A 72,089-nucleotide genomic window follows, 5' to 3' on the forward strand; every position below is an offset into this window, starting at 1 on the left:
AAATGTATACATGGGAAATACATTACAATAAATATAATATCGAAGTGGGGAAAGTCTTTCCAACTCTGACATGAAGCTCAAGTGTCATAAAGAGAAAGATTTACCAACTGACACAAGGTGAGCTTCTGTGTACCTAAAACCAATATAAAGTTACAAGACAAAGGGCAGACTGAGAGAATCTACTTGCAGTACCTATCTATATGGTTTCTATCCATAATATAAAAAACTTCTATGAATCGTTAAAAAAGGTAAATAAGCCAATAGAAAACTGAGCAAAAGATATGAACAACCAAATCAAAAAACTGAGCAAAAGATATGAACAACCAAATCAAAAAGGAAGAAATACAGAGTCAACAAACATTTAAAACAATACTTAACTACTTATCAGGAAAGTACAAATTAAAATAAGATACCATTTTCATCTATTAGATTGGCAAAAGCTTGGAAGGTCAGTAATACCTAGTATTAACAAAAATATGGGAATAGAACACCCTCATACACTTGTGAGTGTAAATTAATTCAACATTTCTGGAGGGCAATTTGGCAAAATCTATCAAAATTTAAAATAATTTAAATTTTATTTACATAAATTTTACATAAATGCATAAATTTTGATTTATGATGTGGCAAACCCACTTTATGAAACCTGTTTTAAAGAAATACCATTTCTTTAAATATATTAAAATATATTTTAAGAGAAACTTGCATTTAATAAAAAAAATTCTGATTTGTAATAAGATAACTACAAGTCAACTAGGATGTTTCAGCATGAACAGTGTTCATCTGTGCAAACCTCCAAAGACACTAATAATGCTACTGGTCTTTGCTTAATTTAAAAACTAAACTTAACTAAACCAAACAAAAGAATATCAGTCTATAGCAAGGGACAGTAAAACTGTGTCTTCATAGGATGGGTAGACCCTTAAGCTATTAAATAAGCAAGGGTTTTCTGGAGTAAGAAGAAGGGAACAGTGGCTATTTTTCTGAAATGTTTATTAATCATCGATTATATTTTATGGTAGGAAATGAAACACATGTCCCCCCCCCCCCCCCCCTTTTTTTTTTAAGGCGGAGTCTCGCCTTGTTGCCCAGTGCAGTGGCGAGATCTCGGCTCACTGCAAGCTCTGCCTCCCTGGTTCACGCCATTCTCCTGCCTGAGCCTCCCGAGTAGCTGGCACTACAGGTGCCCGCCACCATGCCCGGCTAATTTTTTTGTATTTTTAGTAGAGACGGGGTTTCACCGTGTTAGCCAGGATGGTCTCGATCTCCTGTCTTCGTGATCCGCCCGCCTTGGCCTCCCAAAGTGCTGGGATTACAGGCGTGAGGCACCACTCCCGGCTGTACTCCCTTCTTTCCTCCTTTATAAATCAATTGAGATTCACAGAATCTAAATTTGCGGTGCAGAATTAGCCGAGCATATTTCAAATCTTTTTACATCATAGTTAATTGGTAAAACTAACCATTAAGACTGCATTACTTAAAATCAGTATTTCATAATCTTCAGTCCTCACAATAATGGGCAAATACCAAGCTGCACACTCAAGAGAGATTAAGGCAAATGTTTGGTTAAGAACACCTGAGCATTGATGATTAAAGAATAGACAATTTCAGTTATGTAAGATAAATAAGTTCTGGAGATCTATTATACAGCGTAGTGCCCGTAGCTAATGATACTGTATTGTATACTTAAAATCTGCTAAAAGGGTAGACCTTTTTTTTTAAGTTGCAGTTTTGAGTTTTATTTAAAGAGGATATTTACAACCCCGAGTTGGTAATGGCTAGGAGAAGAAGATGGAGTCCTCTGAAGTTTTGTTTCATTTTCATTTTCTAATTTAGAACATTAAATCTATTAGTTCCTTGTTCAGGGAGGACATCTCACTTTAGTTTTTGGTATTGAGAGCTTGGTGTGACTCTTCGTGATGTCTTGAAAGTCATAAGCTATCTCTGTTAAAATAAAATTTTTTAAAAGGTGTACAACTTGGTGTTTTCTTGTTGTTGCTTTTTGTTTTTGTTTTTGTTTTTTTTTAAGACGAAGTCTCGCTCTTGTCCCCCAGTCTGGAGTGCAATAGCGCGTCCTTGGCTCACTGCAACCTCCGCCTCCCAGGTTCAAGCAATTCTCCTGCCTCAGCCTCCGGAGTAGCTGGGATTACAGGTGCGTACCACCACACCCAGCTAATTTTTTGTATTTGAAGTAGAGACGGGGTTTCACCATGTTGGCCAAGCTGGTCTTGAACTCCTGACCTCAGGTGATCTACCTGCTCCGGCCTCCCAAAGTGCTGGGATTACAGGCGTGAGCCACCACGCTGGGCCAACAACTTGCTGTTTTGATATAGGTAGACATGATAACCACAATCAAACTAATTAACATATCTATTAACATCTACACAGTTACCTGTGTGTGCTGAGAAAATTTAGCTCATGTTCTATCCACTAAGAGTAGATGTTAAGTGTTCCTACAACAAATAATAATAATAAAGGGGACAAGAGGAAACCTTGTGAGGTCACGGTTGGTAGCACAGCAGATGTGTTCATTAGTTTTGCTAACAATCAACATTGATCACCACATGATCAACTTAGCTTAAGCTGCCACCAAAGTGAACAAATAAGAGGCTCCTCTCCTCCCGTGCTTGGCTTGTCCAACATATATGCATCTTTGCAGCTCACTTGCCTGTCTTATGAAGCTTTTCCTCACTTTCCCCATCAAGAAGGGATCAGTCCCTTCTTTGTGCCAATGGCTCTTAAAGTGTGGTCTCTGGCCCTGCAGCAGCAGCAGAACCTGGGAGCTTGTGAGAAATACAGAATCTCAGGCCCTACCTCAAACCTACTAAGTCAAAACTTCTGTGGGTGAGCCCAGTGTTTTAACATCCCCTTGGATTTTGCATGCTAAAGTTTAGGAAGCACTGACCTGAGGGTACTTCACTTTACCAGAGCCTCTGAATCTCTGGGTACAAATGAGGTCACCTCTACATCAGTGTGCAAATTCCACTAGATCCCTTAATCACCTACATTGGTAAGACTTCCAAATCCTTTCAAGGTCTATTTTTTTCCTGAAAAGTATTTTTAGAAGTACCTAGGGTGTGTTCACACATGCTCGTGAATTGATGAGGGCTGCTCCTCACCTCTGCTGTGCCTAGTCTCCACTGCTGTTCAACAGGTGACTTAAGCAGACAGTTCTGCACGAATCCCCTTAAAAGTTAGTCCAGTTCTGCAACGGAACAGAAGTACAGAATGTGTGATGGCTTGATGGAGTGAGATGCAGAAACTGCTGGACACAATACAAGGTTAAACATGACGTTAGCCGCCCTCTTAGTTGCATTGATCAATTGAATTGCCCAAACAAAAGCAACTTGGTTGCATCTCTCCAGTGGAAACAGTCTATTCCAGGGCTCCAACCCTGTAATCGTCCTCTCCTCTCTTGCACAGCCCTTTCTCTATTCTGCAGTATCCCATCATTATGCAACCGGATTCAATAATAAATACCCATTTAAAAAAAAAAAAAACCCTTCCCATAACCTTACATGCTCTTCCAGAATCTGCCGTATTCTCTATTCTCTTTCACAACAAAACTCCTCAAAATAGGTGCCCATGGTTGCTGCCTCTACATCCTTGCCTCCCACCCTCTTCTCCACTCCCTCCATTTGGGCTGAATCCCCAGCACTCTGCTGAAATGACTTTTTTTTTTTTTTTTTTTTTTTTTTTTTTTTGAGACAGAATCACTCCGACACCTAGGATGGAGTGCAGTGGTGCAATCTTGACTCACTGCAACCTTTGCCTCCCAGGTTCAAGTGATTCTCCTGCCTCAGCCTCCCGAGTAGCTGGGATTACAGGCACATGCCACCACACTTGGCTAGTTTTTCGTATTTTTAGTAGAGACTGGGTTTCACCATGTTGGCTAGGCTGGTCTTGAACCCCTGACCTCAAGTGATCCGCTCGCCTTGCCCTCCCAAAGTGCTGGGATTACAAGCATGAGCCACCACGCTCAATCTGAAATGACTTTTAACAAAGATCACCAACAACCTCCCACTTGACAAAGGCAATGGCCAGCTTTCTGTCCTCAGTCTCACCTTCTAGCAGCATTTGGCACAGCTGACCCTTCCTTTTTTTTTTTTTTTTTTTTTTTAACCATTCCTTCTTGAAATATTTTCGTCTCTAGCCTTCCAGAAACTCACCCTCTCCTCATTTTCTCCTGCATCACTGAGCACTCCTTCTCAATCTCTTTTTTCTGGCCCTTTCTCTTATGTCTTACCTCCAAATGCTCAAGTGTGTGAGGGGTGGTCTGGTCCTCTCCTCTTCTCTCTATATATTCTCTCCTGAGGACAGCTCCTCAGTCCCTTGCTTTAAATATGAGCAACATGCTACCGTCACCAAGTTTATATCTCCAGCTCTGACTTCATCCTTGAGCTTTAGACTTGTGTGTCTGATTGCTTATTTGGCATCTCCCTTAGATGTCATATAGGCATCCCAAACTTCACATAGCCAAGACAGAAGCCTTCAGCTGCTGCACTTCTCAAACCTATTCTTTCCCCAGTCTTCCCTACCACAGTTACTAAAACCACCCGTCAGTCACTCAGTTGCCTGGGACAAAATCCTGGAAAGTCATTCTTGATCTCTTACCCTTAATCTCTCTCCCTTACTTTCTACTTTAACTCCATTAGCACATACTATCACCGCTACCTCCAAAATACATCCAGAATGAATGCAGTCATTTCTCACCATCTCCACTCTTAGCCTCGCCTAACCATCTATTAACCATCACCTCTCAACTGGACTACTGCAGCAACCCCTTGCGGCCACCTTTTCCTACCAGCCTTTCACTGTTTGTCCTCCTCTCAGCGGTCAGAATGATCTTTCTGAAGCACAGATCAGATCATACTACTACTCTGCTTAACAGGTCCAAAGGCTTTCTTTTTACTTAATAAGCATTAGGGAAATAATATTGGTATAACACAGGAAGTGTTGGTTTACACATCATTTTTCTAGCACGTTAACATTTTGAGATGATCTGTGGCAAACTTTCACACTATTAAAAAGAAGGTCTTAGTAATATATGGAGACCATGAGCAAAAAGCAGGAAATTTACGGAGACCTTTCTTTAGTACTAGTGTGGCTAATTAAATGGTTTAAGTATTGGCTATAGTTTTTTCTATGTTAAGCTATCTGACAAGGCTGCGAGTACAGATGAAGATGCTGCAAAGCCATAAATGCTAAATGATGTTAACATTTAAAACCCCTTGTTAAACCATGAACAATGAAAAAGGCGATGTCCCAGATCACTTACTTAACTTTGATGAAAATAGTCTCTATTAGAAGTGAATGTCCTCTAGGACTCACATCTTGGAGAAGGAAGCTGACCCAGAGTTTAAGTCTATGATGGGTTAACTGGCTGGGATGTGGGGTGCAAATGTCATCAGAGAGAAAACTTCATTTTTACAATTATTGCGATTGCTATTGTTCTTCTTAATGCTCTATTACAAATTTCCATGGGTTTTGAGGGTTTGCCCTAACCCTACATTTCCCATAAACCCTATTATTTTTAGCACACACTTTTGCATACTATAAAGTTTTTCAGAGGTATCATTATAATAGAAACATCTGTACTTATTGTAATATCCAAACTTCTTAACATCCTCATCCCCTCATGTTATATCTACTTCTAAAATATGTCCTGAATCCAATCACTTCTCTCTACTTCCATAGCTACCATCCTCATTGAAGCCACCATCTTTGCTTGCCTGGACTTCTGAAATAGCCTCCTTTCTAATCTTCTTCTTCTAGTTCATTCTCCACACAGCAGTTAAAAAGATCCCTTTAAAACATAAATCAGATTGCATCACTGCTTTGTTTAAAAATAGACCCTCTGTTGGCTTTGCATTACACTCCAAATAAAAGCCATCCTCTTTCTGTGGCTTTCAAGTCCCTCTTCTTCCCAGTCTGGCCTGCATTACCTCTTAAACCTCATCTTCCACCACTCTATCCATCACTCACTCTGCTGCAGCCACACTGGCCTGTTTTGGATCTTGGACACACCAAGCTTCTTCCTGCCTCGGGGTCTTTTCATTTGCTTTCTCTGCCTAGGATCATTTCCCCCCAGCTCTTCACCAGGCAAGTTCTTTCTCATCATTTGGGTATTAACTTAAATGTCACCTCCTCAGCAACCTTCACTCTATCTCCCCAGCTTAAGAATTTTCTCCCCCCAAGTTGTCTCTAGTGCATCATTCTGATTGAATTTGTTCCCAGCATTTACCATCTGAATTTATCTTTTAAAAAATATACGCATATTGTCTATCTTTTCTCAATTCCCCCTTATTGATTCTTGTATGCCCAGACCTAGAACAATGCCTGGCTCACAGCCTGCATTCATTGTATCAATGAACAGTCTAACTAGCACTTCTGAAAGTTTCATAAACAAACTCCCAAGAACTCAGATATAAACAGGCTACAGTTCTGAGATTTGCAGGCCTGTTCTTGTACTCCACGGATATTCATGCGCACTCCCAATCGTTCGCTGGAAGTGGATTGTTGACTTCACCATTGTTCTTGTCATCATTCTTGGTGATTTCAATACCAAGTGGAATGGAGAATGAAGCTCAGTACCTTGGTGTTGTGAACACCAAGTTTGTCACAGAAATATTGGTAAATAAATAAGTGAAATATAGTCTTACTGCCAATTGACCCAACTCCCTACTCTCCTGCAGTAATAAAACATTTGCATTTGAATTGAGCTCCTATTTCTTCATTTTAATCAAACATGTAGATGCTTTTCTAATGATTAGAGATAATAAATGTCAGGCTGTAAGGGATCTAAACAAGTTTGTAAATAACATGATTTTGGTAAAATTTCTTGTTGTCTACAGAGCAGATAGAATAAGATGGCAGGGAAGAAGAGTGTAGGGAAATCAGAGAATCAAATCATTTTAGAAATCAAACCAAGGGGTTTTCCAAAAGAAATTTCACATAGTTCATTTAAGAAAGACATTTTTACATCTAGTAAGAGATATGAGGAACTCCATAAGCTTCCCACTGAGAAGCCCTAGTGATTAGCTATCCAAAAGCTTAATACATCTTGCCAAGACATTTTGCTATTATTCAAATCCAGTTCCCTATGAAGAAAGTCTTTAATAATAGAATTTTTTGTCCTCAGTGACTAACTCTACTTGTGAGCCTTGTGTTTTCAAAATCTTATCTCATTGATTTTATGTTAGAAATAACTGTGAATGTTCCCTTTTCCTTAACCTACTCAAAGTTCTTCACATTATTCTAAAAACATGGAGCCCCTAAAAGAATACAACACATTCATGATTATTCTCAACCTTTTAAAAAAAAAGTGGTTGTCGATTATGTGCCAGTCACTATTCCAGGCACTGGAGTTACAGCAGAGACTGGGACAAAGCCCTGCTATTTGAACTGGCATGCCACTAGGGTGGTGGAAGGAGGAGCAAGAGGAAGACAAGTAAACAAACAAGGTAATCTGAGAGTGTAATAATTGCTCTGAGAAGGTTCATCAGTAATAGCATCAAGGGAGATTTGGGTTTGGAGGAGTGATGGGTTACCACAGTGAGGATTTCTAAATAAGTAATAATTCAGCAGTCTGAAAGATGAGAAAGACCCAGCTTGGCTGGGAAAAGAGCATCCCAGGTGGAGGTATGTGCAAAGGTCCTGAGGTAGGCATGAGACTGAAATAATGCCTGTGTGACTGAAGAGTGATGGACTAGGCAAAGTTTTGAGATGAGTCTGGAGAGGCAGGCAGGGCCAAAATCATTCAGGGCCTTGTTGCAAGGCCATAGGAGGGAGTTTGGATTTCAAGTACTATTAAAGCGTTGTGATAGAAAAACATCAGGGCATTTGGGGCAGTGATATTTTTAAATCTCCGTGGCTGTTGTATAAATTATTTGGAAGAGGACAAGAATATAAATGGGGAGTCCATCTTGGAGGCTTTTTTAGGCAAGCAGGTGAGAGATAATGGTGGTTCCTACTAATGTGGTGGGAGTAGAGATGGGAAGTATTCAGATTTGGGATATATTTGGAGTTTGAGCCAACAGGAAATCAATGTGGGGTGGGGGAGGTGAAAGAGAGAAAAAAATCAAAGATGATTCCTAGATTTCTGGTTTGAAGAGTTGGGCTGCTGAGGTGGAAAGACTAGTGGAAGAATAGAATCAACTACCTTGATATTGAAATCAACAATAATGACAAGGTGGTAGTGACATAAATGAACCTCGTCAAATGAATGAGTGTGCAAGTCTATCCATGGGATAAATTAATTCATTTAACAAATATTTATGGAGTCTCTACTATGTGCCAGGCACTGTTCTAGGCTCTAGAAGCACTATTGCTAGGTTGATGGCTTTTTGGGGGTTTTTTTTTTTTTTTGGGGGGGGGCTGTCTTGTCTCAATCTAGACATTACAACTGCCAGTTGAGGAGGGCCCATGTCTAATGCTGTCTTTCTTCTTCACTGCCCCATTTCATCTAGCATATTATTGGGTCCATACTAGCCAAATACATAACTTGCTAATTGAACCACATTAAATAGATTCTATAGTAAGTGTAAATATGCTAAATCTGTAGCCTAACACTACTAGTATTTCAATATGATAATAAATATATTCCCAGTGAAATGTGACATTAGAAGCATCCAAGTGCTGTACACGTTTTTATTAACCTATTCTCTAATTTCTTAAGAATCGCCTAAAAAGCAAAGTTTATGCTGTTTACTTGAAAGGTATTATAAAAATACGAAAAAAGAAAGAAGGGGTCAAGATAATCACATTTTCAAACTGTAAAGTCAGACACATAGTTGAGTCTAGAAATGTTTACATGAAGATGTTGCAGGTTTATCATTATTTAAGCCTAATTTCTATTATAAACCTGGAAAAAGGCAAATCAAAAGGTCTTTTATTCTTAGAGCTTGACTCTTCTAATACTGTCACTACTATTTAACATTAAGAAGTGATGCAAAAAGTAGAACACTGGAAGCAAAAAAAGCCACCTTTGTGCTCCACTGCTGGCCTAGCTTTCTTTAGCCTGGACGACCAGCGCATCTTAATAGCACAGCCTTGAAGTTTCATAGGTAACTCAAATATGTTTATAAGCCAACCTGTTTGTGATATTTGAATGTAACACATCTGGCATACCATGAGAGCAGTATCTTCTTGGTTTCAAATGGAAAGTAAAACAGACCTGTGGGGCTCTGAATAGCTAAAAGTCAACTTTATACTATGAAGTCTTTTTCTCAAGCAATCGTCCCCTGTAATAACTGGCATCCACAAATTTAGGCTATCTGCAGTATCAATTTGTGATTTTAGAAGGGAATAATTTTAACATGTTTTTCTTCCATCAGGGAAGTACTAGGAAGATATACACAAAGCCCATCATGTAAATGAGGTGTGGTAAGAGGCAAAAATCATTTGAGCAAACTCATTTTAAATGAAGTTACCATCCAAAGAAAGGCATACAGCTTGTATCTGAAAGAGACTCAATAAGGAAAAATCTGTAAGAAAACTGACAAATATTCACAAAGGGCAAATTTATAAGCCTTCTACTGTTCTCCAGGCCGTGGCTTTGTTCAAAGTTAAGAGCACTTCTCTGCATTACATAGAAATACTTGGTTTACTTTTCAAAAAAATCACTCACATGATCGAGAAAGGCATCATCAGAATATTAGCCAATCCCTACCTTCTTGCCAAGCCTCAGAAATGACCAAATAATTTACATCAAGAAAATAGATTATACTCTGAAAAGGAAGAAGTAGTGGCTTCCAAATGAACTGGATTTGGCTCCTCAGGGCTTCACAAAGAGCCCAAAGCTATTACTACTTGAGAAGGGAGTACTTGAGTTACTCCAATTTTGCCCTTATTACATTTCTTTTATAGAAAGCAGTAATTTCAGTATTTCATTAATATTGCAAAGACCAGAAATACTTTTTTCTAACATGAAGTTTCATGTTTGTTCTTGTAGAAGGTACTTGTGGACTCAGACAGCAGGGCATTCAAGTCATTCAAAGTTATGCCTGAAGCCACTTCTGGTTTATGCATTTAGGACAGAATGTACCAATAGTTTGTGTAAATTATAGCTGTAAGGAGCATTAAACTTAATAGTTGTCAGGTGATTGTGGGGCATTGCTGGGCTTAAAACCCACCCCGCTCCCATTTTTCTTTTGATAATAGGATGTATTCTTGCCTCACATTAAATTCAGCTTTCAGGACTAATACAATCTGATTACTTAGTAAACAGGTAGCTATGTGTGCTTTATGACTCTAATTTCTGTTGTTTATATCACATAAATTATTTACCATTTCACATGTGTTTGTGATTTTCACTTCCAGTGTGTTTATATGAAAAGAACCTGAGTATGTGGTATCAACCAAATTGAAGTCAAAATATTCGGGACAGTATCGCATAACTGAAATCCATTACACACTTGCGAACACACACACACACACTTGAGTTCACACAGAAGATGGTTAACCTGCCAGGGGTGGCAATGACTTTAGACAAAACCCACCAAATAGTGAGTTTACTCTATTTTTAATGTATTTCCCATCCCAAAATTGTGGCAGGGAGTCTTTACTAAGCAATGGTTAGTATCTAAAAAAACATAGATGGATAGTATATTCTTTTGAGAGATTCTGGATTTCCAAAATTATTAATTTTAATGTAAAGAATGAAATAAATTCTCCTAATGGTCTCAGAGCTAATTTATGTTGTAGGGTAATCCGTCCTAACCACTGTATATGGAAGGTAAAGCATTCTTTTCCTTTCATTTAGAAAACCAATTTTCCAACAAATTCAAGTTTAAATGCTTCTGGCTTATCTTTAAAGGAAATACTATTTTGGTTTGCAATTTTTCTATACTTAACTTTCTTCACCTCATTTACTGACTTATCCCTGGTGAAAATCCTGAAGATTTTACGAAATCCCAGACATCAACTAAAAAAATTCTCAAAATAAAAACAGACTTGAAGTATAGGAACTTTTGTTTATCTAGAGGGTTACACTTACAGATACTGTAATGAAAGAGCACCAATGCAGTTTATTTTAATGCTTCCAATTTCTGAGAACAGCTTCTTAATGCTACATCAGAAGTAAATTCATCAATACTGAATTTGGAAAGCATAATCAAGAAAGACCCACAATTTTATTGGGACTACACAACTTTGCACAGTGCTAGGCACTAAGATTCTAAAAAAACGAACAACTGAAACATGCATGAAGTTCTTCAACTTCAGGGCATCCATGAACCTCCCCAAACTGGACACACATTGTGTAGTGTAGTGTGTACATTTTTTTCTGGGAAGAGGTCCTCTAACTTGAATTAACTTCTAAAGGGGCCCAAAGAGGCTAACAGTACAAGGTAGAATTCTAATCTGGTTCTCTAGATTTTTAAGAATAATGGGAGCTGTAGACCGCAGGAAATTCACTTTTGCACATCTGAGAGTCAATTTTAATGGAAAGAGGGTAGACAACAAACAAGAGTTAATTTGCAAGGGCTGGGCAGAAAAAGCAAATCCAGAGGGTTGTTTTCTGAGTTTAGGAACACGTTCTGGTTTATAGAGAGGAAATGGAGACGTATGTGCTACTACCAGCGGGAAGCAAGGAGACTCCAAAGGGATTCTTCAAGTCCTCAAAAAAGCCAACCGTCAGTATAAATAAAGCAGTATCAAGAATTTACAATGCAATTTACCTCAAGTCCAATTTTCAGTTTCTGCATATTATCAACTTTTTATTGATGAATATCACAAACTTCAATCAATGCTTTTAAAAATATTATTCTGCATGCATTTAACAAATCTGACAAAAGAACAAGTATCCAGTTTACTTGCATTGTAACTATGACATTTTAACTAAACAATCAGTTAACATATATTTAAAACCATTAGGTACAGGTAACAATGAAAAACTTCAATGCTTTAATCTGATGGCATCCTACCACTATGCACATGTTCATGTAACACTACTAGTAATTACCCTGAAGCACAGGCAAATGTAGATGGAGGACTCTCCCTAAAAAGCAAGTTTAAGGGATTAAATATCATCATCATCATCGCTACTGAGAATAAAGCTGCTGCCAGTGGATAGGGGCCCTTCTTCAACACTCCCAAAACAACCCAAAGTGCCCCTCTCATCAGAATCATCAAACAACTTCTCATTGGAATCTTCCTCCTCATCAAACAACTTCTCACTGGAATCATCATCTTCGAACAACTTTTCATCAGCATCTTCAACTTCCTTTCCATCTGCATCTTCATCTTCCTTTTCGTCTGACTCTTCAAACAGCTTTTCATCTGCATCACCTTCTTCCTCCTTTTTACCAGCAGCTTCAAGCCCCTTTTCATCTGCATATTCTTCATCTTCTCTCTCATCGGACTCATCATCAAAGACTTTTTCATATGTATCCTCCTCTTCTTCCTTTTCATCTGAATCTTCGTCAAACTCTCTCTCAGAGCCTTCCTCATCTAACACTTTTTCAGAGCCGTCATCTTCAAATTCGGAGTTTTCGGAGTCATTTTCCTCTAACTCTTTGTCAAGAACATTTTCATGAAGCTCTTTTTCAGAGCCTTCCTCATCCAAATCTTTCTCGAGACCATTTTCTTCAAATTCTCTTTCGGAGCCATCTTCAGACTGTTTTTCAGAGCAGTCTTCGTCAGACTCTTTTTCTGAGTCATCTTCTTCGGACTCTTTTGTGGGGCCAGCCTCCTCTTCGGACTCCTTGTTGGGGTCATCTTCAGATTCCTTTGCGAGGCCATTCTCTTCACAATCATTTTTGAGTGCCTTCTTTTTAGACTCTTTTTTAGGACTACCCTCTTCAGATCCTCTTATGAGATTGCCTTCTTCAGACTCTTTTTGGGGGCAACCACCTTCAAACCCTCTTTTGGGGCAGCCCTCTTCAGATTCTTTTGCAGGGAAGCCTTCTTCGGCCTCTTTTTCGGGGCTACTTTCTTTAGCATTGTTTTCAAAAGCACCTTCTTCAAATTCTCCCCCATCTTCTGTCTTTTCAAACTTCTTCTCATCTATAGGTTCTTCAAACGCCATTCCAGTTGCAGTTTCTTGAGCATTCATTTTAGATGTGCTGGGGTGCTCTGAAAAATGCCTTGCTCTAGAAGGCCCTGCCCTTTCGGAAGCAGAGACAGAATCTGAACGCCTAAGGCCTCTGTTGGCCTCGGGAGCATTGAGGAAAGCCTCCCATCCTCTCAGCCTTTCCTCCCTTTCTCTTGAGGTTTCCTCCACCTGTGGATAAATGGAGACTGCCATTAAAATAAGTTTTAGGCAAAAGGTTACTTTTCTGAACATACCTAATATTGATGAAACAACCTTAATTTTATAAAGCATCTCTTCTTAGGAAAGCAATTCCCTGTCTTCAGTTTTCAAAACTTTACATCTTGATTTACTAGAGTTGACCGTAAATAAGATCACTTGAATAAAGGCCAAATATCACAATACTGCAGAAATGTCTCATCTCTTAAAAAGTTAATATTTGAGCTCTGTCCATACTTTACAGCATACAAAGGAAGAGTAACATTTGGTTGAATGTGTTCTTTTCTTATCACTATTCTGAACAAGCCTCAAACTTTCAGACTTATAAACTGAAAAACTCAAATAGTTCTCTATCTTCTGAATGCAAAATATTATTTAAAAGAAGCATTGTAAATAATAAAGAGGAAGAGTAAAAAATTAAAACATATAAATAAATAAAAAGAAAAGAAGCATTGTTACATTAAATAGGTTAAACCAAACCCAAAATTTAGATCTGAAGGATCAGTATTTGTTGGTAATGAAACAATGTGTGTGTCCTTGACAAGTTACAGAATTTACCTGATAATCTGTAGTCCCATCCCATGCCTGGGCAGTGATTTGACGGCCACCAAACCATCTTCCATCCAGAGTCTGAATACAATAATCAGCTTCCTCTGGATCCCGAAAGGACACAGAGGCCACACCATCTGGGTGCCTCTAGAAAGACAAGAAAGAAAAAACAGGAATGAACGGTAAGATTAAAAATAAAACACATACATTTCACAAAGTAGGTAAGTAGTAGTGTTCTCTCTGATACTCTGAAGTAAAAGACTTTATGTATGAAGTCTTTCTTTCCTTTTATCCCAGCCAGTCACATGCAGTCATCTGCTTCTTTACCTTAATCTTACCTAGCAAGAATCAAGCACAATGTCCTTGGAAATGTTTCTGCTAACATCCCTGTCTAATGAGAAGCAGGACAGTATAATTGTTAAGAGTGTAAACTCTGAAGTCATATTGCCCTGGGATTAAATACTGGCTCTGTCAGTTACCAGATGAACAACCTTGGGCCAGGTGCTCAATTTCTAACGTGTTAGCTTCCCCATCTGTAAAATGGGTATAATAGTGCTAACCTGCCTCAAAGGGTTTTGAGAATTAAGTGAGATAACATGTAAAGTAGTTTGTAATACACAAGCAATAAATGGTGACTCTTAATTCCTGGGTGTCAATTTTGGAAGTAAAAAGAGGGTGAGAAGAGGAAACACACAGGAGAATATTTTCCCTGATTGTTCCAAATATGGAGGATGAGAACAATTCACAAAGAGGAGAAAATGTGACTAATAGGGAACCAGAGATCTCAAACATTTTTCTTGTACCTTCTTTCACCTGATCATGTACTCTAGGGTAATGATGACAGGAAAATAAGCAAGGCTTATCAAATCCATCAAATCCTTGGCTTATGATGTTCATCTCATTATTGCTAATAGATGATTATCACAAGATAGTGGACTACTCTATAAAAACATTAATCTAAAATCCAGGGGTATACTAACATCTGGGAAGAACTTATAAGGTGGAGGAATGACTGCTTCAGGATCCGTATGTCCAAGCTATGAACTTACATCAAAGAGAAGGAGCTTCCTAATTTGTCCAAACTTCGAACACTCTACTCGAAGGTCTTCTCTGATCTCATTCAGCACCAACGGATCATCCTGAAAAATACGCATGATGAAAATGGGTGTGCTCCCTTCTTTAACTATAAATCCTGAGAATCCAATTTCTTGTTCTGATAAATCAACAGACACAAAAAAGTTTCGCTTAAGGTGAGCTGTGTTTTTCAGTCTATAAAATTTTTTAAAAACTCAAAATCAAATAAAATTAGACTACTCAATCCACTGCTACTCCTATAGGTTTGCCCTGCTTTAAACAAAGGAAATGGACAAGTATGGCAGGCAGCAGAAGGGGCCTACAGTGGCAGAGCAGGAGAAGAAGGCGGAAGTCCTGTGGCACATATTCAGTCAGACTGCTAATTCCTATGTTCTGCATGGGCATCAACATCACGCTGATGAGAGCCCTTTGCTTTGTGTTTTGGATACATTCCTATTTACAGAAATGTGGTAATGGAGAGAGAGAGTAATATATCCCTTTTATTGACTAAGTGTCCTAAGATTGATTTTTGTGCTTCCAAGATGCTATTTTAACTCACAGAGTAAACATTATAAGGATTACTGTTTGTCTTGCCTCCCACCACACTGTAACAGAACGATACAAATAAGGAGCTGTTATGAAGCATGCAATAAAATATATTCTTAGCTGTTGCTTTCTTGCAACTATGACCCTATTAAGAACATTCAAGTACTGCTGTTTCTAGTAGCCTAGAGTTCAGGTGGAAATCTCCCTACAACAACAAAATGATTTAAGATTCCCTCTGGGAATTACCAACTCTCTCTCTCTCTCAAAGCACCAATGCACAAAAAGGGCTCAGGAAAAGCTACATTATCAGCTTGAATTTCAACTACATACAAATATAAATGAAAATATCCTATCTATAAATTTCTATTGAAGGTGACTTATACTTTCTAGGAAACATTTAAGTGCATCTATCTATCTTACACGCTTTCATTTTTCTCATCAGCTAGAGGAACTATAGAGAATTGTGGCTTTCCTCCCATAAGGTTCTTCAAAAAGCAAAAATAAGCTGGCAGGGAGTTACTGAAATCTGATTTAAAATAAAAAATATAAAATCGTACTCATTTGCATAAATCTGAGGCTTCTAAAGCTACAGTTGGCAGAACTCTGGATTTCCCCACTTATAAATCCCAGTTTTGGAGAAGCAGCCAATTTGCTTTATACAAAATTATCAGACCTGAGAAGAATAGGAGTAGAGACTAAAAGTTATGGCTTTTGATGTGTGTGTGTGTGTGTGTGTGTGTGTGTGTGGTTAGCTTCTATTAGAGTGAGTGCTTTCAGAAGGCAGGAACCTTGTTTTATTGAGTTTCAGATACCTCACAAAAAATAGCACAGACTTTTGTACAAAGCCAATATTCAAGAAAATCTTTTTAAGAATTTGATAAACTGTTTCTAATACCTCTCTTTTATTCACCAAGGAAAATCAGGATTATATTTAAAAAAAACTGTTTCAACATGTTTAACAACTTTTAAATTGAAGTGTGATTCCGTGGTGGGGGTAGGCATCACCTTTATTTCTATACCAATGTCTCACTGCTTTGCTTTCTTCCCTTTTTTTTATTTTGAAGACAGAGTCTTACTCTGTCGCCCAGGCTGGAGGGCAGTGGCGCGATCTTGGCTCACTGCAGCTTCTGCCTCCCGGATTCAAGTGATCCTCGTGCCTCAGCCTCCCGAGTAGCTGGGATTACAGGTGCGTGCTACCACGCCTGGCTAATGCATCTGAGTTTTGACTCTTCATTTCTTGGTATTCAAATACCAAGGCAATGCATTTTAAAATAAGGATCTGAATTAAATACTGAGGACCCTCTGAAGTTACATTAAAAATGTTAGCTAGCCTTCAATATTTACCCTGATATCAGATAGTATTCTTAGGTATGTTGCTTCTAACTGTTTGGAGTCAAAATATACCCCTCCACCCAAAATCTGACTCCTTTCAGATACCTCAGGATAAACTGACAATTCAGTTTCTGTTTTCCATTAAAAAGCTCAACGCTGCTGTGTGTTCTTTAGGCTCATATGGAGTCTTCAGTCAAATCAAACACCCCCCCAAAACATGCAACAAAAGCAGGTTTTCCTGTTGGACACTTCTGTCAAAAGTTATATAATGTCTATACCAGTGTTGTCCAATAGAAGGTTCTGTGATCATGAAAATGTTGTATATCTGCATTATCCAACATGGTAGCTACTAGCTACATGTGCCTAGTACAAGTGATGAACTGAATTTTATTTCATTTTAATTAATTTACATTTAACCACACAAGGCTACCATATCTGACAGCACAGGTCTACACTGAGGTTCAGGTGCTCAGAGACAGTGAACAAAAGCAAGATTATTTGTCACTCTTCTTGCTGACACGCTTTCAGCAAGCTAGTTGGACCATGTGAGACCAGGAAGGTGGGCAAACAAGGATAGCATCACCAAGCATTTCTTTGTGAACTAATTCCACCACTGCCAAAACAATGTCCTACCATCCTTTGTGGCATAAGCATCTAAAAAGAAAATTTGCCTTCATTTGCAAAGATGCTGAAGAGAAAATGTTTCATCCACCAGATGAATGAAAAGACTCTGGCTTGTAAATAACAAGGGTTTCATTTAATAATTCTTTCAATTCTTCATCACATAAATATTAAGGGCCAACTGTGTGCCAGGCACAATTCTGTGTACTGAAAATATAGCAGCAAACAAGGTAGACAAAATACTGGGTGTCATGGAGCTCACATTCTAGTAGACGAGTCAAAATTACTTCAGATAATAATAAATGCTATGAAGGCAACAAAATAGGGTAGTATAAAGGCTCTGTAACTCGAAAGTAATGTTTATACTAAACCAAGAGGATTAAAAAAAAATCAGGAATTTGCAAGCATGAAACTTCTATCTTTAAGAATATTCACTGGACGGAATATATAGGGGTCAAGGTAGAGTAAATGTGGTCTTGGGGAAAGAATATTTGTTAAGCTAGGTAAAGCTAAGTCCGCCCGGGGTGATCCTTAGACTCAAATAAGGTATTTCAATGAGCAAGGCAGGAGGCAGAAACAAGAAAAGATAAAATTACACAACAGATTTCTACTTGCAGAGGTTCCAGATATTTTGAATTAGGTTTGCATTTACATTCACACTCGAGTGGCAGGAGTATGAAATGTGTGAATCAAAGACCTCAAGTCACAGAAATAAATATGTCACCTAATAAACAAATCACTTTTTATTATGCTTTATGTTCTAGCGTACATGTGCACAAAATGCAGGTTTGTTACATATGTATACATGCGCCATGCTGCTGTGCTGCACCCATTAACTCGTCAGTTACATTAGGTATACCTCCTAATGTTATCCCTCCCCCTTCTCCGACCCCACAACAGGCCCCGGTGTGTGATGTTCCCCTTCCTGTGTCCAAGTGTTCTCATTGTTCAATTCCCACCGATGAGTGAGAACATGCGGTGTTTGATTTTCTGTTCAACAAATCACTTATTTAGCAGGGGGATAAAATGTAATAAACAATAGGAAATCCCGGAGTTGTATTTAGCAGACTATTGTGATCAATCTATGCATTTATTTTATATGCTGCTTTAATGACTATGATCTGGTTTTGTTTTGTTCTGTTTTTGGTTCTTTTTTTGAGATGGAGTCTCGCTCTGTTGCCCAGGCTGGAGTGCAGTGGCGCGATCTTACCGTAACCTCCGCCTACCAGGTTCAAGCGATTCTCCTGAATCAGCCTTCTGAGTAGCTGGGATTACAGGCATGCACCACCATGCCCAGCTAATAGTTTTGTAATTCTATGTGTTTATTTTAAAGTTATTGCTGGCAAAAACAGTATTTCAAAATGCAACTGTTGTGCATGTGTTTTTAAACCATATTTCATTATCACTGCAACTGTAAAACTGTAAACTGTTATATTTCAAAATTCTTCCAGATTTCTGGTCCGAAGAGACATCAATCAATCAATCTCATAAATAAACCACACGTGTCTTTCCAATGACCTCAAAAGATGCCCAAACTCCATAGGTACACAGTAATCACAACACTATTCATTGAGATAGAGCTGAACTGTCCACTGTGGGGCCCTCGCTAAGGGGGCTACAATTATATTATCATTTTGACTGTTTAAATGCACAAAAGGGTCAGGAATGGGCACTGATGACAACTAGACCATTTGTAAACCTGGAAGTTTACATTATGAACATTTTTCTCTGTATAACCTGCTATCTGTATAATCTGCTTTCTGTATAACTTGCTACCACTAATTTCAGAACCAGGAGAGAATAAAGAGTTGTTTCTCCACTAACAATAAAATCAGTCTACCCCAGTAGACAGAGATAAGAATAGAGGCAGAATGTAACACAAGGTACTTTGATGACAACATTCCTTAGAACTCCTTGTTCTTTGCTCCTTCTTTATTCACTTTTTTGAGGGGAGGAAGGACAGTTCCATTCACTTTATTTTTTTAAAATCATTTTAAAAAGTTGATATATAACAGATGTACTTATTCACTTTTACTTGCTGTTCTTAGACTTTTCCACGGACATTAAGCATTGTAACTTTTAGTACCAAGCTGAAGTTTGCATTTACAATTGTGAAGCTGGTACTCCCCACCAAAATCAGCCCATACTTGTTGGCCTGCACTCAAAATCCACAAGCAGTTCCCATAAATCTTTTAATGATGATATGTTTCAATGGTTTCTCATACCAAGTAGCTGCTGTTTGGGGCGCAGTATGGTTATTAAACAGTCTTATCTGAGATATACTTTAAAACAATACTGGGCTAAACAAAGGGAAGGGAAATCAAAAGACTTAGGTAGCTTCTTGGCTCCATCTTCCTTTACTACTCACTGCACAAATGCGTAGGAGGTGACATAACAAAGATGGGGCAAGGCAAGCTCCAGGCTCTCTTGAGAGAAAGAAAGCCTATCAGCATTTATATCAATAAGCACACCACTTCCTACCTCAAAATCCATAGGATGAAACATATTCTTGATGATGACAACTCGCTCATGGCGCATCCGGGATGGTCCGGCTCGCCTCTCAGGTCTCCAATCCAACTGCCTGAGGCAATGAAGCAGTAACAACAAACTGTAAATTTTGCTTCAGACTTGGAGAGAGAAAACAATGAGTTGTTCACATAGTACTTTATTGAATATTTAATAATTTCTGGATTTTACAACAAACTGTATTTCAGTCACAGTTCCAGTCCGAAAACTTTCTGAAATAAAACTAATGCGCAGGGGGCCATGTGCGGTGGCTCACACCTATAATCCCAGCACTTTGGGAGGCTGAGGTGGGTGGATCACTTGAGGTCAGGAGTTCAAGACCAGCCTGGCCAACATGGTGAAACCCCGTCTCTACTAAAAATACAAAAATTAGCCAGGCGTGGTGGTGCACGTCTGTAATCCCAGCTGCTGGGAAGACTGGGGCATGAGTATAGCTTGAACCCCAGAGGTGTAGGTTGCAGTGAGCCAACATTGCACCACTGCACTCCAGCCTGTGTGACAGAGCAAGACTCTTGCCTCAAATAAATAAAATAAAATAAAATAAAATAAAATAAAATAAAATAAAAGGCAGAGGCAAAATGGCCCCAGTATCTGAAATCCCCAGATTTAATGTTTTTCAGGGCAACTGTTGTCTGATTATACAAACATTCCAATGAGACCCTTGAAAAATCTCTAATTCCTAGTATTTATGAGTTCAGAAGGATACACTTTGAGGCTAAAATATACTTTTAAATTGTATTGGTTTTTAGGTACTTTATCATTATAAAAAACAAACTGCACTCAAATATGTAAAACTACTCACTCTGTTACAAACATAAATTTTACTGATACTGTTTAAAAAATATGTGGTTAGCAATTTTACCTACTCTTGTAAAAACGATGAGACATCACAACTAAATGCTTTTACGATATTTAATTAGTTTAAGCATGGTGTTAGAAGTGCCACTAGAATTTACTCTGATAAAAGTATCATTTTGACTAATTTCTTAAAACTAGTATATTGCAAAGTATATTAAACAAACAGAATAATAACAGAAACTTGATGACATTAAGTATATACTACATACAACTACAGTAAATACAATTATAAAATCTTGTCATTTCTAATTCCTATAACAAACCTGTACATAAAAATTTAGCCCCTGGTACAAGTGATTTCCATCCACACAGAAGGTAAACTAATGGTTCTGGTACATAAGCCTAACTATCTTATTTAATTTGATGTTCAACGTTTTCCAAACAGATGGCTTCTCTTAGCTCATTGAAGCCCTTATTATATTACAAATAAACACCCTGGAAAATTAAAATTCCCACTACTGCTAAATTATCCTATTGTATAGATTGCTAGAAGTACCAGATGATCTAATGAAATTATTTTAAAATAATATGTAGGCACATTTGACAGAACAAAACTAGATGGCTATTACCAAAAATATACTCTAGAATATATAGAACTTTTCAAAAGGGAAAAAAATTACAAACTTTTGTTGCATAGACAGCTTCTTCTTATAGTCTTTGCACTTCTTCTTCTTCTTTGAGGCATCATATTCTCCCTTCAGTTGAAACTTTGCCACCTCAACATGTAATTTGTAGCCTCTAATTTCATCTTCATCCAAAAGTTTTAATGCAAGTTCCACAGATTCTCTCTTTATAAAGGTAAGATAAAATATAGTCAGTTATACAACGAAATAAAAGTTCAGGAGTTTTTTAGATAAATGATGATTATACATAAAATAATTTAAATTCTTACATTTATATAGTACTAATATATATATGAGATCTTTTTCTCTCTTTGAGATAAAGAACTCTAGAATCTGAACCAGGAAACCTGCATCTGAGACACAGCTGTCCCTAACCGGCTGTGTGAACTTGGGTAAATTATTCAAGCTTCCTGAGCCCCAGTATCATCATATGTAAAATGGAAATAGTGAATACCTTCATCACAAGGTTCTTGACAAAATTAAATGAAATAATGCATGGAAAGGATAAGGACTAGCATATGGCAGGTGTTCAGTAAATTATGTTATTATTGGATAATTTTGTCTCTTGAGGCCGCAATTTCTTATCTGCAGAATGAAGGGGGCAAATCTGCATGACTTCTAAGGTGTATTTCTTTTAAAATCCTGTAATACTCTTACTTAAAAGACTAGACGACTCAAGGAACTGGCAACACCATAGCCAGCCTTTAATTTTTTGGTTCATCCATTAAATTTTAAGTCTGCAATACACTGAGAAGTAGAAGACAATTATTTGATGACTTATACTTTATATTAAACACATGTATGGATTCCGGGTCTTACAGAAAGGACAGTTATCAGCCCTATACAAACAGAGTCAAAGATCAGAGGACCTATAGAAAACAAAAATGGGTAACTGAACTCAGCTGCTCACATAAATATGGCTCCTGGAATAATTCACTATATTTTCCTGGAACTCAATTGACTGTTTTGACAATCTTGTACTTCTATGGGTCTCAAAACTCTATTTTTTTCCTTTAAAAAATTTAAAAAATCTAACAGAACTCCCTAAGAACCTGTTAGCAGATTTTTGAATAATCCTTAAAGAACTTATAAAACTCTCAAATCTCCTTACATTTGAACATTACAAAACTACCATCCTAAAATGGTCATGCTCATGTCCCATTACCATCACGTTTAAGATTCAGGTCAAAAACCTATTTCCCAAAAAGCTGTCACCTTAATCTTACCCTCTTCTGATCCCACTGGAATGCTGTATACTCACAACACACCTGTGGTGTTTGTACTTCTGCTTTACCATTTTGATTTTACTCTGTAATTATTTTTAGGTTTGACTTATGTACATGTCATCATTTGTTCTGTACCCTGTGATAATGTATAACACATGCTCCTAAGGTGGCAGGTGTTCCAGGAATGACGGCTGCCTTTGGCACTGAGGTTTCTTTGTGTCATTTATGGTACTACGACTACATGCAGTTCTGCAAATTTCTCTTCATACCACTCTCTCTTTTCTCACATTCAAAAAAATATTTTAAAGGAGTAAGAATAAGCTATCGTCTCCTTCACGGTCTAATAAAAGGGTCAGAAAAGTCCTTTTGTTAAAGGGCCAGTTCGTAAATATTTCAGGCTTTGTAGGCCACAAGGTCTGTGCTGCAATCACTCAACCCTATCAATGAAACACAAAGGCAACCATAGACAAATGCATAAATGAATTAGTGTGGCTGTGTTCCATAAAGCTGTGTTTACCAAAACAGAGCCGGAGTTTGCTGAACCCTGGTGTAATTCACTCCAATGGACAACTAAAATGTCACTGGCTTTTTTTTCTTCTTGAATTTTTAAAATGTAGTCTGAATTGACTGTACACATCAATAAAGAAATCTTTCCAGTGAGAATTTTTCAAGACAAAAGAAGCACTCCAGTCACATACTTATGTAACACTTTAACCTGTTAATACATTTTCTTAAAACAAATAAATAATCTTACCAATGTGATACACACAGATACTAACTGAAATTTCAGTTTTCTTCATATCCTGTTTTGAGTAGTCCTTGGTGTTGGTTATCATCTATAGAAATTATAGCCCTGGTTCCTGAGTTTAAAACGAAGATACAAGAAACTTATTTGATCATACAACTTACCTTCAAATAACAGCAAAGACCGTCTCCTTTAAGATTTCCTTGATTATCTTTGTAAAGTTTGACCTTAAATTCCTCTGTCTGAGGATCCCTCATAATAATGCCAAACTTGGACATAAGTTGTATAAATTCATCCACTGTAATATCTGGAGGCAAACCTGTCATTTAAGAAAAATTTTAAAAAAATTATAATTGATAATGAAAGTGAATTACTTAGCATTCTATCAATTAGAAATCTATAACTTAGGTGAATGCAGTGTTTATTTTCTAAATGTATGTAAGAGTTTTACATTTACAGAACTGAAGACATTTCACATTTTTGTGTGTTCAAATATACATTAAAATTATGCTTTGTTAAGGGCCTCACTGAATGGGAAGGGACACACTGCTGTAAGTTACATTAATGAGGCCCAAAGGTTGGTATGCAGAGTTACACACTAAATTTCTTGGTTCTGTAATAAACACACATATTCCTTACTAATATAAATGGCTGAACAAAAAATGACACAATGATAAAAAATGGACTCTGGAGACACTGAAAGCTAAAAATCACTTCATGAAAAATCTCAAAATTAAGTATTTCCTACCTTAAACTTGTTTAAAAAGTTATACATACCAGACACGTATACATTTGTATTTCTGTCTTCTTCAACATGAAACCATCCTAGAAATCAAAATTAATTAAATAAATAAAACACTTGCAAGAAAAGATAAGAGTCATATTATGGAATCTTGACAAAGCAGCAGTTTCTTGAAACTTCCAGGACCTTTCTCTTACTCTTAAAAGACCAAGATAAACTAACTCAAATCACTACCCAGCTTTCAAAGGATTTAAATCTTTTGACAAATAATTAGTTTTAGAGCCCTATCTGGAAAAAAGATGGCCAGTTTATCTTGATTCTTTATAACTCTGACACTACCTTTAAGAAAAAAACTCACGTTATTCCTTCAAAGCTATTATAATTCTCAGAAAAGCAACTGTACATATGGACACCCATATTTTTAATTTTTACACTTAAAATTTGTAAGCTAGAACCACTTACCTGACTCAGCCTTTCTTTTTTCTCCCTTCTTTCTGGGATCAGTGGGTTCTGAGGCTTTTTCTCGTGGAGGTTCCTCTGCAGTTCTAGCATGGACATCTTCAACATTTGCGGTAGAACTAGATGCGCCATCATTAGAGAAGCCATAATTGGCCTGATATGTAGCAATGAAATCTTCAGTGATCTAAACAAGCAATTCAACAGACCCAGACAGAGAAATTCAAAATTATTTCCACCCATAAGAAGTTTAAATTGTGTTTTTACAGCATGGTTACACAACTTAAAACAGAAGTGTTTCTGTGGATAATAGTTGTAGTTATTAAAGTATAAATGCAATAGTCATCTTATATAGAAAATCGTGCATGCGGTGATAAAAAATAAGACACAAGTACTTAGATGATCAATGCAAACGTCTGAGATATGATTTAAAGCATTTTAAGTGATGCTGGCACCTTTTCTAGTTGTTTCATTTATAAATTACTACCTCTCTACAGTTTACTTGACTAAGGCTACAAATACATACAACAAAGGAAGTACCAGATAATAAAACAATAAAAACCAACAGTCAATGAATAATCTGACCACAGAATCCACTTTTCTCTTACTGTACAGATGCACAAATATACATGTACAATAAGTACTTAAATATCTGTATGCAGAGAGCACACAGAACAGAACTCTGACTTGGTATATAAAGAATGGAGTTAACAACTGTAAAACTAAATGCTCATTTTAACTTTATCACAAATTAAGACGTTATCTTTTACTAACAGAACAAATTAAAGACAAATCCAACTCATATCTATCTTCCTCCCCTTTGGGGGAAAAGCGTTATTGCAAAATGAAAGAATATAGTTATACCATCACACCAATCAACATTAGGCACGCATGGAATGGGGAAAATGTAAAACTCAAAGTTTGAAGAGGTATGAGCTTCAATAACATAAAAAGATAAAGTCACACATTAATCCATTATCACACCTTTGTTAAAAGTATTCAGAATGCTGAAGAAACCAAATCTGCACTCAAAACTAGTACTACCAATACAGAAGTGAAATCGTAAATTTTAACAATCTGGAGGCATTGGAATATATATACAAATACAGAATGGGAAAGAAAAGTTGCAAAAGAATTTTTAAAACAGCCGTCCAGTCGCACAATGGAGACAGGTTTTGTATCATTGGCTTGCAAGTCAATTTGTGTGCTACTAGTGTGCCCTTTCCTGCTCGAGAGCCAAATTAAAAGGGCACTTTTACCACAAAGTTTACAGAACCAAGTTTAACATTACTTATTTTACTTCGAAGCTGAAATAAAAATACTTAGCAATTTCCAAGTACTCCAAACAAATATACACAGATATTTTCCATCTGTATTCTGTGCGTCTCCAGTCTTATTCCTGTGGTTATATGGTTCAAACATATATGCTTAGGGACAAAATTTACTAGGAAAGTAAAGCAAGGTGCAAAGAAAGTTCAATTAGTAAAGATATGTAAACAGCTACTTTAAAAAAGAAATCAAGAAACTGCATTTTGCACATAGTACATAAGCTAAACATCTGAGTTCCTAGGACAAGTGGGGTTGGCTACCAGAAATGGACAGCTACTAAATTTGCTCTTGGTGTTTTTCCTCTTCGCAATAAAAAGCAGTCATCAATGTAATTACCAACTGTGACCTTCACAGACAAGATTAATAAAGCATAGAAAAGACTTAAAAATTGCATTTAAGACACCACCCTAAAGATTTACGTTCCTTTACACATCGGTGCCCCAACAAACACAACAAAAAGAAGCGTCGCTATCCAAGGGGGCTAGGACCAAGGATCTCAGCAAAGCAAACGTAAGAGGAGTGCTCCGCGAGGCTGGCCAGGCGACCCGCTCTGCAGTGGCGCCCGTGGCACTCTCCTACCTTGGGGAACCAAGCCTTCTTGTCCAGGTCCCACTCGTAGGGGGTGTCCGTCGGCTGCTGCCCGAGAGAATCGGTTTCTCCGCCGGCATCGGTCTGGGTGTCACCATCCTTGCCGTCTCCGTACAATTCTTGCATTCGCAACTGCTCATCAAACTCATCGTTCCCATCCAAGTTGCTGCCGCTCATGTTTCCTACCCAGCTCAGGAGAAGGGTTCAGAAGAACTAAGAGGCCGAAATGACGCTGGAGCTGAGCAGAAAAAGGCAGGTCAACCGCGCTCTGCTCGCGCCCCGCCGCCCCCCGGCCCGCCTCCCCGCGGCGCCCCAGCAGTCCCCGGGAAATCGGGGCCGCTCGGCTGCCGCACCGCCCCCTGCTCTGCCCGCCCACCGCGCGCGCGCGCTGATGCTGGGAGCTCGGCCGCGCCGCCGCCCACCTGGCTTGCTCCGCCGGGCCTCGGCACCGCCGCTAGGTCCAGGGCGCTGCGGGAGCGCGCAGGCGCGCCGCCGCCGCCGCCGCCCGGGTCTGAGGCGACTGCGGCTCCCTCGGCAACCTCAGGATATTACTTGTAAACTAAGCCCTGCTCAGGCCGACGCAGCCGCCATTATCGGGGCGTCGCGACGTCGCGGGTCGCGCCGACACGCCCACTATGGCGTCAAAAGGCGCCGACGCCGGCACGCGGCGCGAGACCCGGGGAGGCGGGGCGCCGGAGGGGGGAGCGCTGCTGCCGCGCGTCGAAGCCCACCGGGGTCAGCCTTGGGGCGGGGCGAGGGCCACTGGGATCCCCTGGCGCCTCAAGGGCCTTGAGGTCCACGAGGTTCCCGGCGAATCGGCCGGCCCGCGAGGGAGACGGAAGGAAGGCGTGGGAATATTCCCTCGCGGAGGTGGCCGGGCGGGTGTCGCGAGGACGCCATCTTGGGGGAGTGGGTGGGGCGGGCAGGACAAATATCTCTGGCTTGAAGAAAACGACGCGCCTCCTTCGCCCAAAGGCCCCTCCCCTGCGCAGGAACCGCGTCTTTTACTTGTTTCTTTCCGACTCCCTAGGATAGACACCGGATATTGTTCATCTTGGTGGCCTAAGCTCCTGGCACCGGCTCTGGGGTCTAATGCGGAATGAGCGAATGAATGAACGAATGAGGGGTAGAAGGGCCAATTTTTTTTTCTGGCGTCAGCCTTCTCCTTTATCGGTCTCATACCTTCCTCTGGCTGGAGTTTGACTCCATGGGAAGTATAGGAGGGGCAGCAGTTGCCTGCCTCTTGTACTGCAGGATTCAGTGGCGCTGGAGCTTCGAACTTGAAACTTAAACATAAATGTAAACATCCCAATGTAAACACCAGCTTTACTGGCCGGCAAACTCCGCTTCTTTGTCATTCTTTTAGAAAGACACAGCATTCTTTTGTTCTAAACAGAACTTTGTTTTCAGGAATTACACTCATTGCTGAAAATGAAAAGGTCCATATTTTAAAGTTGGGCAAGTATTTATCCAGCCCCTACTAAGTGCAGGGTTCTGCACCGAGGCTCTGGCGACCCAGGAGTCGACAAGACAGGCACAACTCAGGGGAGACAGGATGGTTGGCAAATGACAGATATGAGATGCTGGAGGTCAGCAGTTCTCAAACTTTTTGGTCCCAGGTCCTCTTTACACTAAAACATTGAAGACCCCAAGAAAGTTTGTTTGTGGATTATACTTACCAGTATTTCTGCACAAAAATTAAAGCGGCCGTTAAAAAATATTAATTCATTTAAAATAATGAGGAACTCATTAGTGTAACCATAAATATCACAACCCAGGCTTGAGGGTGGGGAAATCCTTCCCAGAAGAAATTATTTCACTATTCCAGTGACCTTCACTTCTAAACATAGCAGTTGAGTACTACTTCTAGAAAATCCTGGCTCCCCACGTACCCGCTGTGTGAATCTATGGTTTCAACGATAACAATAGTTTTTAATAGTTTGGGTTAGTTTTTTAAAATAATATTTCTTTTTCATGAAGTTCGCGTTCTGGTAGGAACTCGGAGAACTGAATTTGTGTACATTTTTATGATACAGGTAATGTGAGTTTTATTAGGCTTAAACTTTGCTAAATATTTTTTCCTGGATCCAAAAATAGCATACAGCTGTTTTCAGCAATGTGTTATTGAGCTCACGTTTCATTCCCGAGTTCACAGCATAGGTGACAATATGTGACACCATCCTACTGCACATGTCATTGAGTGCCACTTTACTACAACCGTCTTTTGAGCAGGTGACTGAAAGGGTTTCTTATGCTTATGCCCCATGTCACCCAACCATCCTGGCCCAAAGGCTGCCCAGGGCCTGTGTGGTGACCTGGCAGAGTAGCTCTGCGTTCTAGGCTGGATTTGACTGACTGAGCCAGTAAGAGCCTCTCCCAGGAAGTTTTGAGTATAGAACATAAAGAGATGTAGTCAGAGTAGCAAAGAAGCAAGGAGATACACCCAGGGAAGGTAAAAGGCAGAACAGAGGCCTGCTATGGAGAAGTTCCCCACGGAGGAGCAGCTGAAGCAGCGAAGGAGAGTCACTGGGTCACCATACTAGTTAGGTAGTAGAGTTGAGAAGTAAACACATTGTACTTGCAGTGGCATTCTGTTTGGTCGTGAGATCTGACAGTTCTAATTGCACCATGCTGTGGTCTCTATGAGGCCTGGTTCCTATTTTTTCTCATTTCCCTGTGTATTCATAGAATAACTCCCTAGTGACTGAGGTAATCTGAAAGCATCTTTGTCTCTGTGACCCGTCTTTTTCAAGTTTTTTTTTTTCTTGCAAGTTATAGAAACACTTGAGGTAACAAAAAAAGGGGGGTGGGTGGGTTATAAAGATAGGCGTGGCTACTGAAACTCCGGGACTGCAATGTAGATGGGCCACATAAAGGGATGCTGGACCTAGGAAGAATCTACATAGCTGACTTCTCTTTGAATATGTGCTTCATTCTTCTCTCTGACCTTTTTTTTTTTTTTTTTTTTTTTTTTTGAGACGAAGTCTCGCTCTGTCACCCAGGCTGGAGTGCAGAGGCATGATCTCGACTCACTGCAAGCTCTGCCTCCCGGGTTCGCGCCATTCTCCTGCCTCAGCCTCCCAAGTAGCTGGGACTACAGGCGCCCGCCACCGCGACCGGCTAATTTTTTGTATTTTTAGTAGAGACTGGGGTTTCACCATGTTAGCCAGAATGGTCTCAATCTCCTGACCTCGTAATCCACCCATCTCGGCCTCCCAAAGTGCTGGGATTACAGGTGTGAGCCACAGCGCCCGGCCTCTCTCTGACCTTTATATGGGGTGATCTGTGTTGTATTTCTGCCCTAATAGGCCACATCCTTCTTGGTGGATAAATATACATTAACCTATAAAAGCAGAGACTGTACTCCAGATAGGACTCACTTATCTGGCCTAGGAACTCTTTCTGAAAAATTACTGAACTATACCAAATCAGATTTTTTTTAAAAAAATGGTCCCTTCTCACACACCAGGGCCTATCATGGGGAGGGGGGAGGGGGGAGGGATTGCATTGGGAGTTATACCTGATGTAAATGACGAGTTGATGGGTGCAGCACACCAACATGGCACAAGTATACATATGTAACAAACCTGCACGTTATGCACATGTACCCTAGAACTTAAAGTATAATAATAATAAAAAAGAAAAAAAAAAAAAAGAAAAAAATGGTTCCTTCAAGCCCACTCTGTCCGGGAATTTTCCTATCCCCACATCCTGTAATCTCAAGACTTAGTGGAAATAAAAAGACTTCTGTCTTTCTGACAAAAAGATTGAACTCCTGACCTAAGTTGACTCAAACTGCAGAAATTCTGCAAACCCAAATTTGCTGTTTTCAGCAGAAATGCCAGTGGTAAGTGTTTTGTAGTGCTTTCACCTCAATGACGAAGACTTACCTGCTGGACATTTTGGTTATGCCTAACTTTTTGACTGTGTTTTCATGCTTTATGGAGTATTACTCTATTATAGTCCATATTTTAAGTCTTGGGTCAGGGAAGACCCCGAGCAAAATTGAGATGTATACAGAATTTATTTTGCATATGTCCCGCCTATCCCTGCCATTTAGAGTTCTCTCCAAAGAAATGAAATCTTCCGTAGAAACATTTCTGGAACCACAATAGGCAGTGTGAAAAAAGTTGTGACTATTAGGGACTACTTGTAAGGTTAGCTGTGACAAGGATAATCTGTTGAAAAAGAGACCACCCTCTCAAAAATCAAAGCAAAGCTGCGAATTTTAAACCAACTACAACTACAGATGGAAGGAGGCTGATGCCCTACACAGCCGTTTAGGGAGTTATATCCCTAACTCACCTAAGGATTGCTGAGAATGAAAAAAAAAAAAAAAAAGTTATTTGAGTTCTAGTTTTATGAACTTCCAAAAAGCTCTCTTCACTTTTGTATTCTGGTACTTCTATCAAGTTATATCTGAAAAGTTATTAGAGTTTAGGAGAGTAAAGATGTAATATTTACTCAGAGTGAGGAAAATAATAAGATTGTTTTAGGGCTCTGTGACTTGAAAGTAACATTTTGGGTTTAAAATGGGTTCCATTATATTCTGTCAGAAATATTGATTTTAGAATATAAAGTTACAGAGGGTCATTTAAAACTTTATTTCATATTTATTTGTTTTTCCACACTTATTACAGTGTCCACTTTAAAACAATACTAATACAGTATCACACCCCCCCCCCCCCCCACTTTAAGTAAACCAATTTTACAGAAAGTTGAAGTCTGATGTTAATACGTATTACCTTTTGGAGCCACATCATTAGCAAAAGTTCACGACTCCACAAGCCATTTAAAGAAAGCTCAACATTACCAAAAGCACACTCAAACATTAAGTTTTTTTTTTAATACAAATTTACCTGTAATGCCAAACATATATTTAAACTTGCTCCAAAATGTTTTCTGAAACCACAGATTTAAATCTGACGTGTCTATTGACAACAGTTTAAAAAAAAAAATTGTTAACAAGCGAATGATGTTAGCAGGTAGGAGCACAGGATAGAAAATCAGAGCTTTCCATCTGATTTCCATGGGCAGAGATTAATTAGACCATACACTTACAGGACTTAGGCACCCATCAGGTTTAATAAAGTCAACCAGGAAGATGATCTGATCACAATTGCACACCCAGGGGTTAGGGATTTCATGTGGTACTTCTGCATGTTTTTAGAAAGAGGGCACTGCTTACCAGAAAGAAATGAATTTCTGTAAAGGAATAATTTCAGACACTATGGCAGGTTTGCAGATTTTTCAACAGGGGTCCTCAAATGACACCATAAACATGGCCACTTATTCTGCCTATGAATAAGGCAAGTTCTTTTTTTTTTTTTTTTTTTTTTTTTTTTTTTTTTTTTTTTGAGACGGAGTCTCGCTCTGTCACCCAAGCTGGAGTGCACTGGCCAGATCTCAGCTCACTGCAAGCTCCGCCTCCTGGGTTCACGGAATAAGGCAAGTTCTTAATAGTATTTGTGAATGATAACTTAGCCCAGTTATTAATCCATGGCAGTTGTAAGTGTTGAAACTACGTTAAATCAGTAAGTGTTGACCCAGTAAGGCAAGCAGTGTGCCCCAGATCCTTACTCAGTGCTTTGTACTCGCTGACTCCAAAACATTTTCATTTCAACTGCACAGATTCAGCCACAATGGAATTGAGTTGAATGGAAAAGGGCAGCCATTCTGTGAAGGTTTATTTTTAAGAAAATAGCATAAGAGATGCTTTATCTCTTTTGTGATCCCCTTTTCACATACAAAGTATCTCTAGATTTACACCACACAGTAAACACAAACACAATTTTATGCAAATCACAGTATATGAGGAATTAGAAGCATCACAGATGTGATTACACAACAAATGAGATTTTTAAGTTTCATCTTGTTTGTTACATCTTCCTTCCCATTCGACTTCCCTTACTATTCACTGGCATATATAAACTTGTCTTTCTGCACTTAGTGGGGCTTCATTTTATTTAGAAAGCCTGATGACATTACTCTTTGTACTTTGAAGAAAGTAATGATTTGTCTTTTACTTACTTATAGGGATCCTTCACTCCTAAGATTTCAACACACTTTTGAAACAACAAAAATCTGGACATCATACACCTACCCACAATTTAGAGTTGGATACACAGGCTGGGAGGAGAAACAGCTTTTTTCATTGAAAAGCTAAACTCTGTCCTCTGCCTGCTTCACACTACACCCAGTGAATGAGGTCACACTAATTTCAGACATCTGTATGTTCCCAGTGCCCGGGACCCTTCCCATCACAGCCAGGGTGGTAAGAGAGGTGTCAGCAACAGGAGGCTCAGGCCGCTCTGCCTTGCAACAGAACAACTGAGCTTTAAAATGCTTCTGGAAGGTTTTGCTCAGCCAGTAGAGAGCAAAGGGGTTTACGCAAGAATTGCTGAAAGCCAGAACCCGAGAGAAAATGGTGAAAATGAAATGCATGGCAGAGGGGTCTACATAGGTTTGAGAAGTGAATGAATGGTAGAGGTACAGGAGGTGATTTGGCAACCAGCAGAGGGCAAACAGTGCCACCAACACCAATACCGTTCTGGCAATTCTCTTCCGGGATTCAATCTATAGGGGGAAGAAACATAACAAAACAAAACAAAACAAAACAAAACAAAAATCATTTAGCAGTAAGAGATTTAAAAAAGTTTTTCTATAAATTTACATAGAAATTTACAGTTAATTACAGCTGATTTCCCTTTGAACATGCATTTGTATGCTAACTGCCTGGGATGTGCAGGAAGTCAGCCTGTGACTATATAACACAGCAAGTCAATTGGCATGGTAACCTCTGATCCTGGACTCATTAATTCAGATACACCTTCCCCCCTAATTTCAAGATACTCTAGGATATCTGCAGTTAACTCAAAGAATGCCATGGAATTCTCCAAAATTTAATGTAATTGAAAACAGAGAGATGCTATACAAAACTGCTTTCACTGCATCAGCAGAAGCTGGCTAGGTCAGAATATTCTTTTGAGGTCTACGAAAGTTGCCAAGCTTGTATCTAAAATTGTTTTTACTCTATAGGAATTCTAACCATATAGTCAAAGAAATAAACCCAAAATATGCTGTCCTTTGTATGCGAATATAATCCTACCTACATCTATTATAAGAGAAATGAGCCAAGTTAGGTGAATATATAGCCCGTGGTCACAAATAAAGCAAAGGTAACTGGTTCACATGGGCATTAAATATGCAACTTCAGTCTCATGAGCACCATTGTTAAACTAACTGAATGGACTAGCTCTAAAAAAGGCACAGTTTTCTGTGTACTGATCAAGGGGTAAATGGAATCATCTCTCCCCCTTCCCCAGAAGTTAGAAAAATATTTTTAATTAAATGGAACTATGTTTTGGCAACATTCCTTTTATTCTGCCCATATTTATGAGAGGGGGGCACACCTGGCTCTTGCAGTGCTCTTAATCAAACTTCTGTGAGTCACCGTGTTCTTGTGCTACTTGCATTCCACTCTTTCCCCTCCCTCCTCCCCACCTCAGTTTGCTCATCTGTGTGTAAGTGGTTTGCATTAAATAGTGTTATGGATTCTTGCCAGTTCTATATGCTATGTGTTTTTGTTCTGTTACACTTTCTAAAACAAAAGATGCTTTTCTTCATAGTATCATCTTATGCAGTGTTCCCCACTATTCCATAGGGTAAAAAATTTTGACTACTTGTCCCTTCTCTAATAGTAATAGTCCTCCCATTTATTGAAATACTTACTCAGCACCTAAGCATTTCATCTATATCATCTAGTAATCATCTTCATTTTACAGATGAGGAAACCAAGGCTCAGAAAGGTTAGGTAACTTGCTCAAGATTGCTCAGCTATTATGTGATAGAGCTGGGATTCAACCTGGAGCCTATGCTCACAACAAAAATACTACACTGCAATTGCATTTATGCACAGGAAGATACATAGTTACTCACTGTGCAAAAGTAGGAACTTCACTTCTAAGTTCAAACTAGATTTGCATGAGTACTGATTAATACATACCTGCTTACGGGCATGGCTTTGTTCCTCAGTAGGTATGTTCAGGGTGCTTTTATAAAGGGTCCTAGCAATCAAAGAATAATAGACAGAGATAATAGAGAGTGGAATAATGTAGAACACTAAGAAGCACAGCAGAGAATGTATTTCTTGCAAGAGCTTCTTAGAGACAGGATAAGAGGTACACGATTCAAATGTCATATTTTTGTTGGGATGTCGAAAAGTATACACATTTGAAAATATAGCCTCAGGTAGAGCAAATATCATAGACACGATCCAGACACAGCCAGCTTTTATACAAGTCTTCAGGATGGCATTGGAGGGCTGTCGCTCAAGCGGCTTCACAATTGCCTTGTATCTAGAAACACATAATCAGAGGCAAGGTCCAAATAAATGTCAAAGTTACCAAATTTTAGGATGAGAAGTGACCTTAGTGGTCATCCAGTTCTACCCTGCATGCATATGTATATAACAAAGTCAACATTAACTAACTAGAATTGGCTATGGTTTTAAATGCACATAATACATCCCAATATTTTTATTTATGCTAATCACCTTTTCCATTATTCACTCCTATGAGATATTCCAGATTTGCAATTTTATAATTTTATGTATAGACTATTTAGGACAAATAAACATTTATCAGCATGATTTCATGTGTGATTCACCACCTGGGTATTACCTTAAGTGTTCTAAAAGACTTCCTTTTGTATCAGTGACTGATGTTAAACTGAAATAATTTTCCTTTCTTCATGAGTGAACAGTTATCAACCTTCCTAGAGAAGAATTCCAAGGGTTTATATGGTAAAGAGGAGAGGATTAATTTCTTCCCTATTTATAAGTGTTAATTCGTTGCCCAAGCTGATCAGTGGACAGATTTAGGGCAAGGCAAAGTTGCAATCAGAAGTCCTGTGCTGTTACAGAGATGCCTCCTCATTCAAACAAATCCACCTTAAAATCTATAGTCATTAAGCCAGTCTGCCCTCAAATAGAATATAAGACCAGTCAAAGCAAAAATCTTAAAAAGACACAGGGAAAGATTTTCCTCCTCTCAGATTCTAGAATCTGAAGAAGCTATTCCTTCGGGTACTGCCAAACATCGATTACTTACAGGCTTCTTTTAGGCTTTTTAAAGCATCACTTTTAACATTTGGAGCCTCAAATTTTTTCATGTTTTTACAGTTATTCTACAATAGGAACACAGAAAAACAGAGTACTTGGACTGAAAATATCCTAACAGAATCTGAACACCCTGACTGCAAGAGGATCTCACACGCTCGCTCCACAGAGCTCTAAAAGTCAACCAAGATTAATTTATTTCTCTGGAAATGATAATGTCACTGAATGCCTATAGAGAAAGCAAATAGAATTACGTGATGACATTACACTAAGTTACCAGGGAGCTGAAAACCTCACCGTTTTTCTGCCATTAGCTAATTTGATGAATTTCAAATAAATTAGATGCTTGTGTCTTTTTACCACTCTTCCGATATACAGTAATGCATATGTGGTCAATTTCACACCTATGCTGGTTTTCATGTTGACTATATTGCACCACTAGGCTGCACTAATGTATAAAGCATGAATTTTTTTTCTTTTACACCTGGAACAATTTGCTTTACTTAATAAACTGGAGAAAAATAAAAACCCCGTTCAGTATACTTTCGAGCAAACAATAAAAATACATTATCCATAAAGCATGCAATTTCAACTTCTCCTCCATGCTAACACAGAAATTTTAACATTCTTACACTAACTTATTTTAAATGCCACCAGATTTTCCAATCTCACATCCACGTTACACAGTGTGAGAAAAGCAGAATAGTAGCCAGTAAATGCTAAGTACAAGCTTTCCTTTATTTTTGCCCAATTTCACATCCTGGCAAATATAACAGAGAAAAGAAACTCACCTGTCAGCGCTGAGAATTGTTAACGTGAACACTGACACACCAACAGAAGTGAGCCGGATGAAAGAGAGCACCTTACAACCAATTCTTCCGAACAGCCATCCTTCTGCAAGGTAGTGGGTTGCATCCACTGGCACACAAGTTAGCAGAAGTAAAAGATCTCCAAAAGCCAGGCTGGTGATGAAAATATTTGGAACTGTTTGCATGGATTTGGTCTTGAAAAAGACTTTGATGAGAATAGCATTTCCAAGGATGCCCACTGAAATGATCACAGCATAAGTAATATAGATGGCACACAATGCTTCTATTCCTGGAGAGTTGTCCCCGCTCCGTCCTTTATTTGTGTTATCGTTAGAAACCACAGAGCTTGATGATTCTGTGTCATTTGTGATTGAAATTAAAGTCTGATTAGGTGAGTGAGGCTGCCTTTGAGCCATTTCTTCTGAAGACTGTGTCTTTAATATTTCTTCTTCTCAGTTCAAATGCAGTTGATTGTCACGTCCAATGCCTACGTCTAGTAACGAGATGGTATTAGGAGAACAGAGCAGAACATAATGGAAAGAAAATCCAAGACATCCGGATACTCCTTTGCTTCAGTTCTGTGTGTCTCCCAGCATGCTTGGCTAAATGCTTACCCATCTGGCACTGAAGAGTAGGAGGTGGAGTTTTATTGGCGTGTCCTGTCATAAGGAGAGGGAGGGGGCTGGGGAAATGCTCTGCAGTTGCTTATTCTTCCCTGTTGGGGAATCTTGGGACCAACTAGACCTTATTAAATCATCTTATTGATTATTAGAATCACCCTGTTTTCATGTCTACTCAGGATGGTCTATATAGGTTTTGTCAATTTTTTTTAGAAAAAAACCATTTATCCCCCCTGCAATCACATGGTAGTCTAGTGCATTTTCATTTACATGATAAATAAGTGTAGGTGTCCCCTGAAGCACAGCCTTGAACCCATTCCTCAAAATTTAATATCAGAGAGATAGTGAAGCAACAAATCATTTACACTTTGACAGGGTTGATGTCACCTCCAAAGAGTGATAATTCAGGTCACTTGGGCTTAATACCTAGCTCTGTCACATGGTAAACCCCAACTTTGCAATTATTCAGACTGTGCTGTACAATATCAAAACAACCTTTTTAATTTTTTTTTTTTTTTTTTTTTTTTTTTTTTTTTTTGAGATGCAGTCTCACTCTGTCACCCAGGCTGGAGTGCAGTGGCTCGATCTCGGCTCACTGAAACCTCCACCTCCTGGGTTCAAGCAATTCTCCTGCCTCAGCCTCCCGAGTAGGTGGGATTACAGGTGCCTGCCACCATGCCCAGCTAATTTTTGTATTTTTAGTAAAGACAGGGTTTTACCATGTTGGCCAGGCTGGTCTCGAACTCCTGACCTCAGTCAATCCACCCGCCTCGGCCTCCCAAAATGCTGGGATTACAGGCATGAGCCATCACGCCCGGCCAAAACAACCTTTAAGAGATGAAAAATCCAGGCAGAGCACCAGTTGCTTTGTCTCTAAATGTCCTAATAAAACCACTTTTACTGTTTGACGGTCTGTTTTAATGCCATGTTTTTTTTTTAAAGGGCTGTTTAGGATTTTTCTCTCTAGAAATGGTTAAAGGGAACCTAACCTTCCTTATTCCAAAACAAAACAATACAGAACATCACTGCTCAAGCTCCTGACACAAAAGAACTTTTAAGAATGAAAATCATTATTTGCAGATGAAGAAATGCCATCGGTGACTTCGGGGATGACGGGCATGTAGATGATGTTTACATCAATTGAAAGAAGTACACATTTAAGGCAATCACCTCAGTACCAGCCAGATAAGCTACTTTTTACAGAAAACATAACCATGTATTTTATATGTATGTGTTCGTGGAGGGGGCACTGTCTGGGAGCAGGAGGCTAGCAGTTGGAGTGTAGTTAGTAATTGAAGCTGCTAAGACATATTCTCTGAAATTATCAAATGCAATGCATAATGTCTCAGCTAGAAACCGTGTAGTGAGGTGTTCATAAATATAACCATATTAGAAAGTAGTCTGGGGAGCAAAATGAAAAAGAGCAAAGTATTTGGCTAGCTAGTGAACAGGGGGAACAACAAAGGTTGTTCTTTATACTTAGTAGGGGCAACCAGTTCTTCAGAGAAAGTGAAGTGGATGAATTGAATCAATTACCTGCTTAATTTCATGAAGGGTGGAAGACAGATGTGGTTTAAGTCCCCCAAACCACACCTATCCCCCACCCTTTATAAGTTATCGCCACAGCTCGAATCACTCAGCTAAATAACTGCCTTTAATGGGAATGGGGGTGCGGGGAGTGTTTGCATAAACCCAAGTTCCTAAGCTTTCAGATATATACACTTTAGTAATTTCATACACTGGGCAGGTTCTTTAAGATTGTCTCTACAGAAAAGGGCTCCTTAAAGGGTTCACATCTTGTTCTCAGCAAACTGATGATAAAATCTCCCTCGGAATCCTGTGTATCATTTACCAAGGAGCAAACCATGTCTCACTATTCACACCACAGCCGATCTCCACGCAGCACTGTTTTGTAAGTTCTGTAATGCTTGCATGTGATTTCTGAGATTATCTGAATTTCCAAATCTCACTCATGCTTTCAGCAGGCTGCAGCCACTGGAATACTTTTTCTTCTCCCTCTTCCTTCTGATCAGGAGCGGTCAGGAGAGAGTAGTTGTGTTGGAGTAATACTGGAGCAGTGGGGGTCTTAGATCTCTAGAATTCCAGGGTCCCAGAATATCAGAGATGGAAGTGACCCTAGACATGACAAAATCAAATACTCTCATTTTGCAGAGGCAGAAATGAGGTCCAGAGTAGGGAAAGTATCTCACCCAAAGTCTCACAAGTTCTCAACAGAACTGATGAAACACAGATTCTCTTTGGCTTCTGAAAGGTTAAAAATCAGTGACAAGAGATGAAAAACACTCAGTTCCTGACAATGAGCCATATTTGCTCATTTGGCATTGTAGGCTTAGGTTTTCTGCGTGTTCTATTAACCAAAGAACAAGAGATTTCCAGGCTAACCAGTGATTCATGATAGATAATTTAAATGCATTTGCTTTTATATTTCTTTTACAACCTTATAATTCACTAGCAAAAGATAACCATGTCTTGTTAATCATTTTTAGGTAGGCACTTGGCCTATGCAAAATGATGAAATCCTTTTTTGTTTTTAGTACTTAAGCAGTCCATATTATCATCCAAGATTTTCAAAACAACTACCTGGTTCTAGATTAAGGAATTATAATACAATCCTAACGCAGCTTTTTAACTCAAAAAAGTATTAGAAGTTGGATGAGTAAGTTACCAATTTTCTGAAGTTGTGTTTTCTGGTTCACAGCTCAATTTAGTTGGTATTGTGAAAATGTTTTTTTAAATCTCTAAGGAGTTGGGTGTCTAAGGGTGCTGAAGCACCTCTACCTCTCAGGTGGTGGGGAGAGGGGTTAGAAAGCAGCTGCTAGAGAGAAGCTGCCAATTTGGTTCTAAGATTCTCGGCCACCGGCAAACAGGACAGCGGTTCTCAAATTTTGGTTTCCCCCAGAATCATCAGGAAGGCTTATCAAAACACAGATTGCTGGGTCTCCCCTCCAGAGCTTCTGATTTGGTAGGTCTGGAGTGGGACCTGAGTATGTGCATTTTGAACAAGGTCCCAGGTGATGAGGATGCTGCTGGTTGGGACCATACTCTGAGAACCACTTAGGATAGAAATAATTCAGTTCTTCCAAGAGGATCATGGGGTTTCTTTTCCTGATACTGAGGTGCAACAGATATTTCTGTGGGTCTTCATTAAAGAAAAAAGTATTCTCTGCTGTGATAGATATGTCAAAAACCTTCCTGGAGCTGGCTGTCCTCCCTATGTATCTCAATCCCTGGTAAGCCAGATTCACTGAACTCTTGGGCACCTATGCCCAAATCATCCGGGGAACTTGGGGTGATCTCTCTAATGGGAGAAATATGAAGTGCATAAACTTTTTGCCTCTTACTCAATTTCAAAATCTGTTTGTATATTTAAGAACTGAAAATTGAATGACCAGAACTCTCAATCTTTAAGTCTCTAATGACCACAGTTTCTACTTTTATACTTTTGCACTAGGAAGTCAGATGGATTTCTTTGTTATACATTAATTGGGTTAGATCAATTATAGAATAATATAATTCGACATGTGGGTGTGTTTGGAGCTATGTAATAATTATTTCTGTTGTCACAGAGTTCTCTTTCATTACTTCTGGTCCTAAAACCTGATTGGTACAGTTTCATATTCCAAGGGCAGCTTACTATTCAGAATGGCCTCTGCAGAAACCAGGTAAAATAAATACAACTGTGCCATGGAATAGTTGTACTATTCTACTCTACATGGTAGAGTAGAAAGCCAAGAGGTAGAAGCAAAGAGTAGAAATTCCAATCGAATCTTTGAAATGGAATTTTTTGTTAAAGGCAAATTCTTGTCATTATTAAACTTAATGGCTCTGCAAAAGTGGACAACCATGTAGGCTGTTGGCAGACTTAGGTGCCTTTATAGATGCCCTTATCACTGTACTTGTCCATCCACACATGCCTAATGGTGTATGCTACAATCAAGGTGAAATTCAACTATTTTAATAGATTGAGACAATTTTGTAATTACATAAAATGTTTAGGCTTCTTGCATATATTGAAGTACAAACCATTAAGTAGAAGAATTTTTCTCTTAATGCATTTCTATCTTTCTTCTCAGTAATCTTCCTTTTCCTGGAATTCTCTGCCATATCCTCAACCATGTGTACCATTTCCCATGTGGCTTACTTTCGGCTTCCTACTTCTTAATCCTGTTCAGGTGCCTCAAATCAATGAAAATCATACATTTATTGTATAGCCCCACAATTTCACTTCTAGGCTTCTACCCAAAATAAATGAAAACATACATCTACACAAAGACTAGAAAGCAAATGAACATTGAAGCATTTTTTGTAAAAGCAAATGAGAACCCAAATGTCTATCTGTTATGTTAGCAAGTGGGTTAACAAAATGTGGCTTACCCAGGCAATGGAATACTACACAGCAATAAAAAAGGACAATTGATACTTATTACAACATGGATGAATCTTAAATGTATGCAATGAAAGACAACAGATATACTATATGATTCCTTAATATGAAATTTCTGGAAAAGACAAAACCATAAATTATGGACAACACACAAATAGTTGCCTGGGTCTGAAAGTTGGGGCGGGGATGACTGCTAAGCAGTAGAGGGAATATTTAGGAAAGATGGAAGCATTCCAAAACTATGTGGTGTGATGATGATGGATGCATGCTTGTATACATTTATTAAAACTCAACCTGTACACTTAGAATAGGTGAATTTATGGTATATAAATTATGCCTCAATGAAGCTGAAAAATGGGGAGAATAAAAGTAAGCCCAGGGCCAGATGCCATTGAGGGATAGGGATGAGTGGGACATTTTCTAGTAAGTCTCACCTGTGCACAGGATGGAGCCGGCTCTGCCTAGTGCTGCTGCTGATCCAGTGGGCATCAGGCCACCCTGCAGTCTCCACAGCCTCTGTGAGGACTAGGGCTCTTGCTCTTGGGAGATACTGAGATGAGTAAGACTTAACACCTGTCCTGAAAGAGCTTAGTGAAAGAGATAAAGGAAAGACGCAAATAGCCGGAAAATCGGAATTTCTCTGGCTGCAACACATCCTTTCTCACACATAATGTTTAGCTTCCTGCAACGCCCTCACCTCAGGCACTTCTAGGAGCCCCTAACAATGAGGGTCCTGCCAGTATGTTCTCACTGGCACTGTTGCTGTTCCACTGGCTGCCCCACGCTCTGCCCTGCAGTCTCTATGTTACTTTGCCAAGACTTGTAGTCTTTTGCACTTTTCCACCAAGCACAGCAGTCCCTCTCCAGTGATCATGACTGGTTTGCTGAGCATTGCCAGTATGACAAGGTATGATAAGCCTGCAAATAAAAAATATGTTCTCATTAATCTGCCATGGTGGCACATGCCTATACTCTCAGCTACTCTGGAGGCTGAGGCAGGAGGCTCGCCTAAGCCCAGGAGTTCAAGGCTGTAGTGAATGATGATCACACCACTGCACTCCAGCCTGGGTAACAACAGCAAGACCCCGTGTCTAAAAATAATTTAAAAAAAAGAAAAGAAAAGAAAAGAGAAGGCCAGGTGCAGTGGCTCACACCTGTAATCCCAGCACTTTGGGAAGCTGAGGCAGGCAGACCACTTGAGGACAGGAGTTTGAGACCAGCCTGGCCAACATGACGAAACCCCATCTCTAATAAAATTACAAAAATTTAGCCTGGCATGGTGGCAAGTGCCTATAGTCCCAGCTACTCAGGAGGCTGAGGTATGAGAATCAATTGAACCCGGGAGGCGGAGGTTGCAGTGAGCTGAGATCAAGCCATTGCACTCCAGCCTGGGCGACAGAGTGAGATTTTGTCTCAAAACAAACAAACAATCAACAACAACAACAATAACAACAAAAGGAAAAAAGAAAAGAAAAAAGAAAAAAATAATAAGGTCTTATCCTTTAATAGCCAAATTATAATGGCATCAAGACCCTCCCCCATTTTTTTCTAGAAAAAAAATCTAGAACTAAGAACTATTGTTTCCCCCTTTAAACAGAGCCAAGAATCTGTAGGTTGCTTTTGCATATCCACATAGCCACAAATCAGTCCTCTACTTTATTTGATACGGTCTGCTGGGCCTCTTGAAATGTACTTCACAACTACTGACATCAAGGAGCTCTCACTTGCTGCTCTCAGTTGACTGATTCTGTTATCCCCATTTATCTATGAGGAAGCTGAAGCACAGGGCAAATCAAATTCTCAAGCTGAACCCAGGGAGCTGGCTCTGTAGTTCGTACTCATAATCACTACCCCATCAGACAGAGGTGGCCTCAACCCAGCCACCGGTTTCAACTGGTTCCAGCATGGAATGCTAACTTGATCCATCCTCATCAAGATGGTTTCCGAAGGTGTCATCTGTACTCTGTCAGGCTTGGATGTCCTAAAGAAAACCTGCCTGGGTTCCTGAGGATTTTGACTCTCCCATGGCTTAGATGCAGCTCTTGCCTTTGAGGAGCATCCACCGAGTGTCCTGAACCAGAACCCTCTCCAGTGATCTGGACTTCAATTCTCCCTCCGTGGAGGCGTCCTCTCAGGGCACAACAGTTGCTCCTTCTCTGCAGTTTGGCCTCACTGGGACCATTAGAGAGGCCATTAGACAGACATCACTTACACCTTTGACCTCAGTGGACCGGATTAGGGATCTCATTCCCTTTGCTGTCATGAGACTCCTTCATGGATGCAAATAAGTCCCTGGATAGGACACTGGCCTGCGTTCGAGGATTCTGGGCTGGAGGCAGATTCATGCCTGAGTCAGCTCTGTTGCACTTGGCTTTTGCCTTCCCTCAGGAGACTTTCTCTCTTTGGAGGCCCTCTACCCTACCACTATTCCTCCAAGTTACCAGACCTGCCTGCGGTGTTGGAACCCTAGCAAGGGCCACAGTCTAGGCACAAACTAGAATCCACGCCGCAAGTGAGATAGAAGTAAATTCTATCATAGTTCAGATAAAAGAGGCCAGTTGGAGGAGCCTTGGGGATCAGGAAAGGACTCATGGGACAGTCCATTTTTTCAGAGGAACTGTGAAGGGTTGAAGTAGGTAGAGATGAAGGACAGGGAAGAAGTCGCAAATAAGTATCAAAGACACAGAGGTGGGAGTGTGTGGGGGCGTGTTCAGGGAATGAACAGTGCTGTGTGGCTGAAGGGTGGGTGTGGATAGGAAAGCAAGGTGAAGTAAGCCTGGCCAGGCAGGTTGACATTAACTTGTGAAAAGCACTTGAATGCCGTGGGCTGAGTCTGCAGTTCATTCAGCAGGCAATAAGAAGTTATTTCTAATTTTTGAGCAGAAGAGTGATTGGTTTGGACCCACCCCTCTCCACAATCTCGGAAGAGGTCCCAGGGGCATTCTCACATATTTTGGTTGACAATTTAGGAATGTAGCAGCCACACTACACTTGTGGTTGGGCTGTGCACTTGAGTGAACTAAAGTGGGTGTCTGGATTCGCTTGGCTCCTTTAAAAACATACGAGGCACACCTTGTCCCTCAAGAAGTGCACTGAACCATACCTAAGGGGTGTGCCATGGCAGAGTGGTTGTGTCCCTGGAATCACATCTGAACTTTATTTTGACCTACTCGTCCTTCATCCCATCTTTGACCACACTGCCTCTAAGTCTTACTTAGTTTTAAGGCCTGACCTTGTTTTCCTTTCCCAGTTCCCATCTTCTAGGTCCACCCAGTACAAGCAGTGCTTATTGGAGCATAGGGAGGGACTGGGAATGAGGGGCTTCAAAAGGTGGTTTATTGGGGCCAAGTCAACAAAAAAAATATCTGTTTGCTGGAGCTGTCTCTGGGAGAGATAAGCCACATGGTTGTGGAGGGAAGTGTTCTAGCTCAAATAAAAATAATAGCTAGGTTCAAATATGAAGAGCAAAATACACATTTTCCTTTGTCATCTAATTAGACCACACTAGCCTTGCATATAGGTGGAAGAGGTGCCACCTCAATGGCTTGATCTGAGATGGAATGACAGACACCATGTACTGAGCATCTACTGTATGCTGGGTGCTATAGGTATTCTTTATGTATGTTATCTCATTTAATCCTGAGACAGCTCTGAGAGGGAGATGATATTCTTTTGCATTTTAGAGGTGAAGAAAGAAAGCCTCAGAAGGTAAATAAATTTGATTAAGGTCATGTATGGTAAACGCACTTAAAAGCAATAGCAAGCATACCCAGAGAACCACCCTGTATAGCAGATGCACCTGAGTGTGTGTTCCCAGCTAGAGAGTGGCCAGCCTGGGGATGCCTTCCTTGTCTATGAGGAACAGCTGAGCCCCCTGCCTGTCCTGTGGAACAAAGACCACACAGGGGCTTGGGGGCCCAAGTTTTGGGTTGCGTAAAGGTTGTCAGATGGAGGTTGTTAGGGAAAGGATGCTAAGTGAAAATGCTATATAAACTGCATGCTTTATGCAAGTAGTTGCAGTTCTCCTGCCCAGCCCACCACCACTGGACTATCTCCCCATACGTAAGCCCCAGTAAAACCCTATGTCTTTTTCACTCGCTCTGGGTCTCTTCTTCAGCCTCTGGAGGCTGGTGCCATCCCCACTGGAGTTGATAAGGGTTTAGCACGACAGGTCACACACATCTCTAAGTGGAAGAGCCAGAGTTCAAATCCAGAGCTTTCTAGTACTAAGTTGCATTCTCTTTTTATTCATCTACAAGGGCAGACAAAAAAGGAAGAACCACAAGAATGAGGTGGAAGCAGGGCAAAATGAGATACACGGAATGAAGGCTGTTTATAGTTGAGTCAGTGCCGGAGCACCTTTTGTTTTTCAGTAAAGGTATCTGGTGCACAGTATAGGGGCAGGTGTGGCTGTTTAAAAGATCTACTTTATAGAACCCTGGTCTTTCTTTTTAAGCTTATTTTTAATTTATACATAAGAGATGTACATATTTTGGGGATACATGTGAAAATTTGATGCATTCATATAATGTGTGAGGATCACATTGGTGTCATTGGAATATCTATCACCTTCAATTTTTTTTTTTTTTTTGAAACGGAGTCTTGCTCTGTCACACAGCCTGGAGTACAGTGGCACAATCTTGGCTTACTGCAGCCTCCGCCTCCCGGGCTCAAGTGATTCTCCTGCCTCAGCCTCCTGAGTAGCTGGGACTACAGGCACCCGCCACCATGCCCAGCTAATTTTTTTTTTTTTTTTTTTTTTTTTTTTTTTTTTTTTTAGTAGAGACGAGGTTTTACCATGTTGGCCAGGCTGGTCTCGAGCTCCTGACCTCAAGTGATCCGCCTGCCTCAGCCTCCCAAAGTGATGGAATTACAGGCATGAGCCAACACACCCGGCCCCTATTTGTCTTTTCTTTATGCTAAGAACATTTGAATTATTCTCTTTTAGCTTTTTTCAAATGTACACTAGATTATTGTTAACTATGGTCACCCTAGACTAGATCTTATTTCTTCTCTCTAACTGTATATTTGTACAGATGAATCAACCTCTATTCATCCTCCCCTCCCTCTACTTTTCTGATTAGTAACCTGGATGATCTGCAACTGAGATTCTTATGACACTGACTTGGGACCTCTCAGGCCTTGGTGAGCAGTTTTAAATAGCTGGATCTGGCCTGGTTTCTATGAATCAGTCTCATATTTGTGTGTGGGGCAGGGGGTGATGAAGGAAGTAGTAGACAATAAAGCTAAGAAGCTAGAGCTTCTTACCTGGCTCTAGGAAGACATGGAAGTACATAAATCAGAGAAGATGGGATATATGGAATGGGAGGATGAGGATTGGTTATTCCTTGCTGTTTCAGGGGATCCTTTCAGATTCTCACAGCAATACTCAGACTTGCGATTCACACACCTCCAACCCCACCAAGAAACAAGAGAACTCCCCATCTAAGGAGGGAGATGAAGTGTATCTTGTAAATTATCAAGAGAAGGACATGGGCTCAAGTTTAGGAAAGGTAGACAAAAGGTAGGGCTGAAGTCATCTAAATTAAGCACAGAGGCAGAGCCACAGAAGTAAGAAAGGTAGCTTGAAGCTGAGGTCAGAATGCTGGCCTAAAGCTCCTTAAATACCCCTCTACCTCAAAGCCAAGGTTGGTCATATGGACTGAGGGGTGGGACTGAATGCATAGATGGGAGACATATATTCCCAAGAGTGAGGACAGGAGGATGCCGTAGTCCAAGATACAACAGGATCTGCACTATCCCTCTCCCAGACCATGTAAACCCCTTATAGTCTGGTACAAGAGACAAGTGACTTTCCTGAGCAGTGTTTATCCCCAAAGCAGCCCTATTTTGGAAGACAGACTTCCAGTCTCTAGGGACCATGTCCATGGTGTCTTTATTACTGAGTGTTATTTGGGTGTCTAAAACACATTTCTAGTAGAAGTACAGAGGATCTGAATAATAAAACACTGCACACCATGAGACAAACTAAATATCAGTTCTAGGAAAATAAACACGTAGATGAGCTGAGTTAATAGATGCGAATAACAAAAATAGTTTGAAGCTCGGGAGATGCACACAAATTCTGTAATAATAAGAAGTGGACCATAGTCTACTGACAAGCAAAACAAACTGCTGTGGCATGGTGAATATGTTATTGTGCTTCAATTCACATTTTCTTTCTTTCTTTTATTGCTTCTAAGATACCTGTTTTCCCACACTCTCCACTTTTCTTTTAGCAGAGTGAGGAGGTGATGAGCTCCCTGCATCCCCTAGCACATGTAAAAAGCTAAGGGGCCAGCCCCTTTCCATCCCCAGTGGAGAGCACCTTGCCTTGGCACCAGCAGGGGGAGTTTAGGAAGAGCTAGGACTAAGCTGGGAGTTCCTTGCACAACAGGCCTTTATCACTCCAAAGCCAACCTCACCCAAGAGATAGCTTCCTACTGCAGCAAAACGCAAAAGTTTTCAATCTTCCTTCGTGTTTGCATTCAAGTATGTCTGACACATCCTCAGAGCAGTTGGCCAGGCCTGCTCCTTGAAGTGGCGTGAGACTAGGAGGCCATTCAGTGTTCCAGGCTATTTACTGGGCTGGCTGCATGGACTTAGGTGCCAGTCTGACTCTCATGGACCTTAGCTAACTCGGGGCCCAGCTCAGACGTGAGGTTGGGGGACGAGCTTCCCCCGATTAACCTGAGGCTGGTGAACAGAGGTGGGATGAGAAAAAGGCTTCCAAACTAAGACTCCTCTATCATCATCCCTTTCCAATTTTCCTTATCTTTTAGAGCAGGGAAACAAGTTTTCCTACAAGCGCAATGAAACGAACTGTTTTAGAGATTTATCTCACACGCCCAACATGCTTGACTGCACATCAATTTATGCAAAGTTACATAATCTCAAAGATGATCTCTTGGCAGATCTTGAAAAGGTTATATGATTGCAACAACCGTGAGTACCAAAGAGGGATATGTTAGTGAAGCTGGAACAATAATTTGCCAATGTAGCCACTCTAGAGTCCTCTAGAGTCTAGATTGCACTTCTCACAGTCCTCGGCACTTGAAGCTCTCTGCTTCGCTCCATTTTTTCAGCTCACATTTTCTTGAAAGCATCTGTAGTTAGGGCTTTTATAGGGCAAGGGTATTGCATTTAAGGTAACATTTTATACTTTCTGCTGTATCTACTATGGATGAAGGAACACTATTTCTCTTGGTTTCTAAAGCAAATAAGCCAGGACTAATCCTTGAGTCTTTGGCAGTGACTCAGTGGCCTACAATGAGGGTGACTTGAGAAGGATATGTGATCATGACTTTGAGAAGCATAAAAACAGAAGCCAGAAAATAAGGATTCAAACTCTTCCTAAATGGATTCATTCTCTGCACATAAGGATCAATACTCCTTACACTCTCTCCTTTACTCTATTTTCTTCCCTCTGTTCTGTAAAGTCTAGACTGTGGGTTCTCCACACCTCACCTCTCTCGGGTAGATTGAGATAGGGCAGCTCCATTTAGAGCCTGATCTATTTCCAATAGAAGCAGATGTGCACTGATTATTATGGGGGCAGAACAAGGATCATCCTGCCATTACTTGATGTGCAGAAAGGCATCTCAAAAGGAGAATTAGGGGGAGTTGTGGTCCAGAGAAAGCAGGAAGAGGTGGAGGAAATGTTGCTGCCTTGTGAGGTCTAGAACCTAGTTCATGGGCCTCTGCTTCTTTGCACCTGTGGCCTCTGAAGACCTCTCCTCTCTGAGAGATGGAAATTGAATAGTTATCTTAGGGCTTCCTACGATGCTGGGAACTGAAAATACCACGAGCTTTTCCATTTTTCCAGAGCCTGATTTCTTTCCAGTAGGAGCAATTGTGCACTGAATAGAAGGGAGATGGATCAAGAGACATCCTTCCCTTGCTAGGTGGCTTGGAAGAAGCCCAGAGGGAGAATGAGTTGGATGACCCACATGGAGAGATTTGGTATTAGTCAAGAGAACAGTGGGAACAACAGAGACAGAGTCGCTGCCCTGTCCACACAAGCTGCCCCTTCATAGGGGTTGTCCATGTAGGAGGAGGCTTAATGTGAAGACCAGATAGGGGGCTCTGACATTAGTCCTCCACAGTATGATAGAAACATTGGAGAACATGTGTCAGCCCCGATCCCTTTTGTGGGATACAGCAGCTGTGTTCTTCCCTTACAGAGGCCTGGAATTACTCACAGCTTTTCTATCATCCTCAAGCTTTAACTATGTGGAAGCATAAGTGTGGGTGGTGATTTGTGGTAGAAAATTGTGCATCAATAGTGATCCATGCTTTGTGTGGTGGGCTGGTAGGCAGCTCGAAGGTTGGTTTGCCAAAAAGGCTGCCCCTGTTTAGGGACCTCTGAAAGCATTCTGTGGTAGAAATAATAATGGGAAAGCTGTTGTCCTGTCCCTTCTAGCACATCTTTTCCAGCCCTTTTCTATTGTGCCAATAGACCCACTCACTCTATACCTACCTTCCTTTATCCCTTTACTGCTATTTCTGTGTCTTTTACACAGAATCAGAGACTGGGTGTACCTAAGTTTTTTTTTTTTTCTTCTTCATTTTTCTGCTTTATCTTTGTCCCCGGGAAAAGCGTGTGTTGCTTCATAAGGGAAATTGATTAGTTAATGATGACTTATTTTAGGGCTTTCAAAAGGGCCCAAAGAAATAAGCACCCCTGGGATAATTGAGTATTATTTACCTTAGGACTGAATTGGCAATGATGGAATTGAAGTAGGGACAAGTAGAGAGAAAGAGTTTGACTGATTTATAATGGGCCCTGCAAATTATGCATAGACTACAACGCATTCTGATGCTAGCCATGTTTAAGGGTAGCTGTGCCATCTCTCATTCATCTTACTTCCTTTCGCTCTCATCCCTGTCCCATTTTATAAGGACATCTCTAAAACCAAAACCAGTAAAAATGAATGAGCCCATGCTCACAAGGAATATTTCCTTTGGTTGCTGGCGTCAGCCTTTGGCCTATCTTCCTCCTTGCCTCTTTCTTCTTAATAGTTTCCACTATTTGCTACTCCTACTCATTGGCCTGGATGCCAAAGTCAAAATCTCCCTTCCCTCACTTCACCCTGCACACCCCCTTCCTCCATGCTAAGGCATTGGGAAGCAGGATACCACAGGGGCAGGCTTGGGGACTGGCCTTTAGGGCCCTCCCACCCCAGGTTTGCTTCATAGTCCCATTTTCTGTGAGAGGATAGCTCTTGAGGGCTAGAATTCACTCTCTTTTTCCAAGGAGACAGTATCTTACCCCTATTGGCTATACCCGGTAGAAGAGTTGGTACCTCACACGCCATAGGTGGGCCTCTCCTACTTCCTGCTAATAAGGGCTCCGCTCTTCTCTTCCTCTGGCAGCTCTTTCTGAACATTTCTAGGTTTTTCCAGCTGTAGGGCCAGCTTTACGGGCACGTGACCCAGGTAGTTACACAGGGCCCACTGCATAGAAGGGCCCTATGTTTGGTTTCACGTTCTGCTGTCATTATCTTGAAATTCTTAATAATTTTTGAACAAGGGGTCCCACGTTTTAATTTTTCCTGGGCCCTGCAAATTATGTAGCTGGTCCTGTGTGGCTGCCGTAGCCTGAGATCAGGAAGGAAATTACACACAGTGCACTTCCTCCCTGCCAAACCAGGCCCCATGTGGGGTGCCAGATCTGTTCTTCAGAACCTTGGTTGAACAGCTCCACCAGCCTTGCCCAACCGCTGGCTGACCAGCCATGGCCCCTTCTCCAGTGCCCCTTGTTCTCTCCTCACAGGCTTTATGTCCTGGGGCTCTTTTAGTGTAGACCTTGACCTTATCTCTTAGCAGACTTCGGTGGATGCCTTAGGTCAAGGGTGACTTTTCCCTGCTGGATAGCGTGGATGTGCATTATCTCTAACCATGGGGTCCCTAGGCTCCACTGAAAGACTGTCCCTCTCAAGGGCCAGCAGGTATCAGGGAAGAAATACACACGTGATAATTTGTGATGAACAGGGGTGCTTGGCTCAGATTTCTTGAATTTTGTAGGGCCTGCTTTGCAGTGTGTGTTCCTGACCATGTCTTTGTGCAGCAAAGCAGGGATGACTTAAACTGACCCTTCCCTGGGATCGTCCTGGCACTCAGGGTAAGCCTGGTGAGCAGGACGTGGCCCAGCCCTAAAGTTCTTAGAAGAGACTAAGGTTAAGGTGACTGCAGCCCTCTGTGTCTGCTTGGGACAGGAGAGTGGAAGTCGTGGTGTGAGTCCAGTTCCTTCCTTCCTTCCTTCCTTCCTTCCTTCCTTCCTTCCTTCCTTCCTTCCTTCCTTCCTTCCTTCCTCCCTCCCTCCCTCCCTTCCTTCCTCCCTCCCTTCCTCCCTTCCTTCCTCCTGCCCTTCCTCCTTTTGTCCTCACTCCCTTCCTCCCTTAATTCCTCCCCTTCTTCCTCTCTCCCTCCCTTCTTGCCACTCTCCTTCCTTCTCTGCCTTCCTTCCCTTATTTTTATGTCTGTGAAGCTGTCTCGGCTATTAGATCACCAGGTAGTAGCTCTCAGGATTGGGTACCCTGACACTTTGCCAGGGGACCAGTGGAATGCCTCCAGGAAAGTGGCTCACTTTGCCTGGCAGTAGTGGCATGTGCAATCTGCCTTAGCTCCTTTTGGCTATGGCCAGTGGTCTGGTCACATCATCCCAGAGCCAGACATCCTGAAGGTGAGTGGGGCCTCTGCAATTTAAAGGGGGGCCTTCTCTGTATGGTTTCTTCCAGAAAGTTCTCCATTCCCAGTTTTGGTGTCAAAGAAGGGGTGGATAGTCTTGGTGGACTGACTTCTTGGGTATGCTTGAGCTGCCCTGGGCTGTGGTGGTTGAGGGGCATCACAGGGGAAACACTGGGACCAGGTAGGGCTGGAGACAAGCAGGAGCTGGTGATACTTGGAAGCATTGGATGTAAAGACCTCTGCTCCTCTTTACTTCAGACCTGGAGCAAAGGCCAGCCCAGCAAGCAAAGTGTGACCACAACAGGCAGTTGGTGAGTGGGTGGTGGCATCAATATCTGTGCCAAAAGAAATGCCCTCTGATGGGGGATGAGGAGTAAGGGTGAAGGCAGAGTTGTGGAGGGTATTAGTGGGGCAATGAAGAATCTGGTGAGATACAAGAGAAATTCAGGCAGGCTGACAGAAAACTGTTAACAGGTATCAGGGACTAGTAAGAGGAGCCAGCAAGAGCAAGGATGATGTGGTATGATCACGACAGGATGACATGGAGGTCAGGCTGGTTGCAATTCATTTCTTGCTCTTGGCTTACTAGCTGGGTGTGTTAGGCTGTACTTGCATTGCTGTAAAGAAATACCTGAGACTGCATAATTTATAAAGAGAAGAGGCTTAATTGGCTCACGGTTCTGCAGGCTGTACAGGAAGCACGGTGCCAACATCTGCTTAGCTTCTGGGGAGGCCTCAGGAAGCTACAATCATGGTGAAAGGTGGAGGAGCAGAGACATCATATGGCAAAAGGAGGAGCAACAGAGAGAGTGGGGAGAGAGAGGAGGTGTCACAAACTTTTAAACGACCAGATCTAGTGTGAACTCGGAGAGCTCGCTTATCACCTAGGGGATGACCCAAGCCATTCATGAGGGATCCACTCCCATAATCCAAACACCTCCCACCAGGCCCCACCTCCAACATTGGGGATTACATTTCAACATGAGATTTGGGCAGGGACAAATATCCAAACCTCCAAACCATATCTCTGGGTAAGCACAAAGACCCCAAAGGTTTGGAACAGCTTTCTTGACTGCTAGCAAGCACTCACCCTTAGTTGCAGTGCACTCTGCTAATTGGTAGGGTCCTACCTAGTCTGCATTGCAGAAGGAGCCAGGCCACTCTGACCGGGTGAAGTAGCATTGTCCCACCTACGCCTTGGCTCCCCATCAATTGTTGCTGGTGGGGCTCCCCTTGGCTGTTGTGACTGTAGTATGCTGAGGTCCATATCCACTTAAGTGGGGTAGCCACAGAAAACCCTGCAAAGCCCTAAAGGCTTTTGCTATTGTGGCTGCCTGTGCCTCTGTCACAAAGACCCAAATTCGCCCAGGTATAGAGACCCATCGTTGGTGCCCTGTGACAAAATCTTTGATGCAAACCAGCCCTGAATGCCTAAATCCTTCACTGCCAAAAAGGCCTCAGGTCACCACTGCATCCTATTTGGAATGCACAATAGGCTGCCAAGGAGCCTAGGTATTAGCGCGGTGCTCCAGCATTCCAGCATGCTAAGGTGCTGGCTCTATCTAACATGAAATCACACACCCTGGCTGCCATGGCAAAACTGAAAGCCGAGGAAGGCAGCACTGCTTCAGAGGATATAAACTGGGACTCCTCAGAGGAGGAAGCCCACCACCATGAACAACAAGAAGTAAAAGTTCCAGCAGCTTACCCCGCTATCAGTCACAAAATAGCGACTAGAGGGTGAGAAACAGGAATGCAAAATAAAACCTAACATCTGACCCTATTGGAAATTCGAAATCTCATTAAAGGTTACATGCAAATGAAGAACGAAAAAGGGACTAATTGGCTATTATACCTCTTCAACAATGGCTGTGAGCTAAACTTGTCCCCTTCCGAGATCCGCCAAGTGATAAGTATCTCACGTGACCTGTTAGTTAGCAACATATTGCAGGCTCCTACTGAACTCTTAAAAAGGGCCTATCCAAAATACAATATTCCCTGAAAAGACACCCTCTCTCCTACTTTGGAGTTTTGTGGCCCAACTAAGAGCCCACCCCAGCACAGTAGTACTCAGTGTCAGGGCCCTTACTAACTAGACCTCACTAGGAGAAGGCAGACAACTGCTCAACAGAATTGGTATGGTCCAATAGGTCCACCATTTTGGTGAACGCCTAGGAGGCAGAAATGCCCTTACCAGCCCTATAAAGACCTCCCTAGATGCACATGCCTGACAGCTATTTATTAGGAGAAGGACTCCAAATTTCAGGGCATCCCCGCTACCCCTAACTGGACAAGCAGGCCCTGTAAAAGAGGCCCTGAAGGGATTACTGGCCAACCATCAGGTCAGTCTCAATACCACACTCTACCAGACCCTAACAGGAAATAAGCCCTTTAAACAAAAGAGTGCCGATAAGGGCCCTGAGGCCAAATTCAACCCCACCTCCCCAGACTCAACAACCCCACCTCCTCAGACAAGACAACCCCACCTCCCCAGACTCATCACTGGTACCAGAAACTTCAAGATTTTAGGTATCCTCAACCACTAAATCTAAGGAAAAACTGTCTTGGAACTACAGGACACCTTAGAACTGGCCATACAAATAGCCCAGCACCACCAATTAAAACAGTTAACAATATAACTCAAATTTTACACGAGAAAATTCCCTGAACTCTCAGGGACCTTTTCTCCTGGGTATCCCCTGCAGCCTTGGATGATTGGCTGTACACCTTGTTCCAGGGTCCCTCTTGCTGGCAGGTGGACTTTTCATACTGAGCTGGGTTTGGACAACCAGCACTACCTGCATATAAGTATTTTTAAAAGAGTCCTGGCATAATGAACCAAATGTCAGGGGGTGAATTGTGGAAAAATGGAGCCTAACTCTTAGCACCTCTTAGCAAAATGAGCCAAGTCACTCTTAGCAAAATGACATTTGACAAAACTATTTACATCTGCCAGGTCAAAAAAAACCATCAGAAGCACCAGCTGTACTCACTACGCCCATTAAGTCCCTTATAAGGCAACCTGCCCTGCTTCTTTTGATCTCTAATTATCCACAGCACAATAATAGCCTGAAATTAGCCTCTGACATTATTTGAAAATCCTGCAGGCAGGCTCCTGTTCTTTATACATATCCCCAGGAACTGGTTCTCTCTGTCTTTCTTTCTCTTCCCACAACCCCCTCCCCACCCTGGAAGGTAGACAAAGCAAGGCAAAAGGAAAATCCCTGGGGGAAAGGGCCCACGGGCAAGACAGCTCTCTGATGTTTAGGCACAGGAAGAAAGAGAGAATGGGCCTGCCGGGTGGCTCATGCCTGTAATCCCAGCACTTTGGGAGGCTGAGTTGGGTGGATCCCCGAGGTCAGGAGTTCGAGACCAGCCTGACCAACATGGAGCAATCTCGTCTCTACTAAAAATACAAAATTAGCCGGGCATGGTGGCACATGCCTGTAATCCCAGCTGCTTGGGAGGCTGAGGCAGGAGAATTGCTTGAACTTGGGAGGTGGAGGTTGTAAAAGAAAGAAAGAGAGACAGACAGACAGAGAGAGAGACATAACAAAACATCATAGTTTGGGGGCTTAAACAACAGATACTTATTTTCTCACAGTTCTAGAGGCTGGAAGTCCCAGATCAAGGCCCAGCAGGGACAGAGAGAGAGAATGAGCTTTCTGATGTCTATTCTTATAAGGACACTAATCCTATCAGATGAGTTCCCCACCCTTATGACTCATTAAACCTTTAACCTTAATTACTGCCGTATAGGTCCTGTCTCCAAATACAGTCACATTGGGGGTTACTGCGTCAACATATGAATTTTGGAGGGACACTATCCAGTCTGTTGCACTGGATTGTAAAGTTGGTGAATAGAAATGGCTCTAGCTCTACTACTAGCTACATGGCCTTGGAGAAATCACTTAACCATCCAGTGACTCAACTGTTTCTCACCTGTAAAATGTGGATGGTAATGCCCATCTCACAGAACTGTTTTAAGGCAGTGGCAGCTCTTGAATTTCCATATAGGAGTGAGTGAGTTAGAGGGGACAGCCAATGGGAGCTTATCTTGAATATCCTAGCAAGTATAATGTTGTTTTTTTTCTCTTTTCATTACTCACCTCCCCATATATATATATATACACATATATATATATGTATATATGTATATATATGTTGTTTTAAGCCATCTGATGGAGATAGGGGTGGGCAGCTAAAGCCCCCATCTCTCAAGTTGCCCCTTGACTTAACACTTTGTGAGGATAAAACAAAACAATGTGTGTAAAGTAGAGCGCCTGGCACATAGTAAAAAACCTTGACAAAATCTGGTTATACAATGCAGTTCACAAGACTGGATTTATGCAACCATGATCAGTAAGTTGGGCTAGATTTACAGTGGTTGTTAGTCCTCCTTTTCAGAGACACCTATGCCTAGGCCTAGCCCCAGAGGCTCTGAATCAATTAGTCTGGTGTGCGTTCCTAGCATCCACGTTTTAAAAAATCTCTCAAGGTGATTTTTAATGTGCAGCAAGAGTTGAGAACCAATAGTAGGGCCTATAAATGTATCTAAGTCTATCTTGGGCGTCAAATTAACATTGCCTGTTAAGAAGGGAGGCCTGTACACTCTAGAAATGAGTCAGGGCTTTCAAAGTAGGGTTGAGAGGACAATAAATGACCATGTCGATCTAACCACTGGGAGGGTAGCTGTTCCCTTTCCCCTTTTCTCTTTTCTTGTGAAGATACAGCACTATGTCAGTAGAACTGTAATCAGTGTTCTTTTTCATGCTTTTCCCAGTGGATATGCCACATCATAAGACACTTTGGAAACTCACTGGCTAATAGAATGAATAATTCAATCTTCAGGAAATTAGAAACAGCACAAACATCCTTTATTTAATTTCTACTTTGAGCTCAAGATGTTGCTTGGCAAATACATCTGAGAATATGCCTATCTTGTTTATTTCTGGGCCCACAGTGTCTATTCCAGTGGCTCATATACTGTAGGTTCTCAGTAATTACTTGTTGAATGAATGAATAAATGAAATGAATATAGCTCTCCACATAGATCAATGGAACTGAGCTTAGTTGCCAGGACATATTCTAGTTTAGGGACCTGTGCATGTAAGGCTGGTCTCTTGTCTTTATATCAGTGGGTTAATGTTAATTTTTAAATAACTTATTGTAACTAAGAATTCTCATGTGTGTGCCACCTCAGAAGACTAAAATAAGTGAAGACAAGGTAGAATTATGACTCTGAGTTCCTCCATCAATTGTTCTAATACTTCCTCCTGGAATATGTGCCACTAGACCTGTACAAGCTTGCATTTTGATTATTAAAAAGATAATTGGGTCACAGTGTTTAGTATCACCAGACTGTGATCAGACATTCACCCTATGACCTGAGAGGGAGATTGGGTTGTTGTTAGAATAGCCATTTGCTTAGCCTTTTTGCTTGAGTTTACCTCTTTCTTACTTTTGTGTTCACTTTTATTACCATAGTTAAAATTTGAAAAGAGCTTTGAAAGCATTAGTGAAAATGTTCCCTTAATGGAATCTTTGAGGCAGGCCCATAAGCTAGAATCAGTCCACAATCCCTTATCCAAAACCCTTGGGGGCCAGCTGCATTTCAGAATTCAGAAATTTTTAGCTTTTAGAAAGATAATATGGTATATATGCTCTATATTTGTTAACATCCCTAATGTGGTCTGAGGTAATATCCCATTAGAAAACACATTAATATTTCTGCAGTGAAATGTGTATATCTTCACATTAAATAGAATAAATAAAGACCATAAATAGCCTAATGTCATTTCAGGACAGGTTTTGCCATCAAATCCATTTTTAAAACTTACAGTTTTCAGCGCTTTTTGGATTTTGGAACTATAGATATAAGCTTATGGAACTATGATGGGCATTTCTTAATGGAAAGTGCTTGAAACGGTGCCTGGCACTTAGTAAGAATTCAGTAACTGTTAGTTTTGTTATTGTCATTATTACCCACACCAATGTATCCACACTAACATACTTAAAAGAAGGACAACAGAGCTAGGGACAAAGACATTGTTTTCTCCACCCACTTACAGAATACACTTTCAAATATAGGAGCATAGAAAAATAATCTTTAAAAATCTGATTTATTTTTTTAAGAGTGGGGAGTGATGAGGGGAGCTCAAACTCTTTTTCTTTTGTGGAGAGGCGAGGGTCTCACTGTGTCACCCAGGCTGGTCTCAAACTCCTGGGCTCAATTGATCCACCTGCCTCAGCCTCTCAAAGTGCTAGGATGACAGGCATGAGCTGACTTCTGATTGAAAATGGAGGAACCCATTCTTCCCAGGTCCTCCCTTTCACAATTAAAAATTACTGAACAGCCTGTAATCCCAACACTTTGGGATGCAGGGGCAGGAGGATCATTTCAGGCCAAGAGTTCAAGACCAGCCCTGGCAACATAGCGATACCCCATCTCTACAAAAAACATTTAAAATTAGTTGGGCATAGTGGCATGTGCCTGTCATCCTGGCTACTCAGAAGGCCATAATCATGCCACTGCACTCCAATCTGGGTGACAGAGAGAGATTCTGTCTCTTAAACACACACACACACACATACACACAAACTGAAATTAACACAACAAACAAGCATAGGAAGATTCTGAAAGTTGGAGAGAAGGTAGACTATCTTAGGACCTCGGGACTTGAGGCTTTCATGGTGGTGAGTCCCCTGGATTTCCTCATTGCCTCCCATGTATCCTGGACAGGGTGCCGGAGAAAGGTGCTGTAACCCAGCACTGCCAACAGAGAGAGACAAAAAGGCCTCCAAGAGAAGCCTGCTCCCCCCAGTCAAAAGACTGGGAAAAGGGTGACCTAACAGAATAGAAAAGAAGCTGAAAATACTTGCCTTAGTGCAGCCAAACACCAGTTGAAAAATTGCACCAACCCTTGTGGTTTTAGCAAGGCTGAGTAATGAATTCATCTTCCACCCCAGACCCAGAGGAAGCAGGCGGTGTTCTGATCTCTCTGCCAGGGTCAGGTCAGCAGAGCCCAGCAGCTGACCTGCAACTAGGCATCAGTGAGACAAAACAAGGTAGGGCTGTAGTGGGTCTGGTCTGCATTCTGATTTGCTGCCCAGCCTTGGGTCAGTGGGACCCCAGTGAGGAAATTAGTCTCCACCTTCACCCAGTGTCAACAAGGTAGAATAAGGCAGTGAGAGACAGTGATCTGCTTTTGCCACAGAATCAAGGTGGGGAAGGAGCTGGACTTCTACCCCTCCCATCTGCAATGAGGAAGTGTGAGTTATCAATCACTTTCACTGGGGTGGTGTCAGCAGGGCCCACCTTCCCAGGGACGCATGTACTAGCACTACACCTAAACAGGATGGCTACCTGCTAATAAGGAGGATTAAATAGGAACCAGATCTCTTGCCACAATACCCCAAATGTCCAGGATAAAATAGAAAATCACTCATTACACCAAGAGTTAAGACAATCACATTTGAATGAGAACAATCAACAAATACCAACACTGAGATGACCCAGATGTTGGAATTATCTGACAATTGTTTTAAAACATAAATCATAAAAATGCTTGAACAAGCAATTATGAATTCTCTTGAAACAAATAAAAAAGAGGAAAAAATTCAATAAGGAAATAGAAGCCATTCTAAGAGCCAAATGGAAATTATAGAACTGAAAAAATGAATGAAAAAAATAAATAACTCACTGGACAAACTCGACAATAGATTGAAGATAATAGAGGAAAGATTCAGTGAAATCAAAGATAAATCAATAGCAATTACCCAATCCAAACAACAGAGAGAAAATTGGAGGAAAAGTGAATCAAGGACCTGTGGGATAACAAAAAGGATCTAACACTTGTATCATTGGAATTCCAGAAGGAGGGAAGAAACAGTATTGGACTTAAAAAAATATTTGAAGAAATGATGTCTGAAAAAATCCCCAAATTTATAGAAAGACATAGTCTTACAGATTCAAGGAGCTAAGCAAATCCTAATAGAATAGACCTACAGAAATACATGAAAAGACACATCATAATGAAACCCCTGAAGACTAAAGACAAGGAACAAAATCTTGAAAGCAGACAGAGAGAAATGAGACATTACTCACAGAGGAACAACAATTCAAATGACAGTGTATTTGTCACCTGGAAGCATGAAAGTCAGAAGGAAGTAGTTCTGGGGAAGCTGGTTCTTCAAGACTGGTAAACCTCTAGAAAGACTGACAAAGAGAAAGAGATGACAAAATACCAATATCAGGAATGGAACAAGATATTACTACAGATCCTGCAGCCATAAGGAAAATAATAAGGGGCTACTGCAGACAATATACACATATAAATCTGAGAATTTAGAAGAAATAGTTCAATTCCTGAAAAAGCACAAAATACTAAAACTTACCCAATAATAATAAGATAATCTGAATCTTTCAATAACTATTAACGAAATCAAATCCATAATTTAAAACCTTCTGGAAAAGAAATCTCCATGCCTAGATAATTTTACTGGTAAATTCTATTAAATATCTAAAGAAGAATTAACACCAGTTCTGTCCACCCAATCTCTCTCTCTCTCTTTTTTTTTTTTGAGACAGAGTCTCTGTCGCCCAGGCTAGAGTGCAGTGGTGCGATTTTGGCTCACTGCAACATCCACCTCCTGGGTTCAAGAGATTTTCATGCCCCAGCCTACCACGTAGCTGGGACTACAGACATGTGCCACCACACCTGGCTATTTTTGTATTTTTAGTAGAGACGGGGTTTTGTCATGTTGGCCAGGCTGGTCTCAATCTCCTGACCTCAAGTGATCCACCCACCTCGGCCTCCCAAAGTGCTAGAATTACAGGCATGAGCCACCGTACCCTGCCACTACTCAATCTCTTACAGAAAATAAAAGAAGAGGGAACACTTCCCAACTCATTTTATGATTCCTTAATGTGAAAAACAGAGACAGTACCAAGAAAAGAAGAAAAAAAGAGAGAGAAAACTTGAGACCAATCTGTCTTATGAACCTTGATGCAAAAATCTTCAACAAAATATTAACAAATAGAACCGAGCAACATATAAAACAAATCATACACATCATGATCAAGCATGTATTATTCCAGGGATCCAAGATAAATTTGATATTTGAAAATCACTCAGTGTAATCCACCATATTAACGTGCTAAAAAAGGAAAATCACATGATCAAACCAATCGATGCACAAAAATATTTGATACAATACAACATGCATTCATGGTTAAAAAAAAGAAAATTGAAAATAGAGGGGGAAGTTCTTCAACTTAGTAAAGAACATTTACAAAAACCTCACAGCTAACATCATATATAGTGGTGACAGACTGAATGCTTTACCTCAAAGATCAGCAACAAGGTAAGAAAGTTCACTATTCACAATAGCAAAGACATGGAATCAACCTAAATATTCATCAATTGTAGACAAAATAAAGAAAATGTGGTATATATACACTATGAAATACTATGCAACCATAAAAAAGAATGAGATCATGTCCTTTGCAGGAACATGAATGTAGCTGGAGGCCATTATCCTAAGCAAACTAATGCTGGAACAGAAAACCAAATACTGCATATTCTTACTTATAAGTGGGAGCTAAATGATGACAACACATGGATTAATAGAAAGGAATAATGCACACTGGGACCTATTGAAGGGTAGAGGGTGGGAGGAGGAAGAGTATCAGGAAAAACAACTAATGGGTACTAGGCTTAATACATGGTGACTAGATAATTTGTACAACAAACCCCCATGACACAGGTTTACCTATATAACAAACCTGCACATGTACTCCTGAACTTAAAAGTTAAGGCTGGGAGTGGTGGCTCACACCTGTAATCCCAGCACTTTGGAAGGCTGAGACAAGGAGAGTTCAAGACCAGTTGGCCAACATGGTGAAACCCCATCTCTACTAAAGACACAAAAAATTAGCTGGGGGTGGTGGTGGGAGCCTGTAATCCCAGCTACTCGGGAGGCTAAGGCAGGAGAATTGTTTGAACCCAGGAGGCAGAGGTTGCAGTGAGCCGGGATCACGCTATTGCATTCCAGCCTGGGCAATAAGAGTGAAACTCTGTGCTCCCTCAAAAACAAAAACAAAAAGAAAACCAAAATACAAGTTTAAAAAAAAAGTTTAATCTTATCATTCTTATTCAGCATAGTCCTAGAGGTTCTAGCCACTGCAATAAAGCAAGAATAGAAATAAAGGCATTGAGATTGGAAAGAAAGAAATAATGAAAAATGTCTCTGTTGGAGATGATATGAATGTCTATATAGAAAATATCAAGAAATCTTTACAAAGCTTATAAAATTGGTGAGTTAGCAAGGTGTTGGGATACAAGATCAACATGCAAAATTACCTCACACTCTTATATATAGTAGTACCTCCTTATCCATAGGAAATACATTCCAAGATCCCCCAGTGGACACCTAAAACCTCAGCACTGAGCTCTATATATACTATGATTTTCCTATACATACATACATACATATGATAAAATTCAATTTATAAATTAGGCACAGTAAGTGATTGTCTCTCAAAATACTGTTCAGACTGTGGTTGATAGATTGGGGGACTACTGTACTAGAAACAAACATACAGAAATGAAAATTTAAAACAATACTGTTTTCAATCATGCTAAAGAAAATATATTACTTAGATACAAATAAAACAAAATGTAATAGGATCTCTATGCTGGAAATTATAAAATGCTAGTGTAAAAAATCAAAGTTGTAAATAAATAGGGAGATATGCCTTGTTCATGGATTGGGAGACTCAATATAGTAAAGATGTCAATTCTCCCCAAGTTGATCTATACGTTTAATGCATTCTCTATCAAAATCTTAAAAAGATGTTTCTGGATATAGACAAGATTATTTCAAAATATATATGGAAAGGGAAAAGAACTAGAATAGTTAAATCAGTTGCTAAAAAGAATAAATTACAAGGAATCACTCTACCTAATGTTAAGACTTACTATATAGCTATAGGAACCAAGACAAGGTGGTATTGGCAAATAAATAGATATGTAAATCAAGGTAACAGAATGAGAATCCTAGTATAGATGAACAGAAATGTGTTCAATTATTATTATTATTATTATTGGTTTTTGAGACGGAGTCTCTCTCTTGTTGCTCAGGCTGGGGTGCAATGATGTGATTTTGGCTCACTGCAATATCCACCTCCTGGGTTCAAGTGATTCTCCTGCCTCAGCCTCCCAAGTAGCTGGTATTACAGGTGCACAATACCATGCTCAGCAAGTTTTTTTTGTATTTTTAGTAGAGACAGGGTTTTACCATGTTGGCCAGGCTGGTCTCAAACTCCTGACCTCAGGTGATCCAAGCACCTTGGCCTCCCATAGTGCTGGGCTTTTTTTTTTTTTTTTTTTTTTTTTTTTTTTTTTTTTTTTTTTGAGAGGGAATCGTGATCTGTCACCCAAGACGGAGTGCAGTGGCATGATCTCACTGCAACCTCTGCCTCCTGGGTTCGAGGGATTCTCCTGCCTCAGCCTCCTGAGTAGCTGGGATTGCAGGTGACTGCCAACACGCCTAGCTAATTTTTTTATTTTTAGTAGAGACAGGGCTTCACCATGTTGGCCAGGCTGGTTTCGAACTCCTGACCTCAAGTGATCCACCTGCCTTGGCCTCCCAAAATGCTGGGATTACAGGCATGAGCCACTGTGCCCAGCCTCACTTCATTTTTGACAAATGTACAAAAGCAATTCAATGGAGGAAGCATAATGCTTTCAACAAATGGTGTTAGAACAATTGGACATCCATACATAAAAAGAAAATAAACTGTAACCAAAACCTCACACCATATTTAAAACTTAATTCAAAATGGATAATAGGTTTAAATAAAATCATAAAATTATTTTTAAAATTTAGAAGAAAACATAGAAGAAAATTTTTGTGATCCAGAGCTAAGAGTTCTTAGACATGACTCTAGAAGCATAATGCATGTAAGAAATAAATGAATAAATTGGACTTCATTAAAATTAAAATGTTTCTCTGGAAATATCCTGTTAAGAAATTGAAAAGACCCGCTAGAGACTGGGAGAAAAATACTTACAAACGAGAAATTTTAGTTTCCCAAGGCTGCCATAACAAATTACCACAAACTTGGTGGCTCAAAAGAACAGAAATGTATTCTCTCACAGTACTGGGAACTGTAAGTGCAATATGAAGGTGTCAGCAGGGCTGTGCTCTATCTGATGGCTGGAGAGGGATTCTTCCTTGCCTCTTTCTAACCTTTGATCACTGGTGGCAATATTTGGCATTCCTTGGCTGTAGATGGATCACTCTGCCTCTTTTGTCACATGGTCTTCTCCCTCTGAGCCTATGCCTAAATTTCTCTCTTCTTATAAGGGCACCAATCATTGGATTAGGGCTCACCCTAATCCAGTAGGACCTCATTTTAACTTGATTATATCTGCAAAGACCTTATTTCCAAATAAGGTGACATTCACAAGTACTGAGGGTTTTGCCCTGAGCATATCTTCTTGGGGTACACAAGCCCACAACGTAAACCATATATTCAACAAAGATAGATATATTATATCTATAATATAAATAATATAATATATATTATATCTATAATATAAAAAACTCTCAAAACTCAACAGTAAAAAGAGCAATTAATCCAGTTGTAAAATGGGCAAAAGACATCAAAATATATTTTACCAGAGAGGAGACATGGGTATCACGTAAGCACAAGAATAAATATTCAACATCACTAGCCCTTAGGAAAATGCAAACTAAAACTACAAAGGGGTATCACAACATAACTATTAGAACAGCTAAAATAGAACATATGATAATGCTAAATGTTTGTACAGATGTGGAGAAACTGGATCACTCAAACATTGCTGTTGGGAGTATAAAATGGTTGCAAATTCTCTGGAAAACAGTTTCACAGTTTCTCATAAATTTAAACATACACTTACCATATGACTCTGCAATCACTCTCCAGAGCATAAAGAAATGGAAACGTACGTCCACACAAAAAATTGAGCACTATTATTCATAGCATCTTTATTTGTAATAGCAAATTACTGGACACAGACCAAATTTCATTCAATGGGTGACAGCTGTAGAAACTCTAGTTACTCAGCAATAAAAAAGAATGAACAATTGATAACATGCAATGACTTCGATAGACCTCAATGGCATTATGCTTAGTGAAAAAAATCAATATCAAAAGTTGATATATTGTATGATTCCATTTATTTAATATTCTTGAAATGACAAAAACAACAGATTAGTGGTTTCCATGGAACAAGGATTGTAGGGGGTTACATGCAAATCCAAAGAGTTAGCAAATGGGAGTTATTTTGTGGTAATGGAAATAGTTATGTATCTTGATTGTGGTGGTAGTTGCATGAATCTATACTTGAGGTAGAATTGTACAGAAGAAATATACACACACACATGGGCGTGCAGGTTAAAAAGTGGACAACCGAATAAGGTCTTTAGTTTACCTAACAGTATTATACCAATGTCTAATTTCTGGTTTTGATATTGTGCTACAACTGTATAAGACGTCACCATTGGGGAAAGCTGGGACGTAGGACTCTTTCTACTATTTTGCAACTTCCAGAAAGTTGCAAACTTAGTCGATACACTTGACTACATTAAAAAGGTCTGAATGCCAAGTGTCTGGATTCTATTAAATTATTTTAATCACTCACTTATTTTAAGCTCTTTGTAGTAGTAATGAAGATTTACTGAGCACTAAGAAGGCGTGAGACACCATGCTAAGCATTTTACATTCATTATCTCCCACTATAGTTAGAAGTAGGTAATATTATGTCACCCATCTTTTACAGATCCTAAAACTGAAATTCCAAGACGTTCACTAAATTTTCCCAGGTCACAAAGCTGTAAGTGGCAGAACTAAGGCTTGAACCTAGGTCTTTCTGACTCCAAAGCTTGTGATCCTAAGCACAATGGCATAATGATCCCATAATTGAGCAGCTGTGAGGCCAAAATGAGGCATCACATGTCAATTGCCTAGCTCAGTGTTTGAAATACAGCCAACATCCAATGAATAGCACGCTTTTATTATCATCATGTTTCTCACTATCATTTATTAATTACGGTCTTAGCCTTAGCATTGAGGGGTATCTGGTCCTTATACTTAAGGCAATGTGAGCAGTACCATAAGAAAAAGCTCAGATCCTTATCTATAAAATCATAAAAATATCTACCCCACAGAGTTATCGTGAGTTTTGAGTAAAATTAAAGGTGATAATATATGTAAAAGTGCTCTGTAAACAGAAAAGCTCCCTGCATGCTAGCTGCATTGCATTTTGTTCCATTATTTTACCTGAAGATTGGCAGCTAAAAAGCTTTTTGCCTCTCAGCCATGCCACAATCCACAAACTCATCACCTTGCTCTCTTGCTGTGTGTTTCTATGGCATCAATCACCATAGTTTCTAGATCCTCTGACAGAAATATTAGGTGAAAGGCAGTTTAACAGAAGGAATCGGTGAATTCGACTCAAATAACTCCATCCTCTCCACCTCGAAGCAGTGTTTAGCTGAGCAGCAGTAGGTCACATACTCATGGCTTCCCCATTCATTGCTTCCAGATTCTTGTTGCACAAATTAAATAAAGGGATGAATTTCAAGGCAGTTTTGAGGCTTTCAGTAATTGATAGATAGGTCTCTCTGAAATCATTTCTCCCTAGGATAAGATTTCACAATTATTCCTCTACATCAGAGGTTGGCAAACGATGACCTGTGGACCAAATCTGGCCTGCTGTCTGTTTTTGTATGGCCAATGAACTAAGAGTGTTTTTCACATTTTTTTAATGCTTGAAAACATGTAAAAAATAATATTTTATGACACATGAAAATTACATGAAATTCACATTTCCGTTCATAAAGCAAGTTTCATGGGGATACAGCCACTTTCATTGTTCATGCAGATTAAGCAGTTGTAAAGATATTTATCTGACTCTGTACAGATAAACCTTGTTAACCCCTTCTCTACATAAGAACATCACTCATCAGTAATAACTAGGTCTATACTCAACCTACATTGAGACCAACCACTCACCCCTATATATCACTCACAACACTGCCCTCTTCACTCCCTCCTTGTTTTATAAATATACCTATCTCCCACACTACGGTACAAGTTCTTTGGAGGACAAGGTCTATTTTTTTCTGTTTCATATTGGTATCTCACAAGGTTCCTATCACAGTATTTTACTCATAATAGACAAATAATAAGTGTTTTTTAAGCAACAGAGCTGGATCAAATTTCCATAGCAACTGGGTTTCACGAGTAGAGGTTCACTGTGCAAAATCCTTTCTACCCAGTTCATTCCATTCAGTGCTGGAGGTCACATATAAAGATACTACTTGCAAAATAGTATTTTAGCTCTGAAGCGGGAAAACTCATGAATCACGATTCTGTTTAAATGTCTGTTGTTTTTACTCTCAGAGTAAAAAAGACCTTTCTAGATACATCACTAAACCCAGAAAACATTTTTTTTAAAAAACATTGATACATAATAATAAAGAATTTCTGGCCGGGTGCAGTGGCTCACACCTGCAATTCCAGCACTTTAGGAGGCCAATGCAGGAGGATCACTTGAGGCCAGAGTTTGAGACCAGTCTGAGCAATATAGTAAGACCTCATCGTAACAACAAAAATTAGCCGGGCATAGTGGCATGCACCTGTAGTCACAGCTACTCTAGAGGCTGAGGTGGGAGGATTGCTTGAGCCCTGGAATTTGAGACTGCAGTGAAACATGACACCACTGCACTCCAGCCTGGGTGACAGAACAGCACGTCATCTCAAAAAAAAAAAAAAAAAAAAAAAAAAAAAAAAAAAAAAAAAAAAGATTTCTGCATGGCAAAAACACCTAAACACAATGAAAATACAAGTAAACTGAGAGTAAAGAGTATTACTAGAGTATTACTATCAAGGAGCAAATTTCCCTAAATAAATTGTGTTTACAAATCAGTAAAAGACCAATAAGCCATATAGAAAAATAAGTGAAGATGAACAAACAGCTCGTGGAAGAGCAAATACAAATGGCTGTTGACATATAAAAAGAGACTCAGCTTCAGTAATAATAAGAAATGCAAATTTAAACTCCGCCACGATACCATTTTTACGTACAACAGTGACAAAGTTTAATAACACATTTTGAGGACGGAAGTATGGGAAAACAAGCACACCTTGTACATTGGTAGTAGAAGTATAAATTGTCTTTCTATGAAAATTCACATGCCTTTTGTCCTAACAGATCAACTTCTAGAAATTTATTCTACAGATGTACTCATATATGTGTGATTTACATACAAAGTTAGTCATTGCAGAATTTTTTGCTAACAGCAAAATATCAGAAAAAGCCTAAATATAAACCACTAGGTGACTGGTTAAATAAGTGATGCTGAATATACAACACTATGCAGCTGTTAACAAAAAGAATGAGGAAATGCTTTACATACTGGAGACAGGAAAAATGGCAGTTTTTTGTACATTTTGTACATTTTGAATTTGTACCATGTGATGCATTAGCCTTACAAAAATCATTTTAATTTTTAAAATATGAGCTTACTTCTTGTTCCTTAATGGTGGCTACTTCAGAGTTTGTGCTATTGTCATTCTCTATACCTATGGTATACATTTCTTTTGTGTCTATTCAGTAGTTAATAAAATCTATTAAAAATAAATGTCTCTTTTGAAGGATAAGGATTTCTTAATTTAAGGAAGACTGTAGGCTACTGGGCAGAAATCTTAGCACATAAAAATTGACTGAGTCTGGAGCTTTGCCATGAAAATCAAGATTTGTGGAAATACAAACACATTTTAATTTAGTCACAGGCAATGTTGGTAATGAATATAGGCAAAAATTCTCACTCATAGTGAATCATTAATTTTGACAATAGAAGTGTAAATAGGACCATAAATAGAATTTCCAATTATTCTTCTACGCCAAATACAGCAGTTAGTCATGGCACATATTTATAACAAGTGACATTTTCCCCTGATTTTCTGCACTCTGTTCTGTGCAGTCTGGTATTGATCATGAGAGAATGAAGGCCGCTGACTCCAGGTTCCTTTGGGTTTGTCATCTTCTTGAGACAACCTTTCCCCACAAATGTCAAACAAATTCGGATCATTAATGGCTGCTTCATAAGCTAATCAAATTAGAAAAATTCTTTATTCTCTGAGTGGTTTCTTTCTAGGGATAAGATTTAGTTTAAAGCACATCCATATGCATATAAAATTAACTGCTATAACAGTGATTAATTTTACTTACACCAGCTACCAGTTCTAAACTTCCTGGAGTTTCAACGTAAGTCTCTAGCATCCAAATAATATACGGCATGATTTTAAAATTCTGGGACTAGCCAGTGCTTTCCAATGACCCTGAATTGTAAGTGTTACTGCCTGTTTTCCAGTCTGTCTTCCTTACTAGCTTGTGAGCTATGAGAGCAGGAATAGGTGGTGCATTTTTTCTATCCTTTTATCTTCCTCCTCTAGTTTCTATAAACATTGACATAGACTAGGTGCTCAGTCGGTTGTTGAATGAATGAATAAATAAGTATTTTTCCCTGTTGTTTTCTGCCACATTTGAAAAAGGAAGAGTATGTAGAGACTTTATAGTGTAGGTTTGAGGGTAGAAGAAATAGGTTAACAAAAAAAAAGTAAGATTCCCCAGGAGTCCTTTACTGTACCTGTGAATTACTAACCAACCACACCCTAAGTCATATGATGTACAATTATTGGTACACAAAAAGAATCAAGTATGTATAACAACCCAAGAGAATAAATAAGCACTAAGTCTGAACTACTGTGCTCTTGGCTTTCAAACTCATTTATGGATAGTTGATTCTGTTTTGGTCTTTGCTGTTTGATTCGTTTACCCATATAGGTAAAACAGATCCAAACAACATCCAATAGAAAAACTTAGAATTCAGGTGAAATTGTCTATGACTTAAACCCCCACTGAACAGTTTAAGTGGAAATTTAATGCTTACAACCCATTTCAGTACATGTTTTTAACTAGAATTACCACTCTTATTTATTTTTGCCTCTAAGCTTCTTGCCACCCTATAAACCAGGAGTTGGCAAACGATGGCCCACGAGCTAGCCACCTGTTTTTGTAAATAAAGTTTTAATGGGAACACAGCCACAGCCATTTGTTTATACATTGTCTGTGGCTGCTTTCACAGCACAGGGTGAATGGCAGAGACTGTCTGGCCCCCAGGCCTAAAATGTTTACTTTCTGACCCTTCATAGGAAATGTTTGCTGACTCTTGCTATCTCTGTAAAATCATATGGCAAAGATAGAAAGAAAGGTACATTCCCTCAACAAATAACTAGTATTTAACTGAACTTTAATATATGCCAGGCACTGGAAATTAAAAGATGATGAAGACTCTGAATAATGTTGGTACAGAACATACTTCCAGCACCAAGTAAAGTACATATTCTCATTTTGATGACAAAGTAAACAATGCTGAATTTGAAATCTAAATGTTACAGCGAAAAGCCACTGGATATAGCACAGAGATCTGAGGCACACAAATCCGCTGTCTTTCACAGAAGCAATTACATAGCTCCAGAAACCTGGAAAAGTGTCATTCATTCCAGCTGAGAAGTACCTAACTCAATCAATTGATATATGTTGGGCTGAAGGTAAGAAGATCCCTAACTCGGTAACTACTACTATTACTAGTAGCTAAAACATACAGTATTGATTATACGCCAGGCACATATATTAACTTGTGAAATGCTCATAAAAACCCAATGAGTTAGAGGCTGTTATCATCATTTCCATTGTACACATGAGGAAACTGAGATACAGAGTGGTCAAGTAACTTTGCCCATGTCACACAGCTAGTAAGTGGGAGATTCGAAATTTGAATCTATGTAGTTTGGCTTTGGAGTCTAGGCTCTTAACTACCCATATTGCCTTTAACTATTCTCTGATTTGGAACATAAAATGAAAATGTTGGCCATGATTTCTCGGGTTTTTCCAACCATAATATTTTAGGATTCAGGGTTTTTAATAATTATTTAGATATACCAAACTGTGGGAATTACAAGAAACAAGACACTTATTAATTTATTCGACAAATAATCACTTAGTGCCTGTAGTGTGCCAAGCTGTATTCCAGGCACTGAGGATACAGCAAAGGGCAAAACAGACAAAAATTCTTGCTCTTGTAGTGCTTGTATTCTAGTGTAATGCAATAATAATAATGACAAACATTTCTAGAGCACTTACAATAAGCCATAGGTTGTACTATGTAATTTACAGGATTTATCTCTTTTAATCTTCCCAGCTATTATTAACCATGTTGTACAGATAAGAAAACTGAGACTTACCAGTTAGGTACAAAGGTCACAATTAGTAAGTGGTGGGAACTCAATCAGTTTATTTGTAGAGTTCCTGTGCTAACTCATGTTACACTACTTCCCTTACAAGGACTTTCTAACTAATTGACTGGCTAGCATACAGTTAGAGTGAAATGACTTAAAAAAAAAAATAACTCACAGTATTTTGGTAGTTTCTTTTTAAAAGAAGCAAAGGTATGGTAGGAACCTGATCTGCAAAGTGACACCAGAAACTGAGCTAACAGGCCAGAAACAAGAAGTCCAGAAGCTTCCAGAACATCAGAAACTCTGAGCTGACAGGCCAGAACATAAGAAGTCCAGAAACTTCCAGAACATCAGAAACTCTGAGCTGACAGGCCAGAACATAAGAAGTCCAGAAACTTCCAGAACATCAGAAACTGAACTGACAGAACACAAGATCATCTATACGATGAGCCCTGGGCCCCTTTTGAGAGGAATCACAAAAGGGATTTAGAGACGGATAGTCTTCCAGGATACTAGGGTTACAATTCTGGGATTAAAAAAAAAATATCCCAAAGACTGGCCTAACCTCTCTCTGGGGAAGTGGGGTCATCCCCTAGGAGGACAGAGGGCTCACCCTAAAAAAGAAAA

General features: G+C 40.1%; 2 protein-coding genes across 3 annotated transcripts; both read right to left on the reverse strand.

The window, feature by feature from the left end:
• Positions 1 to 11,689: 11,689 nt before the first annotated feature.
• HTATSF1 (HIV-1 Tat specific factor 1) lies at positions 11,690 to 27,369 on the reverse strand. 2 transcript variants are annotated; one of them, XM_030934308.1, is made up of 10 exons: positions 26,887 to 27,369; positions 26,456 to 26,702; positions 24,554 to 24,734; positions 24,127 to 24,174; positions 23,514 to 23,668; positions 21,380 to 21,543; positions 19,853 to 19,952; positions 14,848 to 14,937; positions 13,808 to 13,945; positions 11,690 to 13,222 (listed from the first exon to the last, which is right to left on the reverse strand). In XM_030934308.1, the coding sequence occupies exons 2-10, from the start codon at positions 26,639 to 26,641 to the stop codon at positions 12,020 to 12,022; spliced, it is 2,265 nt and encodes a 754-aa protein (XP_030790168.1). In that variant the 5' UTR covers positions 26,642 to 26,702; positions 26,887 to 27,369; the 3' UTR covers positions 11,690 to 12,019. The 2 variants fall into 2 exon arrangements, with proteins under 2 accessions (XP_030790168.1, XP_010387408.2); XM_010389106.2 differs by lacking the exon at positions 26,887 to 27,369 and having other exon boundaries at positions 26,456 to 26,812.
• Positions 27,370 to 32,562: 5,193 nt separating this feature from the next.
• BRS3 (bombesin receptor subtype 3) lies at positions 32,563 to 36,957 on the reverse strand. The gene is made up of 3 exons (XM_010389107.1): positions 36,374 to 36,957; positions 34,470 to 34,821; positions 32,563 to 33,040 (listed from the first exon to the last, which is right to left on the reverse strand). Exons 1-3 carry the CDS (start codon positions 36,805 to 36,807, stop codon positions 32,627 to 32,629), a joined length of 1,200 nt encoding a protein of 399 aa, XP_010387409.1. The 5' UTR covers positions 36,808 to 36,957; the 3' UTR covers positions 32,563 to 32,626.
• Positions 36,958 to 72,089: the final 35,132 nt, after the last annotated feature.

This window comes from Rhinopithecus roxellana, chromosome 7, assembly GCF_007565055.1.
Source record: "Rhinopithecus roxellana isolate Shanxi Qingling chromosome 7, ASM756505v1, whole genome shotgun sequence".
Taxonomy (NCBI): Eukaryota; Metazoa; Chordata; class Mammalia; order Primates; family Cercopithecidae; genus Rhinopithecus; species Rhinopithecus roxellana.

Coding starts and splice junctions, on each gene's coding strand:
- HTATSF1 (XM_030934308.1), bottom strand. CDS start 26,641: ATGAGCGGCAGCAACTTGGATGGGAACGATGAGTTTGATGAGCAGTTG. Junction 19,953..21,379: donor AAGCTGTCTATGCAACAAAA/GTTTGTAATTTT, acceptor TCATTGCCTCAG/GCAGTTGGATTGGAGACCTG. Junction 13,946..14,847: donor GGAAGCTCCTTCTCTTTGAT/GTAAGTTCATAG, acceptor TTGTCTTTCTAG/AGGCACCCAGATGGTGTGGC.
- BRS3 (XM_010389107.1), bottom strand. CDS start 36,807: ATGGCTCAAAGGCAGCCTCACTCACCTAATCAGACTTTAATTTCAATC. Junction 34,822..36,373: donor ACAATTCTCAGCGCTGACAG/GTGAGTTTCTTT, acceptor ATGTGTTTCTAG/ATACAAGGCAATTGTGAAGC. Junction 33,041..34,469: donor AAAGCCATGCCCGTAAGCAG/GTATGTATTAAT, acceptor TTCCCCCTATAG/ATTGAATCCCGGAAGAGAAT.